This window comes from Culex quinquefasciatus, chromosome 1 (genome assembly GCF_015732765.1).
Source record: "Culex quinquefasciatus strain JHB chromosome 1, VPISU_Cqui_1.0_pri_paternal, whole genome shotgun sequence".
NCBI classification, from domain to species: Eukaryota; Metazoa; Arthropoda; class Insecta; order Diptera; family Culicidae; genus Culex; species Culex quinquefasciatus.
The window spans coordinates 129178169-129239750 of NC_051861.1; the positions used below are offsets into that span (position 1 = coordinate 129178169).

The window sequence follows — 61582 nt, forward strand, 5'->3', positions numbered from 1 at the left end:
TTACATTTTTACTATGTTTTCTTGCGCATTAACAGGAATTTGAATGTAATATAGCCCCAGAAGCTAGCCCGTCTTTATTGATACCTATTTTTTCTACTAAAGTTTAAGTATAACATATTTACTGAAATAAAAGCGTGTAATTTTACGCTTATTACACGGAAAAATAATTCAATTCCCGGAATCGTGAATTCTGTTCATGATTTTGAGATCCACGAAGTAATATATTAAAGTTTGTAGTGCAAATGCACCATATTCATTAATAAATTCTTTCGTGGTTCTTAAATTCGTGAACACGATTCACGATTTCGGGAATTGATTTTTTTGTCTGTATGAGTAGATTTTTTTTTCAAACGGTTTGGGTTCAGTATCCAAAAGCAAAAAAAAAAAAAAAACTTAAAATATTTGTTCAGATTGTCGCAATCAAAAAAAGTATTTCAACATGCCTTCTGTGTTACACATTTTTTTTAATTGAGAAAAATCATCTCATTTTATTTGTTTATCAAATTTGCAGCAATAATTGCTTTGAAAAGACTCCTGATTAAAGTCCCCGCTTAATAATTAAAACAAATTTAAAGTGCTTTTAAGAGTAATTATCAATGCTCAACCAACTCTGGAATAATTATAAAATTTCCCTACAACGTCTTGCATAAACCTCTTCCCGCTGAGTTACAATTAGGAACGAATGGAGTGTAGGCAAACTTGATTATGAAAATTTCCTATTTTTCTGCCACGTGGCTCCAAAGAGCTCCAGTAGGAAAAACTTATTAATTCCAGATTACCAAACTTTGCGACAGCAAAAAAAAAAAAACGCTTCTAAAATTTTTGCATCTCCTCCCTGCTCCCTTCCCTCAAAGTGGGTCATTTCATGATTTGTTGACCTTTGGGGGGTAGTTTACTTTCGTCACCCCGCCGACCACGGCGGCCTAAAGTAATCATAAAGCCCACCACCACCGGAAGGACGAGGGGCCGGACTTAAAAGTGGTAATGGAAACTTCATGTCGTGAAGAATTGAAATTCCACGCACGAAATATTTGGCCCGCTGCTTCGCATCATGTTGGCACTTCATCGCCGTCCACACTGTGTGAAAATAAATCGACGCGTCGTCGTCGTAGCAGGCTGTGTGTCAACTTCCTTCTTGAAAAGCCCCCGCGTTTTTTTTTCACGCCCCGCCGGGGACAGGATTATGTCAGTTTATTACGCGCCAAAGGATGAGACTTTTCTGGGCACTTTTCACACTCACACGCGCGTGAAGGAATCGGATTTTCGGTTTTATATTTTTCCTTTTTTTCGAAAGGAACTTGATCTCCTTCGATGGTGTGGAGCTCAACTTTTGGCTTTCGATATTGGCTTTAAATTGCTTTCCGATCGGAGCCACTTTCGGAGGGAGCTTTTAAAGTTTTAAACTATGTTTGAAAAAAAAAAAAAAATCGTTGCAAGAAAAAACGAACCAACATCCCACCAAAACGTTTCGTCGATGATTGAAATTGTTTCGCAGACAGAAAAGACCGACGTGTAATTATGAATATTTGACCAGTCTCTCTGGTCCATGCTGTGTTGGTTGTTCTTGGAATATTCATGTGCAATGCTTTTCGGAATGAGCTGGCTTGTTTTTTCGACGGACGGAAATTCATTACTTACGGATTGTGTATTTTTATTCTGTTGTGAGAGTGGTCTCATTTGTTCTGTAAATTTTGGATATCTATTAATCAAATTTTCTTTGGGATGATTACTAGGGCAGGACACACCTACTTGCATTAATTCTTGGGGTGACATCTCTTTTGATAAATGAAGAAAACATTACAGCGATATTATCTTAGGTTAAAGATTGGGCTTAGGAGATGTCTTGACCGGAATCTTCTCCACGAAAAAAAATAAATAAAAATATTTCACCTTTTGTTTCATTAAAAGAAATCCGAATTTAATCTTTTTTTTCCAATTTTTCTCCAGTCTCCAGACAAATGTAGGGGATGGTGGGGAAAGTATTACAAGCTAATAAAATGTCAGTTAAATTCCATAAAAACGTAAAAAAATCAGTCGGATTTTTTGATACACTTAAACCCCGATGGTTTGACACCAATTGCTGTCAAACCAACGGGGTTTCGTTTTAGTTTGACAAACTGGTTGTGGTTACCCTATTCGCAACATTTTCTTCCATGCTTGCAACCCTAACTGTGTTTATGTTTTGATTTGCGACTTGTTTATAAACAAATCCAGCTTGAGCTGAAGCACGTGGAGAAATTTCTGGTCATCGGTGGGATTTTTTCAACGTAAGTTCGCGGAGCTGCCCGTTGGACCACGTTACGGTGGCCAAACGTCTCATGTTCCGGTGGTCAAACGGATTGTTTTGGAAATTGGTTCTAACCAAGTTTTGTTTTCTTGTAGTGTTTGAACAACCGCAAACAAGCTCGATGAACGATGGCATCGAAGCGGAAGCCGCTGTCTGAGCTCAATATCAGGTAAGTTTGCTCAATCTAACTTAGACGGAATGTTTTGATTGACTTTAGCAACAGCACCGATCAACCTAAGAAGAAACACGTTACTGGACAGTCTGCTTTGTGGATCGCAGGTTTCGGCAGTCTCCAAAGAAATTGCACGCACAACGGTGCTGAACATCAAGAAACAGGAAGAGTCAATCCGACTGGCTCACCAAAAGTTCCTGGAGAACGGTGTAAAAGAGCGGCGCACCGTTAAAACTGCCAAATTGGTGACCTTGGAGGATTGCCTGTTTGTGTGGATTCTTCAGGAACGGCTGAAAAAGCATATCTTGCTTCCGGATATTGTCCGGGCAAAAGGCGAACAAATGTTCCGATCGTTGAAAGAGCAAGGAGTGTACGACGAGGAGCAAACTTTCACTGCAAGCAATGGGTGGTATGACAGGTTCCGGAAGCGCTACGGATTGAAGATGGCTGGGATCAAGGGCGAGTGTGCATCGTCAGATACCGCTGCCTTCGAAAAGTTCAAGGCCCGCTTGGTGCAACTGATTATTAATAACAATTATGAGAAATTTGAGATCTACAGAACAGATTACTGTTCAAGGAGTGGTTCCACGGCCAGTTCGTTCCATCGGTGAGGAAGTTTTCCGCGGAAAACGGCCGAGAACCGCGCGCTCTGCTCGTCCTCGATAACTGTTCTGCACATCACGACGGAGGAGATGTTCTAGAATGCGACGACGGGAAGATCAAGGTGATTTTCCTGTTGCCTAACGTAACAGCTCTCGGACAACCAATGGATCAGAGCGTAATTAATGCTGTGAAAAAGAGGTACAAGAAAAAGCTCATGCTGCATTTGTTGCTCGATGACGAGGAAGCACTGTTCGAGGACAGGTTGAAGAATGTTTCACTACGACAGACGATTGATTGTTTGGATCAAGCTTGGACAGAAATTTCATCTAAGACGATCGAGGGGTCATGGCGTAAGTTGTTCGACGAGTTCCCAACGTTTGTCTTGGACGTGGAAGACAATGCTTCTTTGGATCAAGACGTCTTGGCCCTTGTCCAGGACACCGCTCGGTTCTTTCCGGACGACCATACCAACGACGAGATTAAGGATTGGCTTAACGACAAAGTGTGCGATAAAAATGGCAACTTAATCGTAGGCGATTGCGACGTCTACATGGACCAGGAGATTATCGACAGTGTTCTGGCCAGGGATGATAAGGATTCATTCGATTTCGATGAGGATTGGCTGATCGAAGAACCAGTTGATGAATCAATCCTTGTTGAACGATTCGACGAAGGGAGGGAAGAACATCAGAAATCAATAGAATGTGTTGGTTTTCTGATCGCGCTCATGGATCGCAGGGAGGACGCGGCGGAATCAATTCGTCTTCGTAGTCTCCGGAGCAAAATTGTTGAAACTGAGTGGCAGCGACGTCGCCGAGTGGATTAGTGAGGGGAGAATGAGGTTGATGGGGTCCAGTTAATTTTGTTGTTACTCATTGAAAAAATACCTTTGAATTTATTTGTTTTTTTTTTGCTTTCAATCAAAGATATCAACTTCAAATAACGGCGTGCAGCTGTCCTACTTTTGCCGTCCTGAAGGAAGCGTTACCCGCCGGGCCATCCAAAGAACTAGAGCAGATCGAAAAGCATGCTGAACCATAGTACAGGCCACAAAAATCCCTCAGCTCAAAATATTTCGCCTGAAACAGCTTTTTTTTTTCTACTATTCCATTAGAAAGATCCCGTATAACGTAAGATGGCCACGCGGCCGGAAAAACCTGCGCCCAGAACCAGAACGTTTCTCAGACAAATCACAAAAACGATGAAAAGATCCATCACAAGCACAACAATGACACTTTTTAGTTTGACTTTGTCAAACCAACGGGGTACAAACTAAAAAGTATCAAACGAAAAAGTGACCAACCACTGGGGGTTGAGTGTAATCATCTTATTTCAGGTCTTAACTATGACTTTGTTAAAATGAGTTTAAAAAAATCCGGTTTGTGCCATGATAAAAGGAGTTTTAAATCATTGTTTTTTCTGTACGTTCTACAGCTAGGGGAACATCATCTAATTAAATCTTGCCTGTAATGTTGCCATATCAGCACTTTGACGTTCAATTACAGCTCATAAAAATCGTTTTCAACTGAAATCGAGTGATTAATAGATTAATAGGATGTGATCACGCTTGCTTCTATATATAGTTTTGCAAAATAAGTTGTTTAAATAGTGAAAATCAGCAATTTAGACGGAGTTAATAGCGAGAGCTTAACTTTCCAAACATACGAGAATTTCCCGTAAGTGAGGCAAGCATAGTTATTACTTAAAAACATCAGATTACATTTCTTTCGTTTTTAGAAAAAAATTATGTCTTATTAATAATACATTTTTTATCGAAAAACTTATATTATTCTTTAAATAAATGATAAAAAGTTTGTCTTTTTTCGTTACTGTTCTCAATATAAAATTTTAAGAACTTTAAAAGTAATTTGCCTTGCTTGGGTTGTTATTTTTTTTTCCTTGTTTTTTTTTGCAAATACAGTTCGTACTCGATTATCCGAACTCCAATTATCTGAAATGTCTTGAATGAAAGAAAATCTGTTTATTTTACTATATTTTAACGATTGAAAGTTTTTGCTCTAATGTTTAATGGAATTATGATTGTTTAAGTTTTAGATATATTTTAAGTCTGATGTTGTTAGCATTTTAAGAACAATGCATTATTTATTAAAGTTATTGTCTCTAGGCTCTGGTGAGAGTATTAGGAGAGTGGGACAAACAAATATAAAAAGTTGGCAATATATCGTCTGTTGTAAGCTATCTTGTGACAACGACCATTTTGGTCGAAAATTAGTTAATGATGACGTTTTGCTATACTCTTTTTTTGTTGAGCCTTATGACCACTGCGACCAATTAGAGGAATATTGTGGTGTGACTCTTTTTTGTAGCAAATCAGGTTAACTCAACACCATGGAACGATGAGAGGCAGCTCCTGTTTACTGCATGTTGTCCTAGTGAGGGTCGACATGTTTTATGAAGTCTATTACCCTACTAGAACGGAAAAGGTTGATATTGGAGGGATATAAGATCTCTTTCCCAAAAAATAATATTCTAGTTTGAATCAGGACACCACAATTACACAAAAGGTGCTCTGATGTTTCATTCTCAATATTACAAAATCTACAATTTGCGTTTGGAATTTTCCGCATATTAAATAACACACACATTTGGGACCATCCATAAACCACGTGGACACTTTTTTGGGAATCTGTTACCCCCCCCCCCCCCTCGTGGACAATTGTCCATACAAAAAAACTTTTTGTATGGATCGTGGACAATCGCCATACCCCCTAAAGTGTCCACGTGGTTTATGGATGGCCCCTTTGTGTTGATACACACTTTCTAAAGGCAATGCAATCTTTTGTTCTTGAAAATATACTGAGTAATTCGATTAAACCATTGATTTGAGCTCATATTAGTTTGTATAGAAATTCTGTGCACAGTTGACACGTAGTACAATTTTACTTTCAAAACACTCTTGTGACACGTGCTTTTCAGATTTTTGTTTACATAATTTACTGTATCTTTTAACTGGTGTAACCAAATTAGTTGAAACTTGGAGCGTTTGTTTAGCGATAGTATACGAACCGGTTGCTTTAAAAACTTTGACTCCATCATTCAAAGTGTAGACATTATTTACCATCAAACTTTAAAAAATCGATATTCTCGAAATGTACTAAATGGTCGTTGTTACAAGATAGCACACAACAGACGATATCATGTCGAATTCTTGGAAGGAAATTGTCGGGTACTTTGTATTTTCTGAAGAGTTATGATGCACTTTAAATGTCAAGAAATAACTAATTTTACTGAAAAGGATTCAATTAGGAACGTTTATTTTATTTTTCAATAAAATTATTAAGTTTTATTTTAGAGAAAAAACTTCAAATTGAGACGAGATAAAAACTTTAAAAAATATGAATACTGTACTCTGAGTAGGCTGTTCCCTCCCAAACCAAAAACAATAAAACGGCCCGTCTCCTTTGATGAAAAGTTGGACATTCATTCACGTTGGGTTCAACAAAACTTTCCTCCCCTTCCCTCGCCGGCGCCACCGCCTACTTTGCTCCAAGGCCAAAAGTTGTGGCTTCTTCTGTCTTGAAAGTTCATACATCTGAGAAAAAGTTTTTTTTTCGTGGAAATTTGACCGAGTGCGCGTGTGTTTCTTCTCAAATTAAAAGCTTAGAAAATTAGGAAAACTTTCCTCCCCAAGAGGAAAAGGACTTCACGGGAAAGGAACGGAAAAGTGCTCAATCCATGGGCATTCTTTGCGCGATTTTTTTTTGTGTCATTTCTTTGAAGTAGATTTTTTTTCAGTACTTGGGGACGTTCTTCCACGTTCGATAAAGGAATTAAAGGTTTGTGATGCGTAAGGAAAGTAAAGGATCCCGCGGGTTCGGTTAAAATGCTAATTTAATTCTCCAGAACACCACGCTCCCATGACGGAGAAAACAATCAGCCTCCCCCAACCTCCCACGAAACAAGGGTTTTGCGCGCCAAAAGAACAAAAGTTTGTTCGTTTTGAGAAAATTCATGCGAAACAAAAGTGCGGACGGGGTTTTGTACCGGCATTACCCCTGAATGTAGTCCATTGTCAAAGCGCTCTTGTACCGAAGTTCGGAAGGTCGTCTGTTTGTTCAGGGCTGCTGCTGCTGCTGATGGCAGCTGTTCTTGTTGGACACCTCTCTAAACATCCGATTAAAAATCAATGAGATCCACTGTGTTTAATCTGCACCAAGATCTACTATGGCGTTGTTTTCGATCGACACTTGCTCAAAATAATGGTTTCTTTTCTTCCCCTCCAAAATTGGAACAAAACAACAACGGCTTGGAACACGTGTGTCAAAACGGCATTCTCGTCTGTTTTGTCATTAGCGAATGTCAGTCACATTTCCAATAAGTGTTCGCTCACTGTTATACACACCGAGAGAGGGGCCGAGAGCTGCAAAGACAACTAATTAAAATCATTAATTATTAAACGAGTAATTTTGTCTCATCTATCTAATTGCAGCTGCATTGGGACGGGATGACTGGAAGCCAGTTTTTCCTGTTTTTTTATGAGTCCCTCGCTAGCTCATTCTCGCCGGACAATTACACCTCAACATACTTAGCGCAGCGCCGAGCGCGCTAGTAAGTTGTACTAAAGTCGACTAAGGCTAGCTAGATTGTGTGTTTGTGCGTTCAAACTGGAAATCACCGGCCACAAACTACCGGGTCTGTGAGAGAATTATCACCGCGATGGGCTTGACAACAATGGCACAGACAAGCGGAGAAGAAGAAAAAAAGAAATCTTAAAAAGATTCGAAATGATAAAGTTTACAAACACAACCACCAGATTGCGTTAGTGGTGCTCAAAAGAACCTCAAAGCACCCCGTCTGCTTGTCTGTGGTCTACTTACTCTCCGCTGTCTGAACTCTATGGATGGAAGGCTTAAAGTTTATCTTTATATGTACTGAATGAATATTAATGCTGAAATGGGGAATCATTTTACAGCTCTAACCCCCTCCCCCCCCTCTCCCCTTCTCACCCTTGGAGATATGCAGATTTAGCAAAAGTAGCTTTTTGGGACTTTCCTTTCAGAGCGAGTATTGTGCGCGATAATCACGACAGATTTCCATCGTCTTGTTGTGAGTCTGAGCAGGCGGCGGCGCTTTGTCAATGCTTGAAAAAGGTGTTTTACCTTGGGAAAAATTAACCTAGAAAACATGGAAATGAGGGGGAAAAAGAGCTGAGTCATTGGAGGTGGTTTGAATGGGGAGAGCAGTATCGATGTTTTTTTTTAAAGTAATATGTGATATAATCTGTTATAACTTCTTTTTATGTCTTACTTTTTAAATCCTTCCCAAGTAACATTTTTAAACCAACTAGCCACTACCTAGTTTTATTAAGGTTTTATGGTAGCATCTTGATTGCTTAATAGTTTTATTTAGACATTCATCGCAACCAATAAGCAAGAGCTAATTAATAGGTTCTAACAGGGGTTTATGCCTCGGACATAAAACCTTGTGACAATAAAGAGCAGTTCTCTAGGATTTCGGTCATTCGATTTTTTTTGTATTTTTTAATCCGGCTGAAACTTTTTTGGTGCCTTCGGTATGCCCAAAGAAGCCATTTTGCATCATAAGTTTGTCCATATAATTTTCCAAATTTGGCAGCTGTCCATACAAAAATGATGTACGAAAATTCAAAAATCTGTATCTTTCGAAGGAATTTTTTGATCGATTTGGTGTCTTCGGCAAAGTTGTAGGTATGGATACGGACTACACTGGAAAAAAATGGTACACGGTAAAAAAAATTTGGTGATTTTTTTATTTAACTTTTTATCACAAACAAACATTTCAAAAAGGCCAAACATTCAATATTTCGCCCTTTTAAAATGTTAGTCTTGGTTTAAAATTTTTGAAAATATTGTTTTCGAAAAGATCGGAAAATTTTACAAATGTTTCATATTATAACATTGAAAATCGGACCATTAGTTGCTGAGATATCGACATTGAAAAATGGTGGGCTGTTTGTGTGAGACTTAGAAAATACAATTTTCCTGTTTTTAAACCTTTGCCTTGCAATATCTCAGCAACTAAAGGTCGTATCAACAAAGTCCGATGAAGCAAAATATAGAGAATTTTCTTAGCTTTTCAAAAATATTTTTTTCAAAAGTGGGCAAACATGTGCACTAATTTAAAAAAATGAAAAACTGCGACTATTTTGAAAAAAGTTACATAAAAATGGCTATAACTTGAAAACGGTGCACTTTATCAAAATTTCACTAAAGTACTTTTTGATTGCAAATTCAATTTTACATCGAAAAATTAAGTTGAAAAATTTTTGCGACCAAAATTTCGATTTTTTGAAAAAAAATAGTATTGATTAAAAAATTCATAACTCGGTCAATGATTTTTTGCACAACCTGGAAATTTCTGAAAAGTTGGCTTTTTATGTCCTCTAAAACATATCAAAAAATAAAAAAAATTAAAAATAGTGTTTTTTTGCAAATCAAGTTTTAGTGATAAAAAGTTAAATAAAAAAATCACCAAATTTTTTTTACCGTGTACCACAAGCTCCTGAAAAAGCTTTTAACGCGGCCAATTAGCAGTGCAAAAATATGGCGCTAAACGCGTGTTCTGATTGAATGTGATTGACCGCCATCTTGGTTGAAAAAATAGAGAACTGAGAAATTTGATTTAAATTTGACGAAAACACTCAGTTATGCTGAATTTCCGATATAATTAATGTAGCGATAGATGTTAGAAAATAATTTGAACATTTTTTTTTTAAAGAATCGCAATAAAATATTTTTTAACATTAAAAACTATGATTACAAATAAAGATTTTTTAAGAAGCGAGGTGATTTTGTTGGTGCTATCACCCCTATATTAATCAATACAATTTCAACCACAGCTAAATTTGAGCCACCAATTGTGAGAAATAAGCTTTTAAATTATTTTGATTAACTCCAATATCTATTGTTTATCATCGCCATTTTTGCAAACCATCGCGATTTTATCATTTGGCAGGACAAAGACTTATTTTTTGCCAAAATAAAACCTATTTGGCATAATACCCTTGAAGACGTATGAAATGTCATTTTTCCTTAACTCCTGACTAGGTTTTAACAATGGTTTTATCAAGGCTTTGAGGATGTTGTTAGGATTCAGTTGCCAAGCCTTGAACTCCTGTGTAGGTTTTATAAAAAAGACCGTGAAAACCTTTTGCGTTTTAACAGACCTTTTGGGTTTTAACAGAGGTTTATCGGGGTTCTGGGGAGGCTGTTACGACTTAGTAGTTTTAATGATGGTTTTGGCTGATAGGTTTTATAGCGGTTGTGACAGCTTTGGTAAAGCCTAAAATGTTACTTGGGTTATGTCAACAACTTTTTTTTTCATTTTCATTCAAAAAATGTGCCCTTAAAAGATTCAACCAATTTTTATTAAATAATGACAATCAAAGACGAAACATTAGGTTTTCCGAAGAATTGCGCGTTTTTAGAGACTTTTCAGGGAAATTTAGTTTTTTTTTTAATTTTTTTTTCTTTTCTAGAGCAACAAAACACTATTTCGTACCCAACACGATTTAATTTGCCATCATTTTTGTAGCTGTTCAAATGTAAATTGCAGAGAAATGTGATGTTTTGTAATCTTTAAATTTTCATTAGGGTGGCACCAAATACCCTACCGTTGAAATTTTGACATTACTAAACTAAGAATTCCCCGCTTAAAAGGCGTAAACACTTGAACATTACTTTTTTCCATTTAGGACTATTTATCCAAAAATCACTGCCAAATTTAACCTCAAATTAAATATCTAAGCAATTTTGTGATTTAAATCTCTAAGCAAATTCCAAAAACACTGAATTGAAAAGTTAGGCATGACCTGAAAGAAAAAAAAAATATCGCAAAATTGGGTGGCTCTTCCCCACAACTTTGGGCTTGTCAATCCTAGCAATTTTGTCGATAAAAAACAACATTTTATCTCGAAATCTACGCATCATACGACTTATTTTATCATAAGTATCAGAGCAAAACCTTTTTTAACGTAGTCATGCAGGGTTAAGTTTTAAAGAAAAGTGATGTCCAGAGCTCTCAAATCCCAACATTTCTATTTCTTTAAATTGAATTTGGACTTATTGGTCAAAAGATACCTCCATTTTGAGGTGAAGATGCAAAATTTCGTGTCATTTTGCCTTCAAAATCTAAATTTGCATGTGAATAGTTCGAAAATGTCTAAAAATCAAGTATTTATTTGAGAAAAAATAACAGAAAATTTTGTGATTCCAGCGGAAAAAAATGTTCTAAAATGATTTTATTTGCTTTTTCTGAATGTTTCAGAACTATAACTATGACTTTACCGAAGACACCAAATCAGTCTGGAAGTTCCTTCTAAAGATACAATTTTTTTGAACATTTACGTAGTTTATATTTTTTTGTGACTCTCCTTAAAATTGTAAGCAAATTCGATATCACATGAAAAAAGTAAATTATTTAAGCGACATTGATTTTTAGATAAAGTAAAATTAACTTTTTTCATAGCTTAGGCAAAACAATTTTTATCACTCTGTAACATAGTTCAAAAGATGGTATTTTGTGTCATTTAAATCAACTATGATTACACTTTCATTATTATTTGATGTTTATTTTTCAAATCTTGAATCATCATTCTAGCGTTTTTTTTTTGAATTCTTCTACATTATCATCAGGGGGTAGCGAAGAAGACGCCATCTTGGAAGTTCAGAAAACAAACACTGACAATCAGTATTATACATATTACTATGGTTACACGAAGTGTGTTATCCTGGTTGAACTCAAAAGTCCCATGCAAATGTGTAAAAGCAAACTGGAAAATGTGTAATGCCGATTCTGAGTGTACGGGCGTACTGTTTTGTCGACCAAAAAAAAAAAAAGCAAAAAAAGGTAAACAGAAAAATCACTTTTTTCGATATGAATTTTCAGCCAATAATGGGATGGAATCTACAAGCATATGATAGAATTTGCCATCAGCAACACAATTCACGTGTTTTTTTTCAGGAATTTATCGTTTAAATTGCGAATTAATTGAAAATCAAAAACCCAAACAATGATTTGTTATGGGCTGCCATTTGACAGCTAGTGCTTTTGTTGTGGGCTCTCATTTGACAACCGTGCTAATGTCGACTGTTGTCAGTTTGCTTTGGTCGGAATAGGGTTGCCATCCCCCCGATTATCATGAACAATTCATAGTAAGGCTGAAAGGTGGCAGCTCTTGAACAAAAGGGTTGATTTTTTTTCCTCCAAATTAGGGAAACAACTTCACCTCAAACACGCTTAATCAAATTTAAAAAAGATAAATTACTCTCTTGTCAGAGAAAACAAAAATGCCAGACGAAAAAAGAAAACACTGATCGAAAAGGGCTTAAATTACCCACCGGTCGGCGTCGTGTACCTGCCTAATTAGCAAATTTGTGTGGTCGAAAAGTATCCCGTGTTCGATGGTTAACTGATAAGAGGGCAAAGGGTTCGGTTAGGAAAGAAAAAAGGTGCCCTAATCAGTTTACCGAAATTTGCATCTTTTTACGCGGGATGGTATCCACTGTCCGGGGAAAACGTCTATTAACCCTTTTTTAAAGCTGTTTGTTTCTTGGTGGTAAACAAGATTTTTCATGGTTTATCAATTTTGACATACACACTTCGAAAAAAACGTGTAATTTTCTGTTAATTAGATGCACATAACTGGAGCGTCAACTATGACGCAAAATTATGTCTGATTTGAAAATTACACGACCCAGAATACGAACCGATTTGTTCCTGTAAAATTACATTTCATTTATTTGGTGGACGGATTCTTATTGGATTCGTAATTTCTGATTGTAATGAAAAATAATGGCATTTAGGAATGAAAAAGTTTATTTATTATATTTTCTTTACAGGTTTTGAACTATTTTTGTATTTCACATCATTTAACACACACACTTTTAATTCAATCGGTCACTGCTGGGTACTTCGTCACAATCTCTGCTGGATGCAGTTCCTATTCGGCCGGTTCTTGTTCTTCATCTTCATTTGATGACATCTTCCGGCAACCCGTCGCGTTAGTCACACCGCTGCAAAAGACGTGTATCTGGCCAAGTTGGAAAAAAGTCACTTCACAATTCTATCACTGCGGTTCACATTCAATTTTCGGGGCGAGTTCCAGAACAAGTTCAACCAGCTTCTAAGGCGGAACATCAACCTGCCGGAAGAACTTTCACAACGGTGCAAACCGGAACCGAGCTAGATTTTGTCGCTCATTTGCCGGATTAAGAAGATACGCCGAATTGCCCTTAGCAGGTCCGGAGCGAGATCCATCACGATGATTTCAGCAACCTAGTTTTGTTGACAGAAAGTTAACATTAGTAATCTGTTGTAGATGCTTCAAAAAGAATATCATATGTACTTACTTTTACAATAGATTCCTCCTTGGTTGTAAAATGAGGTCGATCCCAGTGGAAAATGTATTTTCCGTTCAGTAATTTTAATATTGTAGCGAAATTGCAAGGCGATTACTTTGACAACTATTTTCTTCGAGATGCAAACAAACAAACATGGCTGACATTTCGAATGATGAAGAGCACGGTGAAACGAACATGAGTAAAGAAAGGTTGAATTTGACAGAAAATTACATCAAATAACACGCTCCAGGAATGTGCATCAAACGAGCCATAAAATCAGATGAGCAGAGATTCAATTTTACGTTTCCTTTAATGTAATTTTAAGATTCAGCACGACGTGATGATTTTGGCAAATTAAGTCAAAAGAGCCATAATCTTACATCAAATAATTGATTACACGAGTTCAATTTACGTTGTGTTTCAAATTACGTAGACAGTAAAATTAATATTTTTTTAGTGTGTAACAATAAAACGACAACTTTGCGAAGAAAAAATTTAAGCAAATTAGACTATTTTTGGATATCCGTGCACTTTAATTGAAATGTCACTTTAACGTTTCAGAAACAAGCCGGTGTCGTTTTTCTGCTGTCATCTGTCAAAGTTTGACGATTTGTAGGTGGTTCGAAGCTGACTCATTTTGTATTATTTTCCCGAGGAAACCGCACACAAATAAAAAAAAAACATCTTTCATTCAACTTCCCCGTTCGTGACCTTTCCCACAATGATTTTTTTTTCCTCACTGACCACATGGTTTAGAATTTATTTTGCCCGGTCCCGGTTGGTGGTTTGTCTCACAGAAAGACATTTCGCTTCCTTTTTTTAATTCCGTTTTTTTTTTTTTTTTTTTTTTTTTTTAACAGTATTCCTATTTCCAGTTATAGCTCACCAAGTCGCGATGGCCTAGTGGTTAGCATTTTTGCTTACCAATCCAAAGGACGGGGGATCGAACCCCGACTCGAGCGACTTTGATTTTTCGTTCATGTTCAGAATTTCAAGATTTATATTTCCTATACTTTCTCGTTGGGAGCAGATGGGAATCGAACCCAGGACCATTCGCTTACAAAGCGAACACCGTAACCAGTCAGCCACGGCCGCTCCTTCTTTTTAATTCCGTCTAGTGTGGAAAAATAAACATATCCCACCGCTAATGGAGGGAAAAGACGACTCCAACTGAGTTTTTGGTGCACGGGTTTTCACACATACAAATTTAATTTTTTTTTAGAGTATTGAAAAGTAATCGTCAAGACTCACATTTGAAGAGTATGAAAAATTTAATTTTGGATTGTAGATGTTTTTGCAAATTATTCACTAATTTTCAATTACACATAGTAAGATGTAAATTTACATATGCTTAATGTAATATTACCATGATAATTCCAACTGTGTTGCTAAAGTGTGGAAAGAAAACCTTTCTATTAAATGGGTTTGTTATCAAATCCCAGCTAGATTGTGTTGACGTTTTCAATTAGGCAATTTTGGAGCATTTTGAAGCTCTACAAGTTTTGTTTGGAAGCAAAACTGAGCCGTTCTCTTGAAAGGATTCAATCTGGGTAAATTGACCATGTGGTTGCGTTAATCGGGTGGAAATGGCTACATAATCTATTTTCGTGGAAAATTTTCTCCAAACCACTCAGAACAAAAAAAATCTACCTTAATGCCTATTGAAAAACTTTGGCAATTTGTTTACCTCCCAATAGCTCAATTCAAAAATTTCCCACGCCACTAGAAAGCACCTCCCGATCTAAACCCAGGACCGAAAATGAGCCGGATAAAATCAATTTACTGTCCGGCGCAGCCCAGCTGGGGCCGGCTAAACTTTGGCGCTGATCTGATATAGTTCGGAGAAAAGTAATTACGACTCTTTAATTTATGGCTGGGTGAATTTCTCGGCTGCTTCAGGGGCGGAGGAAAAAGTTCTACTTCTCTCTATCTCGGATAAGATCGTCAGAAACAGAGCTATCGGTTATTTGGGCGCCCTTTTTTCTGGTCGAGCTTGTTGCGTGCCTAGTCAAGGGAAAGTTTGAGGATATCTGGACGGATGGGGTTTGGTTGGCGCAAATGGGTGGTGGTAATGTCATTTAGTGAAAGGAAGTGCGTTAAAAATACAAGTTTTCTTAAAGTATAACATTGGATTGGCTCAACATTTAAATAAGAACTTAAAATAGGGAGAGATCATTCTGAATTCAACACACAACTCTATAATTTGAAGGTCTATTTTTTCACTGTTGATTTCACGTCACGTCCTGTAAGTATGAGGCTTCCAAAACACGATCGAATCGTCGGAATAACATTTTAGTTAATTTCCGGCCGGAATTGAACATAACAGATTTCGGGTATAGATGTTATAGGCCTTAGTTCTATTCTAAGTAGCCAGGCAATTCCTTCTAGGAAAGGGATGTTCAATCGAGGCGATTGGTTTCCTAGAATGATTCCATAGCATTTGTTACTTATTATGAATTATGATTAGTACCGAGTACCTATAATGAAATTCTGCCAATTTGACATTTTTTATACCGTATTTAAAAAAAATAAAAGAATACAAAAATGTATAAACAATGTTTTAAACATCTTAGAATAAAAGGTCAAAATTTCAAAAAAAAAAAAAATTACAGTCAAAAATTCATTCAATTCAGGGCTGCGGAGTCGGGTCATGTTTCAAGCGACTCCGACTCCAGCTCCGGCTTTCAGCTCCAACCGACTCCGACTCCAACTCCGGCCTACCAACTCTAGCCGACACCGACTCCAACTTTGACTCCAACTCCGACTCCAGCTTTCAATAAATTGTTGGCTCCGACTCCGACTCCACATGTTTCTAAATATTTCAAAAGTTAGTCAACTATTATTTTGAAAACTCTCTACGTGTCATGTTTTTCTCAAGGAATGAAAGTTCGAATTAGAAAAATGAAAAAAAGTTTCTAGGTTATAAGTTTTACACGTTATTCAAACATTATTCAAAAAAATATCTCCAGATTTGAAAGCATTTTTAGAAGAACAATTTTGTTATTAAATTTGGATATATTTTCTTAGCCCCTAATTAACCTCAAAAATCCACAGGTAAAATATTTTATAGGATACTGATATTTCAAAAAGACCCTTTAAGCTACTTTTCCAAGAAGATTTTTTCAAGGTGCATTGATTTGCAATGATGATCCGTCATATTGGCGTGGGACATAATGAGAACATTTTTACCGGTTGAATAACATTTGATAAATAAATTAAAATCTTATTATTTTTTCATACATTTTTATTGGTTCTTTTTAGGGTACTTAAATTTTGAGTTGTGTTCAATGGTAATTTGCAACGATATGAAAATAGTTTGCATAAGAATAACAACTTTCAGATTTTAGTAGAGAAATAGTAAACATTAAGATAATCGGTTTATTTACAATATTTAATGATAATTCAAAAATTAATTGCAACTTTTTATGGTATTTTTTAAAGTTATGATACTACATACTTGGGTAAGAGAGGAGTTACAAGTTAACATTCAATGATCATAGTGAAATAACACAATTAAAGCATTCGAATAACAATAAAAATGCTTCAAAACATAATGGCATCTGATAAATCTCTTTCAGAAAATGAATAAAAGGGCAACGCAGTGCATGCAACTCAAAAACAATTGAAAATATAAGAAGTTTTGGGAATTAATCTGCATTATAACAATAACAAAAATAAACAACGAAAAATATTTTTTTTTAATTTAGATAACTCCGACTCCAACTCCGACTTTGGGTTATCAGAAATATTCGGCTCCGCCTCCGACTCCGACTCCAGATTGTCGAGTTTGGACGACTCCGACTCCGACTCCAGGTCCCCAAAAAGACCCGACTCCACTGACTCCGGCTTCAACTCTGACTTCGCCTCCACAGCCCTGATTCAAGTTAACTGAAAATGTAATAGCTAAGAGTCTAAGGGAGCGTTCTTTTATTACGTTACGCAGATGGAGGGGGGGGGGTCGATGGCCGTGTTACGCTACAATTTTTTTGAAATTTGTATGGAAATTTTGTTACGAGGGGGGGAGGGTGTCCAAAAGTCCGACTTTTTGCGTTACGTAATAAAAGAACGCTCCCTTACAGTACAGTAAGTTTTGTAAGATTTTTGTAATGGCCTTACCTCAGTTAGTGACTTTTTATCTGGAGTTTTTTTTGAAAAGGTCCAATAAACCAAATTTCCAGTTTTGCTTTTTGGGAGTTTTTGAAACCGCCTTGAGTCAGAGGTGTTAAAAAACACCCAAAAAGCAAAAATTTAAAATTTGGTTTATTGGACCATTTAAAAAAAACTTCAGTTATCTATTTTTTTAACCCTCTACTGCCCAATTTTTTTTCGAAAATGTTCATTTTTCCCGTGTCCAGGAGGTCATTTTGAGCAACTTTTGTTCTACGAAAAACTTTACTACTCCTGTTTTATGTTTTTCTTGTTTTATTTTGGTATTTTAATTTGCATTTATCTTGTTTAGATTACTTTTGTATTTGGTAGTATTTGGCATGGCCTATCACAACATTTTGCCGTTCTAATTTTTTCATGTTTTTTTAAGTCACTTTTTCCTTTTTTTGCTTGTTTTTCATATTTTCTGCTCTAGAATGGCACTAATATCATTCAAATTGTAATAAAATGCGTAGAGGCATAGTCTGGGATACTACAAAAATACATACTTCTTTTTACTTAAAATACAGGAAATGTTAGTTAAAACACAGTCAGAGTTGACCCCTAAAAATGACATGAAATCAATTTTGCCTTGAGCGAGATTGAAAAGAAAAGAAAAATTCAAAAATTCTAATGGCATAGAATGTATGATAATAGGTCAAAAGACAAAAGATCGAATGGAAAAAGGTCGAATGGACAAAAAGTCGATAGGTCGAAACAATATTTAAATATATATATACTTTTTTTATTATGATTTATAAACTAATATTATTTAATTATAACAGTACTTAACAAATTTAAAAATATAGTTTATTTTTTTAAGTCAGATTTAAGTCAGAAAAAGAACTGCTTATATTTAAAAGAATGCAAAACATAACAAAAACGTTACGACAATAAAGAGTAGGTTGTTTTGCAAAATGCGGAAAAATAACTTCCGAAAAAAGTTTGCGGTTTATTTGGAATTCGATTATTTGTTCGATTATCCGAAGTGAAATTTAATTCAACCTGAAATGTTTAAGCAAGGTGAGTAAACCTCTGGAAAGATGTTTAATTTAGATTTTTTGATTGAAATGAAACTTTGTTCATGCATTTCCTATGTTAAAAGAAGTCTTTTTGTTTGATTTGTACAAAATGGGCATATGAATAATTGAAAAAAAAAAAAAAATCTGTTTGATTTGGTGTCTTCAGCAAAATTGTAGGTTTAGGTTTGAACTTTTCAGTAATAAATAGATGGACTAAATCTTTTTTTTCCATTTTATATCTATCACTAAAAGTTAAATTCTAAAATAAGTATTTTGATTTTTTGAATTTTTTGTATTTGTTTTAGAAGACCATAGAAGTCAGATTTGATGATTGTGCAAAACCTGGTATTAAACTTATGATTTTTTGAAAAAATATAATTTTTGAAAAATAAAAAAAAATGTACTACCAAATTTTAAGATTGATCTCAAATGAAAAATCAACTATAACAGAAAAATTGCCAACAATTTTTATAATTACACTTTATTGATTGGACTTCTGCTTGTTGAAAAATAACCCCTAAAATTTGAAACCTGTAAAAAATTAGGTTCTTTGAGTGTTACCTAATTTGGACCATAATTTTCCAAATGACGATATAAGGAAACTACTGGTTCAATTTCCAACTATTGTGAAATTTTCTGATCTTTTTAATGATATTAATTTTAAAATATCTCAAATAACTCTTTTGCTCTTTTAAATTGGTAGGCTTGAATAAAAAGAAAAAAAAATATCATTGGAAATTAAACCAATACAGTCCAGACTCGATTATCCGAAGGTCTCGGAAAAATTTCACTTCGGATAATCAAAACTTCGGATAATCGAATCACGAAATTTTTTTTTCGGTGTCTTATTTTTGACTCTCGAGCTTAAATATGACCCCTAAACTACGCTAAAGTGATTTACATTTTATAAATCCAAGATAGCGGCCAATATGGCGGTGACGAAATTCTGAAAAATGCATTTTATTATTTACTAAGCAATCAACTATTCAAATTTGACTAAAGTGGGGTCACAGAACTCGAATTTTATGATAAAAACAAGAAAAAGAAAAAAAAGAAAAAAAATGTAGGTGGTTCGATTATCCGAAGTCCCATACAAACCTTCGGAAAATCGAACTTCGGATAATCGAGTCTGGACTGTAGTTTCAGAGATATCTTTAGTTTATGAAATTTTAAGATGATGTATCTTTTGACAGATTAAAAAAAGGAAACAAGAAGAAAAAAACAACAACAGATTTTTTCAACAAATTTATTGCAAAATAGAGTGATTTGTTGGTTGTTTTTTTATATATATTTCATTTGAATCACTAGACTCTTATTCTAGGGCTTATTTAAAATTTTATTTGTCGTCGCATTGACTAAAAATGGGAAAATATCAAACCATTCATTAGATTTCAAAATATCCAAGTATAGACGATTTTTTTTGTGAAAAAAAAAATCTTTTTGTGGTACTGTACATTAGAATTTCACAAAAAAAAACAAAAACCAGAATATTTCTAATCCAGCACAAACATGCTAAATATGATTTTCAACGCTGAAAATGCATTTCAAATAATTTTCAGTAGATTATACTTTTATCTCCATTAAAATTTTGAATTTAAAAAAGGGGTTTTTTGCCCCATCATATTTTTATCTATTTTTCGTTTCAAACAGCCATAATTTTCCTTAACAAATTTTTATCAAGTTTTCCTTTAATCGAAAAAAAAACCGATACCACTGAGTCGTTGCTCGTCCTAAAGTTACACTTTTCGCTCCCAGCCACAATTTCAATGGTCCAAAATGAAATGCAAGCTCCGAAATCTCCTGCCGGTGCTTGATGCAATAAGAGTTTTTCTCCCGCGATAAGCATCTAACATCTTCATTTCATCCAGAAAATTCACCCCGCGTCAGTTGGCGGTTTTGATGTTTTTTTTTTGTTGTTGTTTCAAATGGCATTTCGGGAATTGCTTTCGATTTCGGTAGATTTGGATTTGTTCCGAGAAAACCCCCGAAGGTAGACTGTTTTGAAGTTGGAGCCAACTTTTCGGGGTAATTTCACCGAATCGAATCATTCGAAAGGTGCACCCTTCGGGAAAACCTGTTTGAATTTGTTGATCACTTGGAGCTCGAACAACTTTTTAACGGGTCGGAAATTCATTCACGTCCCAGTGGTTGATTGATGACTGGGGTGGTGTACCTGGAAGGATCAAAGTTTAATTCTCGCAAAATTACCACCCAGAATCGCATCAGCAGCAACAGTTCCTGTTCATCATTCCACACGATTGCGCTTCCTTGCAGAAAAGTTGGTCTGCTTTGAGGAAGGTTCATTGCAATGAACTTCCTCCGAATGAACGCAACTCCATTCACAGTCAACCATCCAAGCAGTCGCCGCCGCCACGCGCTCCGACATCAACATTCAGTACAGCGCGGACTTTCAACCATCTCACAGGTGTGTTTTGGAGTAGCGCGCGCGTGGATCCAAGTCGGCGTTGGCTTACTCTTTAGGGCATCTCTACCGCGAGGGGGGCAAAACTGCTCAACGGCCGTTGAAGTAGCGCGGTGACCATCGAGTTTCGGAACGATTTTTTTTGCGCGCTCAAGAATTGATCGGTCTCTGCCGAGATTGAAGAGTTGGGAAATTGACCTTCGGACGGACGGTTGGCCAAGTACGGTGGGTCGCGCGATGGCTTTGGAGACTGGAAATTCCGAGTTTTTATTGGTTTGTTACACCAGCGACTGAGAGCCGATCAATTACACTTGATTGGAGGAAGCAAAGTGTGTCTTCTTTTTTTAAAGATTCAAAACCAGTGATGCCAGACCGTTGTGATCGTTGTGTGTCGCGCAAAGTCGTTTATTGAAGCTAATTCAATTGGAAGAAACCCATTAAATAGCGCGAAGCGCACTGTGAATCTCAGTTTCTATTGCTACAACAGAGTGGAGATAAAAAGCCGACACATTTCCTAACGATATGGGGGAATCCCTGAGTACCTGGAAAAGCAAAACTTAGTGAATGTCGTTAAATTAAAAGTCGTTGAATAACGTCGGAAGTTGGTAGCTAAATGATGGTGAAGATTGGATTGACGATGGAGACGCCTTTACGGAAGATTTAATCGTGGCAAAGTTTTTCGGAGTTGCAATCTACTCCCTCCCTAGCTTAGTGGATTAGTGGATAATAATCGAGGCACGTGGCCGACGACACGGTAAAACGAATCTCATCAGAACAGCTGGGAAGGAATCGTCCGAACGTGAGAATTGGCGTGGCGTCGTGAAGGAAGGTGGGATTTATTTAATTTTGACACTGGATTACGGGGAGAAGTTCTTCGTGGAACGTTGAATGGCGAGCTGGACTTCTTGCATCCCAATCGAGTTTGGGTAGAAAAAATCTGGTTTCTGGTATTCTACTCTATTTTCATAGTAAATTTTCCTACCTCCCTCAAAAAAAAAAAAGAAAAAAAAAAAAGAAAAAAACGATGAAACAACATCCTTCGACGATTCAATTTCCTGTGTTTGGTCGACTTATTTCCGTTCTACGCCGCCAGCCACCAGTCAACTTGTTTTGCCGGAAAATAGTTGCAGATTCAGAGAGAAGGGTATACCAAATCATGAGGGTTGATGCTCGTAAATAAACAATAACAGCCGAAGCCGGAACATGAGCCTCGTCAAAACAATCCGTGAAATCAGTACAAAAAGAAGAAGAAGACGAAAATTAGGTGAGGGCGGAAACGAGGGTTGTTTTGAGAACTAGGAAACTTGAAACATTGGTTTCGGAGTGTGGAGTTATCAGATGTGGCGAATTTTATGGGTTTGGAATTTTATTGCTTCATTTAGGGTTCTTATTAAATGAGATGAGCGTTTAAAATTAAAAAGAGGGAGCAAAAAATAAAAATTGATTATATTTATAATTTTGTGAATTCCCTTGAAATGACACACAAACAAAAAATCCTTATTTTATTTAAGAAAAGTGTAAGATGCACTAACATATTTTTTTTACACATTATTTGACAGTTACTGTTTAATATGAAAATTGTTAAATTTATCGCAGTGTGAAATTGATTTAAAAGAAGAACTAAACCTCAACTTCCCTCTATTGCTTAAATTTAATCATAAACCAATCCATCAAGCTGATCATTTATGTCAACTTGAGATTATTTTTTATTGCAGTCGCAAAGTTTAATGTTGGTTGAAATTGAAACATGCTTCATATTAGCAGTTTATCTAAAAAGTTGCAAATTAAGATTTTTTCAGCAAGAATCGTAAATTTATCCAACAAGGTTTATCGATTTTAATGGCCGAGCAGACTGTGAATATTGAAATGTTGTCTGTTTGTCAAGATTAGTGTAGCAAAGTTCAATTTTTGGGTACTCTTTTGAAAATGATTTAACCTATTGTGAACTGTGAAAAAATCGTATTGTTAAGTGATCAAGAGAGCTTAAAAAATCTAAAATCAATTAAGAGACAAGGCCATGAAAGAATAAGATCAAAAACTATTACAATTTTTGGATCCTAGCAGCGATGGAATAATCATCATCAAAAGAAAATCATTGGACGTTCATCAAGAGAAAAAATCCGAAGGGAGCATGGCTCTCTTCTCTCGCGCACGAAAGATCGGTAAAATGAATCTAAAAAAATCATCATCTTGATTATTCGGCGCAACATCTTTTTCACTACTACACTAGCAAGTGTAACGTCACACGTCGAAAAATGACCTGTCACATTTTGTAGATGGGCAATGTGTGTAAACAAAGTGAAATAAACATTTTTAAGTGGTGCTGAAAAGGAAATTCACAAAAAAACATCCGCAGATTGATTTTCTTGGAGAATTTCGGGAACGATTTTCTATTGCGTGATTTGCCTCCTCTCTCTTTCGCGGGTGAAGAAAGTTCGCTAGCGAAATTGATTTTTTTGCGATTATTTCATCCCTGGATCCTAGAGTAATTTTCATTACAATTTTTTGTTTAAATTATTCGATAATCTGTTGCTGTTCTACTTGGTGACTTCGCAATGTAGAAAAAACGGGATTTGACAATCATTACTTTAAATTTTATTTTATTTTTAAATTAATTGGTGCAGTGATGCTCAACCTTCTTCAATGCTAGTGGACGAAAATACAATGCTATAGTGTTTGACTGATTAATTGTTTGAGGCCTAATTATGAATGAAATAAATTATTTTTTTTTTGGAAATTATAATAGAGGTTTTTTTCTTAAAGCATTTTTTTTAATAAGTTCTATTTTCTAGTGCTAAAGCGTGACTAACAATTGAAAGGGACTGAACATGCCAAATTTTTGCTCATTCCCTTGAGATTATTTGAGCACCTTTAATAATTAAAACTTTACTTCTCTTATCTAAAATTTTTCTTATACATATATTTTTTTAAAATTTATCATGCATTTTGGCTTACGGAAATATTTTGTTATAAAGTTTATGTCGCTTGCCTCTGGTTAAAATTAAATTGAGGGCAAACAATTGAAAAAAAGAAGTTAAGAATTTAAACAACTTTGCCACGTTTTTAACATTTCAGTCAAAAAATGTTTTAAAATGCGTGTTACATTAGAACAGTTGTCTTACAAACAATAGTATTAAAAAAAATCTGTTTTTTGACGGAATTTTTTTTTTATGAAAAAAAAGCATTTCATGGAATTTTACATCGAGATGTCACAAAAACCACGTTAAATATGATTATGAACGTGGAAAAATGCTTTTTAAATTGTTTTTAGTCTAGCTTCATTAAAATTTTGAAGTTTTTCGATTTTTTTCCTTTGATTTTTTCAAGCCAATATTGAAGAAGAGTGACATTAATCCCTACAGATGTTTGCAGAGGACTTATTTTATTTAGTTTTTTTTTGATTATAGATAGTTTCAGGTCAATTTTACAAACTTACATTATTTATTGCCTATCTAGGGGAAATAAACCCATTTTAAGCCTAATAAGCGGTCTTGTTTGAATGATGCTGGATAATCTGGAGTGTTCCTTGAAATTCAGTAAAACCAAGTACACCAACGAGTAGAGCAACTTTTTGAGAACATTTCTGTTTATTTTCACTTTTATTAAAAGTTATGCTATTTCTTTTACAAGCATTTCAAAAAAATATTTCAAAAACGCATTCTAATCAGTCGTGTGCATTGGGCCACGCCCATTTTTCTATTTTCAGCTTAGTTCTTTTTTTCTTCCAACGCTCGTTTGGGTCTGCTTCGTGCTGCCAAAATTGATTAAATTTTGAGCGAACACTCACGAAAAGTAGCATTTATAGAGAAAGTTTCCTGGCAACACCACAAGCGCTGCTGGTGGTGTTGGTGGCCACCCTTTGTTCTTTATTTGCCTTTGCCTCTCGCTCGGTTTTCTTCAGGCTTCGCTTGGAATGGATCATCAAGATTGAAACGTCAAAAGACTTGGCGCGTTTGTTTTTTTGATGGCGCTTGCTAATTATTTACATTTTTCGGGATTATTTTTCAAGTGAGTGACTAAGTAACGGTCAAAAGAACATGTAGCCGGTAGTTGGAAGCAATTTTATATCTTAAGCGCATTGAAATCGTTAGCGCAAGTGAAAAGATGGCGACTTTCGTTAAGCAGTTAAACTCTGATCTTGCGTGTGGATGTGTGTGCCACCAAAATGATGAGAAATGGTCTCGCAAAATAGAAATTATGATCAAAACTGCATTAAATTTGATCTTTTTGGCCAGTAAGTGGCATACATTTGCGTGCTTACTCGAGGCGGTGCTGTTGCTGGTAAGTTTACAGCCTAAATAGTATTTTTGGAGCTTTAATCGAGCATCAAACTCTCCATATGACGAAGATAGGTGTTTGATTAGAAAGGGTATATTTCCCCTACTGTTTCCCCAAACTTTCGAATTCGAGCAAAACTCAAGCGAATTTCTCACTGATGGCCTATCTACAATCACTTAGCTTAGAACATCTAAGTAAAGTAGTTACTTAGGAAAGTACGCAACTTACGGCCGTCATCCACAATCAACTTAGAAATTTTGCTGGGCTGATATACGTTGCTATGCAGTTGTTTGTTTACCTTTGATATTGAAACGTCATCTTACCGTAGATTTTGAAATTTTTCAAACCATACGTCAGTTTCTAATTTGATTACTTTTCCATTGTAGAAGCTCGGCTTCATTTCCATTGATTCAAATTCCTAAGCTAAGTGAAATTTTCTAAGCTAAGTGATTGTAGATAGGCCATGAGGAACAAAACTTACTGCATTAGGGTGTAACAAAAATTTCCTTTTTGCGGGGGCCAAAATCTCAAATCTGAGCTTGATTGGACGTTACGTAAAGTTGGCTGGAGTTTAACACGTTAAAGAATATTTCTGGAGTTTTTTTTTAAAAGGTCCAATAAACCAAATGTCTAGTTTTTGCTTTTTGGGTGTTTTTGAAAACGCCTTGAGTCAGAGGGAATTAAAAAACACCCAATTCAATTCAATTCGTTTTTATTTGTGAATAATCAAGTTACAATGAGTTCATTTAGCTACATAACAGAGTTTTGGTGTTCCTTTCAGCTGTGTTTTACATCGTAATTCAATCGAAAACATTATTACTTGTAATTATGGAATAGACAAGAGTAAGAAAAAGCTTTCAAAAAACTTACAGAAAGTAAAAAACACCCAAAAAGTAAAAAAAAACCCAAAATTTGGTTTATTGGACCAAAAAAAACTCCAGATTTTAACAAAAATGACGTTTTTGAGCAACGTTGGCCACTAATACACCCAAAGTTAAAGTCCATGCGGATAGTCCTTTCGAAAAGAAACGAGAGGAAAGTATTATTTGGCGAGAGTAAAGACCTCTCGCGCTACAACAACAACAAATCGTGTTCATTCGTTCATTGAAACAGTTCATCCCATTGAGTGGCTTATATGAACAAATGATCACCGAACTGTCTCGGGTTCGAGTCTCGATACCGATTTTTTATGGATATTTTTTTTTGGAAATGCCCAGTTCTGGGTGTAAGATAATTTTAAATAACAGAGTTTACACGCGATCCTTACGCAAATTTTGGTATATTTAACATTAAATTTTTACTTTCTAAAATCTTTGTATAAACCATAAAAAGTTGTTTTTTTTTTAAATTAGGTACCCCAGCAAACTCAAATTATATTGAAAATTATCGTACTAGTGGTCAAAGAGCCCCAAAAATTTTCATTTTGCAAAACATGTTTTAACGGGTTTATTTCTTTTTCAAATTCAAAAGCCGGCTCATGTGATGTCCAATTAAGCTTATATTTGGGATTTAGGCTCAGTTAGCTCACCGTAACAAGCCCCTGAATGTCTGCAATATAAGTAATTTTTGTTACAGTGTATTACTGAATATTGAACATATTTTGACATAAAATGTAGGGAATATTAGTCAAAAATACGGCCAAAGTTTATCTCAAAAAAGTATTTTTTTAACTGTTTTAAAGTCACATGAAAAAACTAAAATCATGAAACACAAAACTTTTCTTAAAGAATAAGTGTTGTTCTTAAGGGCCATTCATAAACCAAATAAAAAAAAATGTGAAAAAATCCTAATTTAACTGACACTTAAAAGAGTGGACACGTATTTTATTGGAAATTTGCATTTTTTTTTATTTTTGTTGACGGTATCGACTTACAATTCTAGAGTACTTTTTCATAAGGTCTTATGCGCTATCAGCTCCTAAATTTTGGATGGAGACTTCTAAATAAACGATGCAAAGTAGGTTCTTTGGACATATTTATGTTTCAGTCTGTTATTAAAATAATAGTCTAAAGTTCTTTAATTTGCTGAAATTGGTTGGTTTTTTTAATTGTAATTTTTAAATGTGTTTCGAAATCACGAGCCATGAATATCAGAAAATCGCTTAAAAATTGTTCAAACAGCAATTTTATCAACTGCATTTAAACAGCCTTTAGAAACTTAAAATCCTATGCACATTTGCACAGTTTTGAACCCCGGAATCAGATCAAGGTCGAGGAGGGCGTTTTTTTAATGGCAACACACTAAATGTTACTTTTCAAGTCAAATTTCCGAAATACGCACGCTTAAAAATGTCATACAATTTCAACAATACTTGAGATTGGCAAATATTTGTATTTTTTATGCTGGTCGAGGTTTTTTTTTCTTATCAAACTTAAACTGTGTTAAATGGGTAAAACAGTGAAAAAGATTTTGTTGTTGTCATTATTTGTAATTATTGGTTTAAATTATATAACATTGTTTTCATCTTGAACTAATAGCACAGACTTGTGCTAATAGCTCGCGAAAAATCTCAATTAGGCTATTTTTAATTCCCCGCAAAAACAACAAAAAAACTAGTCCAAGCAACTAAAGCTCGAACTTAAGCTATCTGGTGCATTGTTGACGTTCCATCTCGTAATAAGTTAAAATGCCAAAAACTGTTAAACCGGTTTTCCCATGCTTTAGATTTCAGCATTTTTGGTTTGATGGGAGTAGGCCGGGGTGGGTGCTGGCTAGGAAGACAACGCTAAGAGCGACGCACCACATGAAATCGAAAGTTAGTTCGTACACCGTGAAATATAAGCCTTCAGTCACTAAGTCTGTGACGTGATGTTTCGTTTTTCGCACTTATGGGGGTCATTCATAAAATGTTAAATTTGCAATTTTGGTGAGAAAATTTGTGCGGAGAAAGTATAGTTAAATTGTGAAAATCCAGAGTTTTTTTTGAAAAGGACCAATAAACTATTGTCTTTCATATGTTTATAGGACCTAATCAAAAAAAACTCTAGAAATATTAAAACAAGTGTTACGTAATTAGTGGATGCCCCCTGAATTGATTAATGTTCACAGATGAGAATGCCGAAGAAGTGTGAACGCCGCAGCATAGTTAGCGATCGTGGCAAAATCAAAAGTGACACATAGTGGTACAGTAGCACTTTGGTAGTTTGACGTTGTTAAATTTTAAGGTAGAAAATGTGAATGTCACTTTTGACAACTCTGATAGCTTTCGTTCTTAACGTAGTTCTATGGTTACCAATTGTACACTAATCATTTCAACTGAAATATTTCGTTCAAACTATCGGGATGCTACCGTAGTTAGAAAAGCAGGTGATCATCGCGACTTAGAAGACAAAATAAGGAATAAATAACCAGAGAAGTTCAAAATTTGGCAAAAACGTGGCTCTTAACCGCGCCGGGCAGTTATGTCACAATGAAACATTTCGCAAGAAGTTCGCCAACCGATCCAATCGGTTGGGTAAGATTTTGGGTCAACGTGCTTCGGCCCTGTCTGTGACAAACTCTTGGTTCGTATTTTCCGTTCGCTTTTTTTCAAAGTTGTTGTTGATTTTAGCTATCTGATTAAAACACGAAGGGGTCAAACGTCACATTGGCGGCGGCGGTGGTGGTGCCTCGATGATGGTCGTAAAGAAGTTCATGGTGGTTGAACATGATGGCGCGTGGTTCCAAATCGGTGGATCAACAGCACCTTAATGAGCAAGAGTTACACAAGTGTCTATCTCTCTGTGTATCTCGATCGGGCAGGAAATTCCAAAAGCAGCTTGAGCGGAAAGAGTGGCACTTGCCAAATTTCAACTGCGGAAAATGAGGCACAATTCAAAATTGAGCCACTTTTGTTTTTGTTAACAATTGTAAACAAATGAAAATGAAAGTGACTCACTAATTTGAGAAAGTCAGTCTAAGCGGAGCCCACTTAGTTACATTTTAAGGTCAACAGTAGGCCACCTACCCTTGGTGACTCCTGTGCAAATTGATCGCACGATGACAGCGAATGAATGTGGCGGTCACTTACGGAGGCTTTTTTTTTGTCAGCCTACTATTCCACTCTATCCACTCGTTTCTCGACTCTCATTAATCGGGGTGACTCCGGCGCAGGTGCTTTGTTTACCTTAGTTTTTTTGCGCTCTCTTGGCCTGCTTTGGTGGCACGTGCACAGGCGTGTGTGGATTTGTTGTTTCTAAGTGGAGTTTGCCTGAAAAATTGGGTGGTCATTGATTGACAATTATTTTGAGGTTTTTTTTTGTGCTGCTTGTTCAATTCGGTTGGATTTCATGTGGAACGAAATTAAGCACTGAAACGAAGATGGGCTTGGGAATGAGAAGGGAATTCCGGTTGGAAGGTTTCTGATGAATTTAGGACGTTTGGTTACTTTGGTGAGATCATCATCTGATGTTTTTTGTGCTCTATAGTTTTTTTTAATTATATACTGATTAGTTCTATTGACTTTTTATTTTAAATATCATTCAACTAGTAATCGGAAACAGATAATTTCAAGTTGTAACTCGATTTTATCGACTCTCGTTTGTTCAATTAGCATCTCTACGCTCATGTATTGATTTGCTATTAGTTTTTATTTGATTTTTCTTTCATTTAGATGCAACTGATCGCTAGTGATTGATTGCGGAGCGTTTTTGATAAGGGCCATATTTAGAAAATGAAAGTCTTGATACAAACAAAAAAAAACAACCTAGATTTAGAGAGAAAAGTTAAGGTAAAATGCAGTGAAGATCAATTATAACATTTTCAACTTTATTTTCAAAATCTCGAAGCATCAAGAAATTAAAAAAAAAAACCAATGTTATTATTATAGATATCAACTGTTAAAGAGTTAAAATGTAGTAAAAATATTGTTGAAAATATTTTTCAATGTTAATGACCCCTAGGGTGCCCAGAAAAAAAGACCCCCTGCTCCACAAGGAAAAACGGTTTTTTGGGTTATTTATTATATATCTGTGCAAATTTTGAGCAAAATTGGTTGAGATTAACCCATTGCACAGTTGCACAGTGGTCCAGAACGCAAAATTAAGTGAAAAATTGATTTTCCAAAAAAAAAATGAAGTTTTGAAGCTTTGGTGTCTTTAGAAGAGTTGTTGCTAATGGTAAAGGGCAAATTTTGGTTTGGTTCAGGATTAGGGTGATTTTGAAAATCTAACTTTTCAGGAAAATTTTTGCGATTTAATTTTGTCTTGTAAAAAGTTGTTGGGCTCGCCAATCTAAGCAACTTTTTCGAAGAAACCAAAATTTTATCTCGCAATCTACGCCTTCTACGAGCAAATTTAAAGAAAGCATCTGAGCAAACCTTCAAAAATCAGTTTTTTGAACGTAGAAATTCAAAGTTAAGTTTTAGAGAAAAGTGTTCTTCCGAGCACTTTTAGAGCTCTAAAACTGAACATTTTTATTTTCTGACAAGTCAATTTGGAACTAAGGGTCAAAAGTTATAGCCATTTAAAGGTAAAAAAGATGCAAATTTAAAACTCAAATATCTCTAAAAGGCGCAGGCCAAATTTTAAGCGCCAGGTTGTATTCGAAAGACTACAAACGCAGAAAATATCGTAGGGGTATTTTTCTTTAAACTCTAGATATCTTCATTTGAAAATGTATAATTTTCAAGGGAAAAGTGTATGGGACCACCCTAACGAAATTCGAAATTTGTCCAACTATATGATTTTCTATGTAATTTTGCCCGCAGAATCTGAATCTGCCCTCAGAATTGAACTAAAGTGTCAAAAAATCGATTTTTGGTCATATTTTGGGTTTCATGATAATTTTACATAGAAAACCAACATATGTGAGGAAGATATGTGCAAAAAATTTCAATTAAATAAGTATTGCCATTAATAAACTGAAAATAATTGAAAATTATTTTTTTTTGCAACTCCATTGTGAAACTGCTAACTTTTCCTGTCATTCACGAGTGACGAAACGGCCTACTTTGTTTTTCACCAAAAAAATAATTTATTTAAAATGATGAATATCTGCATTTTTAAGATGATTTTTTTTGGTATGGTTACTCATTTTTGGATTTGTTCAAGATGACAAAAGTGCAACTTTTAGCTTTGAGAGTTTTGAGCTTTTCCAAAAGCAATGCAAGATTGGACATATTTTGAGAATACTTCACGAAGATTCTATTTTTGAAATTAAATATTATTAGCTCTATTAGTAGTGTATAATCAAATTTACAATCAAAAAGTACTTTATTATTCATTTTCAAAGGTTCCATTCTCAGGTTGGTGGTTTCTAACTTAGTCTTGAGTTAAAAAGATTTATTATTCATTTAACAGATTTGTGTTCATGTTTATAAAAAGTGTGTGTAATTGTGTTTCGGGAAGTTTAAAAAATTCTCATGATTCTTTTATTCGAAAATTTTACAAAATATTGATGTCAAAATATTTCCAAGCTACGCAAAATCGGCTGACACCTTTTCGTAACAGTATATTACAAATTCTCATATCCCCACACTCAAAAAATGCTACTAAGTTTGTGTATGTATCTTAAAAAAGGGAATCCAACATTTTTTGGCTGGATTTTTTGTTTGTTAACATATTTTTTTTGGTGACAGTTATTTGCAAGAAACTACAAATTTTACATCATTTGATATGTAAATTTGAATTCATTTCAATGTGAAAAAAGCTTTGAAGAAAATCTTTGCTATATCTATCTTTAATACCGCAAAGTAAATGTTCAAAATAAAGTACACCGTTTTATTTCATGCCATCAGCCTCGACCTTGCCCTGCCATGGTAATCTAATCCCGGATAAGCTTACCGTTCCTCACAGAAAAAGATTTGATTTACCGTCAGCCCACTCACAACTTATCGAACCCCCCAATCGATATCTGAGGCCGTAAAATTTTATCCCAAAAACAACTCACCCATCTAAATTGCCTCCTTCTTAATTTTATTTTTAACCTAAAGAAACGTAAAAAAACTGCACTCCTCCGGTTGAGATCGCAGCTCCTCAAATTGAGCCACTTTCTCATCTCGCACTTGAGATTGCGAAAGAGGAAAAATTATGATCTCATTAGAAAGCGCCGCCAACCGTGACAGGCGACACGCCCCTAGGGTTAGGCTTCCCGCGCGGTACACGCGTTCGATTTTTGACTGGGGCAATCGCCTGAAGTTATGCTCTTTGGGGGAATTGGTAATTTGGAGGGGGTTTTAAGTGGGTCTAATTTTAATATTTAACCCAGCCGTTGTTTTGGTAATTGATAGGCTTGTTCACACCGCCCTTCCTCCACTGTTTAGCTATTATTTTTGAACAATTGTAAATATTTTAACGTTTAAGGTGTAAATGATATCTCTGCGATCGTAGACCGATCGCTAACATTTGCTTCCGAGGGGGGAACAATTCTAGCGAGTTGTTTTTTTGCGTTTCAGTGTTTTTTACACGGCTAAAAATACTTCACGAATGGTTCCACTTGAATTGCCCAAAGAAAAACATACAAATGGGTATATTCAACCGCACTCAATGAGTCTGACGAGTGGCCAAACTGGGGATTTCCTCAAACAAGACAGCTTGAAAGAGGTGCCCCTTCTGCTTCTTCTTCTTTTTGCTTCCTCCATGTGTGTAACGTGTTTTTACCGGTCATGTTTTGGAAGATTACTTTTTGCCTCGGCCACGTCGGGAGGTGTGTTCTTGTCGGGCAGATAAACTAATTAAGACGATGGACAGATAGGTACTTGACTAGTTTTATTACTCCCAGTCCTGGTGAGTCATCTATCATAACATAAACCGGGGCTCTCTTTCAAATCATCCTCATCTATTAGGAATAATTGAAGAATAGCAATCATTTAGAACAATAAATTGAGCACCTTGGCCACTTGACACGGCCCAGGCGGATGTTGGGGTGAAACACACACTCTGTAGAACCACAACAACAAAAAAAGAATAAAAATCAACAAAGTCATTGAAGATCACTAAAAAAACAACCAACTGTACTCACAAGCACCGGTATGAGCAATGAGGATGAGTGCTGCCGAAATACCTGCGCTCACTTGTTCTTGAACGGTGAATTTGCTTACTCACTTTCGACAGACAGGTTTGATAATTTTCTACCACTTGTCCCACGAGCCACCGCGGCTTCCTGATAATGTGGCATCCACACACACACGTGGGAACCGTCTGCATAGGGATTAAAATGAGGAGGATTTGTAGGTGTAAAAAGGCGACTCTTATTTTGAATGGAAAGATTTAAGAAAAACCAAACAACCTCAAGAGGTATCATTTGGCGTGATTTTAAATAATTTAGCAAAATCATCATCCTTAAATTGACACACAAATAATTTTGATTTTCATGGTTAGAGTATCCGAAGCTACAGTAGGATTAGGGAGATTTTTTATAAAGAAATCGCTTGATAGGGTAGATGTCCCTTTTTTGGACATTTCATATTTTAGACCAAATTTTTAAATTTAAAAATAGTTTCATTAAAAGATTAAAAGAAACTTTCATTTTTTTAACATCGAAAATCGAACCAATAGTTTCCGATATATTTTCAGTTGAATATAACAGGCAAATTTGGTAACACTCAGAAAAACTCATGTGGGTCTCGTGGCGCAGGGGTAGCGGCTTCGGCTGCCGATCCCGATGATGCTATGAGACGCGGGTTCGATTCCCGCCTTTATCCACTGAGCTTCTATCGGATGGTGAAGTAAAACGTCGGTCCCGGTTTCTCCTGTCTCGTCAGAGGCGCTGGAGCAGAAATCCCACGTTAGAGGAAGGCCATGCCCCGGGGGGCGTAGTGCCAATAGTTTCGTTTCGTTTCAGAAAAACTCATTTTCATCGATGCGAATTATTTGTATGACTGATTTACAACGTTTCAGAGCTAAAATTGTAGGAAATTGAGAAACAGCATACCAAAAATATTTTTTCAGGGGGTAGCTTTGCTTTGAAAAGTATTTTTTTAAATGTCAAAATTTCCTAAAAAAACAGTTAAAAAAAATTGACAATCGAAAAAAAAATATTCAGCTTTTAGTGATTACAAGCGTTAACCCTCTACTGCCCAAATTTTTTTTCGAAATTTTTTATTTTTCTCGTGTTTAGGAGGTCATTTTAAGCAACTTTTGTTCTACGGAAATCTTTGCTTCTCTTGTTTTATGATTTTCTTATTTCATTTTTAGTATTTTAATTTGAATTTATCTTGTTTAGTTTATGTTTGTTTTTGCTAGTATTTGGTTTATTCTACCACCTCCTATATCTTAACATTTTGTCTATCTAATTTTTTAATTTTTTACATTCACTTTTTAAATTTTTTGCTTGTTTTCACATTTTCTGCTATAAAATGGCACCATTATCATTTAAATTGTAAATAAATTCATAGAGGCATAGTCTGGGGCACTAAAAAAATTACTGCATACTTATTTTTACTTAAAATATAAGAAATGTTAGTAAAAAAAACACTGCTAAAATTGACCTCTTAAAAAAATTATATTTTTAAAAACATTGGAAAAGTTACATAAAACAAGTAAAACTTCCAACTCATAAATTTTCTAAAATTTAAAGAGTTCTTCTTTCCAATAAAAAGATTAAAACTTGGTTGAAAAATGGATTTCTGGCGATTTTTGAAATTCGAAGCCCGTCCAAAAGCGGGGTTGGGATGTAAAGGGTTAAATAAAAAAAAACAGATTTTTTTCGTCCTACCCAATTTTGTTTAAGCTAGGTTCTAATCATAACCAACAACTTTTCCGAAGACATCAAATCGATCGTAAAATCCCTTCTTATGATACAGAATTTAAAATTTAAAAAATTTAAATTTGTAGATTTTACGTACCTATTTTGTATGACCAGCTCCAAAATTATATTTAAACTTGTCTGGAAACACTAATGATGCAAAATTGCTTCTTTTGGCAAAGGGAATGTATGGACAAAGTTTCGTAAAAATCAAAATAATCAATAGATTTTTTCAATAAATATGGAATACTTGGCTTTGTGGCCCTTCTCGCCAGATCGCTAAGGTGACGACAGTTGATTTGTTACCTTAAAAATTAAGTAAATTTTGAATGGAAATAAAATATATTTTTTTATTTAAATAAAATTAGTGATCTGGTAAGGGTTTCAAGCGTGTTTCTCCATTTTACTTTAAACAATGTCATTGGGCTTTATGACCTTATCCTCTTAGTAATCAGCCGTTTGCTTGATTTTTTTAAACTTTTTGTATTTTGAAAAACTTGTGAAGAATTAAAATGTGATGCTTTGACAACATGATCTGCAATAGATTGCTAAGAAACAACTTTCCAAAAAGTTTAAATTCAGGCAAATGAGTTTTCTATGTGTTTTCGCAACGTTCTGTGTTTTAATGTTAAAATTTTGAATATTTTTGAATTATTCGATTCAGGCCTTCCTAAATTTGAATATATTTTTCAATTCGTTTCAACACTCAACACTCACAGCCCTTGAGTAGACAGCTTTGAGTAAAACAATATTATGGATTCATTTGAGTCCATAATGTCGTTCGCGAGAGTAAAAACACCAACACAAAATTGTGTTTATTCGTTCTTTGAAACAGTTCATCCCGTTGAGTGGTTTGCTTTGGCAAGTCTGTCCCTCGAACAGTGGAGAGCGATACGAAACACAAAAAAACGTTGAATTTTAGAAGGCTGAAACTTTGGTATGTTGAATATTACCTCTTTTTTGAATAATATTACATATAATTTTTTTTTCTGTGTAAGTAAGAGGTCTCTGGACCGAATCTCGCTTTCGAATCAGGATGATGGCAGCTATCCATTGCAATTATAATGACATGAAAATTTTCATAAAAATACGTATTTTTCAAGTATTTTGAAAAAGCCACTTTTTTCTTCAAAATAATTGTTATTGCAATATGGGTATTAAAAGATCGGTGTTTTTGCACGCATTTCGAATGTAAAGACAACATTTTTTTAAATACTCAAAATTTTCACAAAACTACGTATTTTCGAAAAATATTTTTTTTTTGTTTTTTACGATAGGGTATCAAATGATTGGAAGTTTTCCATACATTTCGAATGTAATAACAAATTTTTTTGAACGTTCTTATTTTTTTTTTTACAAAACTACGTATTTTTGTAAAAGTACTAAAATTTCAGTTTTTCACAATATGGGTGTCAAATGACTCTCAATTTTTTTGTTTTTGACGATATGGGTAGCAATAACTTAAAATTTGAGTATTTTTTCGAAAATTGGAGTATTTTTCGAAATTACGTAGCTTTGTGAAAATTTTGAGTATTTTCAAAAATGTTGTTATTACATTCGAAATGTATGAACAAATTCCTATCATTTGATACCCATATTGAAATAAAAATAATTATTAATATTTTTTCAAGAAACATGGCATTTTTAAAATATAGGAAAAATACGTATTTTTGTGAAAATGTTCATGTAATTATAATTGTAATTGACAGTTGCCATAATCCCAATTCCAAAACACGATATTTTTTATGTTTGCATGATTTTTCATACGATTCACACCATGCAGTCTTCCATATAGCCAAAATCCCATAAGCTCTGTGCTTCAGTTAAGCACTGGGCCGTGCTTAACCGAGGCAGCTGAACGAATCAAAACCGGGGCAGTGCAAAACCGAGGCGTGCGAAACCGGGGCATGACTGTACTATATTGTGCACTAAATCTCACACTTACAAATGGTTACCGTAATCTGGGGCGAATCGGGACTACAGTCTGAATAGGGACAGCAGTTTTTAGAGCACTTAAAGCTTTTAAATTTGAAAATGGATGTACACATTTTGTTGGTCTAAGTCTGTTCTATCTGAAACCAACCAGAAAAATCACAATATTGTGCTCCAACATGGTTAAAACTGCTGTCCCAATTCGCCCCATGTGTCCCGATTGACCCCAGTTTACGGTACTGCGCTACTGTGGGTGCAATTGTTAAATCGAACCTTGGATTGAACTCCTTTTTTTCGCTTATAAAGTTGCTTGGCTTCGCTTGATCTAACAAAATTATGTCCTTCAAGTATATTACCATACGTTACTGCAGAAGTCTAAATAACCGAATACATAAAAAGCCGAAGATCTCTTATCAAGCCCAATTAAATTGCATTAAGTTTGCAAATTTAAGCCCCTCAAGCCTAATGGTGTGTTTCCCCGTCTTTATTTCACAGAGTTTGTGTCCAACCTAACTAATTAAAATGGAATCATCTGATAAGATCTGAACCAGGCATAGAACCTCCTAAAACCCAAAACAAACCAAACCAACGAATCGAAAGGTGCCAATCAAATCAACCATTTCAACCATTCGCGACGCGATAAAATGAAGCAATACCACGTGGATGTTAATGGTTGCGAGGAATAGCTCAACCATCCCTCCCTTCAATAAACCATGATCAGTACAAACCTCTCGCACACGCTAGAATCTGTGATAATTAACGGCACCACGATGCTGGATTTCGCACCGCCCGGCAATGGGTCGTCGGTCCACGATCTGGCCGATCTGGAGGACATCGGTGGGGTGGACAATATGACGGCCTTTTTCGGCCCGAAGCGAGATCCGCTGTACGTGGTCATTCCGGTGACGATCGTGTACCTGCTGATCTTCATAACGGGGATCGTCGGAAACATCAGCACCTGCATTGTGATCTCCAAAAACAAGTCAATGCACACGGCTACCAATTACTACCTGTTCAGCTTGGCCATTTCGGACTTTCTGCTGTTGATATCGGGCGTCCCGCAGGAGATCTACTTCATCTGGAGCAAGTACCCGTACATCTTCGGCGAGTTGTTCTGCGTGATCCGTGGAATCGCCGCGGAGACCTCGGCCAACGCAACGGTCCTCACGATCACGGCCTTCACCGTGGAGCGGTACGTGGCCATCTGCCATCCCTTCCTGTCGCACACCATGTCCAAGCTGTCCCGCGCCATCCGGTACATCTTCGCAATCTGGATCATCGCCATCGTGTCCGCCATCCCACAGGCGCTCCAGTTCGGCGTGACCAACCAGGGTGGGGTGGATCAGTGCGTCGTGAAGCGGATCATTATCCAGCACTCGTTCGAGCTGTCGACGTTTGTGTTCTTTTTCGCGCCGATGACGCTGATTACGGTGCTGTACGCGTTGATTGGGCTGAAGTTGCGATCGTCGGCGCTGATGCAGCGTGATGGGACGCTCCAGAAGAGGAACAACAATTGTCCGCACGCGAGGCAGCAGGGTACGAGCCAGGGAACGAGGCGGGTGCTGAAGATGTTGGGTGAGTTATTTTTAGAGGGTTTATATTTGATGGCGGTTTTTTAGATTTGTTTTTAGGTTTTAACGCACAGGTGGCAACTAGAGCGAGGGTCAAATTTACGATAATGCTTATAGCTTTTGACAGGTTGATCTCATGCTACATAGAAGTAAAAATATTTAACTGGGGCAAGAGGAAACACCAACTTCAGTCATGTTTATGGTGTTACTGTACACAGTAACAAAGTTTACTTCTTTTTAAATGTTTTTTGATTTGAATTTATGTTTAAAATGCCGATAAACTATAAAAATACAAACAAAAATATGAATAAATTGCCATGATTTTTTTTAATGTGGAAAGGTGACATTTGATTTAAGTTAACTTTTTTTTTATAAAAGTTAATAATTTATCAGAATTACCCGTCATTCCCTTTCCACTTTCAAAATACCGTCATCAGGGTTGACATTGGGTCTGGGGGGTGAGATTGGGTCATACAAATTTCTGCATTTTTGTATGACCCAATCTCACCCCTCGGACCCAATCTCACCCCTGATGACGGTACTACGAAAAATAAAAAGCGAGTCTAGATTTTCGCAGTTTATTTTGAGATTTTAAAATTTGTAATTTTATTCGGTTGACTTTGTTCATCCATTCACTATGTCAAAAGAAGCAATATTGCATCATTAGTTTTCCACAAGTCTCTATACAATTTTGCGAGCTAGTACTTAAATATATGAAGATAATATGATGAATTATACCTTGAGATCGGATATTCTGATCGATTTGGTGTCTTGGGCAAAGTTGTAGATTATAATTAGGACTATTCAGAAAAATAGTTACAATCTTGTTTTCACAAAACTTTTGATTCTCAAATACGATTTTTTTAATTTAATTTTTTTATATGTTCAGGCTGTTGCAAAGTTTCCCCCCTTCAAAGTTGGTTTGAAAAATCGGGGTGCAAAAATATATTTTTCCAAAAAACTTTAAAATGTCCATGAAAATAGAAGTCTAATCAACTGAGAACAATCAATGAATTTTTATGCATTGATAATCATATTTAGCATGTTTGGGCTTGTTTAAAAATGTTTTGAATTTTTATGAAATTCCAGAGTACAGCACAGCAAAAAACTTATTTTTTACTAAAAAATATTTTTGTTGTCAGTACTTAGATATTTTGGAAACTAATGATGGCAAAACAATTGGACAGGTGTATAATCCATTTTGAAACACTTTTTTCATTGAAATGTTGAGACCATGGCTCGTAATTTCAATTTTTTACCCCCCTCTCGAGAGAGACATAAACTTCAAAAAATATTTACAACGGCCTTAATGGAACACAAAAAGTAGTCTTTTGAGCCATAGTGTTTGATCTTGCAAAATCTGGTTTCAAAGATATGAAAAAAAAAATGTAAAAAAATACAGAAAATGTGGACAAAAAATACAAACAAATATTTTTAAAATCCAAGTACAATTTGCAACCAAAAAGGACCTTACTAATTTTTTGAAAAACGTGCACTGTTTTGTAGTCACTTTTAGGTTATAATTTTTCGTAATGTTTTAACGTTTTTCTTTTTTTTTAAATATATTTTATGAAAGCAAGCCACATTTGAAAAAATATTTTTGAAAAGCTGAGAAAATTTCTCTTTTAATTTATTCTCTGAGACTTCGAAAATTGGAAAAATAGTTTCTGAGACACAGCCTCACAAAGAATTTTATTCAGTAAAAATGAGTTTTTCGAGGCATTACCTGATTTGTCTGGAATATTTTAACTGACGACATCTCTGAAAATATTTGTTCCATTTTCAATGTAAATTAATGTAACATTTGTGAATTTTTCTGACTGTTTCAATAATAATTAGAAATAATTTCGAAATTTTGAAAATTTGATCTGAAATATGAAATGAGAAAAGCTATCTTGGAGTAGACCTTTTCAAAAATCAGGCTTGATTTTAAAGTTATGCAAACGTCTAAGGAACATCGAAGATTTATCTTTTTGTTGTCAGCCACTTAAATATAGAGAAACAATAAAATTGAAGTTTTCTAAGCACAGTAGCACTAAATTTTAAAATGTCATTCATGAAATCTATTCGAATAACATATTTTCACATTTTTGAAATCAAGACCAATATTTAAAAAGGGCGTAATATTAAAAGTTCAGCCCTTTTAAAAAGTTAGTCTTGATTTTAAAATCCCCAACAAAATTTGGAAGTGATTAGAAAGTTCATCTTTACATGTCTCCATACAATTTTGACAACTTCTGATTGATTTGGTGTCTTCGGGTAAGTTGCAGGTATTGCTTACGACTTCTCAGAAAACAATGTAGTTTTGTTTTAATCCGACTTTTTACACAAAAAAAAATGCTCAAAACAACAATTTTTGAAAATAGATACTCTTATTCGGATATGTTTCAGCTGACAAAAAGTTACAAATTAGACAAAATACGGTCAACAGTGTTGCCTTTTTTTAAATCTTTGGAAAAAAGTATTTTTAACTATATTTTTAGACTTTTGAAAATTTTATTTAATGTTTTAGTCTCCTTCTTCCATAAAAAATACCAAAAATGATATTTTTTATTGAAAAAACATTTAAAAAATCTTTTTAATTTTTTTTAAATTTTGAAATCACAAATTGACTATGCAAGAAAGATTTTTTTTCAATAAATTAAATGATATTTTGGAAATTTTTATAGTAGCAAAATGTATTGGTGTTAGAAGCATTTTGAAATACTTTTCGCCATGAAAGTCAGGCTTGAAATTTGAAAAAAATGTTATTGTTTTGGTTCCCCCCTCGACCTTGCCCAGAGCCGAGAGACTAAAACTTAAATATTTTTTTTTGCGAATTGATAACATTCATAAAATAAAGACACACATCAAGGATACACAGAAATCATTTTCTGGGGTAAAATTCATCATTTTTTTAGCCACAAAATCTGTCACCATTACCATCATTTTTTTTCTGTGTAGTTAAGGTGATCAAAGAGCAAAACTTGCTCAATTCGGCCTCCTCAACACAGAAAGAATAAAAAACCTTGTTAAAATGGTATTTATAATTTATTTTTTTCAGGCCTGATGGAATACCTTGAAAAAATAAATCAGATAATGATTGAAAGATAGTTGTGAGAACTAAGGGAAATTTATAGGCGAAGTTTGGAATTCGACTTTTCTATGTTTTGCCCTTTAGGCTTGAATGGGTTAAGCGTAAATGCAAACATAAAAATTTGGTGTAAGTTTAAAATTGCGGCAGCCAAAAGAAAAACAACAAAAACTGAAGTCATTTCGCAACTTCGAGTTTATTTAGCATTTAACGAAAGAAAAGCCATTAACAGTACAAGACGACTTCTTTTTCAGATTTTTTTTCCGCTTGTTATTCCTTCCAAAAGCTCGCTTATCTTCCCAGCATAATTCATTCTAATCACAAACTTTTCCTTAGCTTGTTTGTCTTGGCTGGAATCACGAATGACGGACGCAACACTGCAGGAGCCCAGCACATCCGTGATGTTATCTCTCAACTCGGTGGAAAATATTTTCCACGTTAATCAAACTTAACCAAAGCAATGGCGCGTAGGACGAAAGACCATCAGTGGATATCTCCCACGTCATCAAATTGTACTCCCTCCCTCCCTAGAATCGAATTTTCAGTGGAGAGGGGGTGTTTTAGGTATAAAGTTTTGATAGCCCCCACATCGTGACGGTTTTTCGGAAAATTTCTGCGAAAATGTCGGCGACCTTAAAATCCTAATTGATTTTGTTGCCCTGCTGTAAGAACGCACGTGGGGGAAATATCAATGCTGTCTGACCCGCGTCAGTGGCGGAGAATTTGCGCCATTCACGGACGACCCCCTTCCACCTTCTTTTGCGGCGAATTGTGCGGAGGTGTTAAATTCCTTCTTTGTAAAACATTCCATAAAAGAGACCATATTAAAATTTGCTCGTCATAAAAAGCTTTTACCGTTTACTCGCTAGTCTTGTTCTTATCGCCATGTTCTTTGCTTCTTCTTCTTCCCCGTCTTCCAGTGGCCGTTGTGGTGGCGTTCTTCATCTGCTGGGCGCCGTTCCACGCCCAGCGGCTCGTGTACATCTACGGCGTCGACAAGGACCACCAGCCGACGGATCCGCTGATCCTGAAGCTGTTTGTTGTCACCACCTACATCTCGGGCATCCTGTACTACATGTCCACCTGTATCAACCCGCTGCTGTACAACATTATGAGCAACAAGTTTCGGCAAGCTTTCAAGGTGAGTGAGAAGAGGGAGACAGGTGGAGAAGAAGAAGAAGGAGGAGGTTGCATGTGTAACGAAATTACATCTTTATCTTGGGCACGGTGTGTTTTCTGGGGGAAATTTCAAATTTTTTAATCAATTTTGTCAATTTTGTCAATTTTGTCAATTTTGTCAATTTTGACAATTTTGTCAATTTTGACAATTTTGACAATTTTTGACAATTTTGACAATTTTGACAATCTTGACAATCTTGACAATTTTGACAATTTTGACAATTTTGACAATTTTGACAATTTTGACAATTTTGACAATTTTGACAATTTTGACAATTTTGACAATTTTGACAATTTTGACAATTTTGACAATTTTGACAATTTTGACAATTTTGACAATTTTGACAATTTTGACAATTTTGACAATTTTGACAATTTTGACAATTTTGACAATTTTGACAATTTTGACAATTTTGACAATTTTGACAATTTTGACAATTTTGACAATTTTGACAATTTTGACAATTTTGACAATTTTGACAATTTTGACAATTTTGACAATTTTGACAATTTTGACAATTTTGACAATTTTGACAATTTTGACAATTTTGACAATTTTGACAATTTTGACAATTTTGACAATTTTGACAATTTTGACAATTTTGACAATTTTGACAATTTTGACAATTTTGACAATTTTGACAATTTTGACAATTTTGACAATTTTGACAATTTTGACAATTTTGACAATTTTGACAATTTTGACAATTTTGACAATTTTGACAATTTTGACAATTTTGACAATTTTGACAATTTTGACAATTTTGACAATTTTGACAATTTTGACAATTTTGACAATTTTGACAATTTTGACAATTTTGACAATTTTGACAATTTTGACAATTTTGACAATTTTGACAATTTTGACAATTTTGACAATTTTGACAATTTTGACAATTTTGACAATTTTGACAATTTTGACAATTTTGACAATTTTGACAATTTTGACAATCTTGACAATTTTGACAATTTTGATAATTTTGACAATTTTGACAATTTTGACAATTTTGACAATTTTGACAATTTTTGACAATTTTGACAAATTTTGACAATTTTGACAATTTTGACAATTTTGACAGTTTTGACAATTTTGACAATTTTGACAATTTTGACAATTTTGACAATTTTGACAATTTTGACAATTTTGACAATTTTGACAATTTTGACAATTTTGACAATTTTGACAATTTTGACAATTTTGACAATTTTGACAATTTTGACAATTTTGACAATTTTGACAATTTTGACAATTTTGACAATTTTGACAATTTTGACAATTTTGACAATTTTGACAATTTTGACAATTTTGACAATTTTGACAATTTTGACAATTTTGACAATTTTGACAATTTTGACAATTTTGACAATTTTGACAATTTTGACAATTTTGACAATTTTGACAATTTTGACAATTTTGACAATTTTGACAATTTTGACAATTTTGACAATTTTGACAATTTTGACAATTTTGACAATTTTGACAATTTTGACAATTTTGACAATTTTGACAATTTTGACAATTTTGACAATTTTGACAATTTTGACAATTTTGACAATTTTGACAATTTTGACAATTTTGACAATTTTGACAATTTTGACAATTTTGACAATTTTGACAATTTTGACAATTTTGACAATTTTGACAATTTTGACAATTTTGACAATTTTGACAATTTTGACAATTTTGACAATTTTGACAATTTTGACAATTTTGACAATTTTGACAATCTTGACAATTTTGACAATTTTGATAATTTTGACAATTTTGACAATTTGGACAATTTTAACAATTTTGTCAATTTTGACAATTTTGACAAATTTTGACAATTTTGACAATTTTGACAATTTTGACAATTTTGACAATTTTGACAATTTTGACAATTTTGACAATTTTGACAATTTTGACAATTTTGACAATTTTGACAATTTTGACAATTTTGACAATTTTGACAATTTTGACAATTTTGACAATTTTGACAATTTTGACAATTTTGACAATTTTGACAATTTTGACAATTTTGACAATTTTGACAATTTTGACAATTTTGACAATTTTGACAATTTTGACAATTTTGACAATTTTGACAATTTTGACAATTTTGACAATTTTGACAATTTTGACAATTTTGACAATTTTGACAATTTTGACAATTTTGACAATTTTGACAATTTTGACAATTTTGACAATTTTGACAATTTTGACAATTTTGACAATTTTGACAATTTTGACAATTTTGACAATTTTGACAATTTTGACAATTTTGACAATTTTGACAATTTTGACAATTTTGACAATTTTGACAATTTTGACAATTTTGACAATTTTGTCAGTTTTTCAAAAAATATTTGACAACTGCAATTTTATAATTTCTAAAGAAAACACACCGTTCTACCAAACACAAAATCCATTTCGAGTCGCCTTTTCCACAAAGAACACCTGTGTCTTGCTCGCACTTTCTCGTTGTCACCCTCATTACAGCTCATCTGGCACCACACAGATCCATTAATCTGGGGAAAAGTTTTGCGCAAGAATATGGTGCCAAAAACAAACAACAACAAGCTAATAATGGCTTCACTCACTCACCCACTCACAAGGCTCCCATTTTCCCTTCAACCACAGAAAATCCCTCCACCAAACTTGTCAATCAGCTGGGACTGAGACTGCCTCTTCGCGAAAAGATTACCTACATTTTCCTAGAGGTGCAGCGAAAAGTTCCGGCCCGGACACTTTCTGTAATTGAGTTCATTTGGCGCCCAGGTTTCTAATTGAGACCAAATTACGGGAAGATCAATCAATGTTTGTCCTTCTCGAACCAGCTCACACTTCCCACCGTCTCTCCACCACTCATCGAGACTAATAAATCATCTTCAAAGTGCGAAATAATCCTGCTCGATTTGCGCGCGCGATCCATATCTCTCCTAATCCAAACTTTGGGCAAGGTTTTTGGCGCGAACGAGCTCGCGCACATGTGCTCAAAGTGACACTCTGACATTGGCGCTGTAACGAAAAAATTGTCATCTGAATTTTTTTTGCAATTTTTAAAATTATACATTTGCTGAAAGTTCTAATATTTTTTATTCGAACAAAAAAAAAAAAAAAACAGTTGAATACTTTTGCATCAAATTAACCTCCATCAAAAGTTTTAAAATGGAGACGCCTGGCACTTGAGTGACACTGTACCAAGTGTTCACCCTTCCGAACTTCTGATTCATCACCCTTGGGGCGATCTATTTTTGGCGGAAAATTTGATCTCTCCTTCCATCGGGGAAGTTCAGTACATTGGCGTGGGACCGGGAGCTGTCATGAATAAACATTCGGCTTCCAACGGCATTCGATGGATTTGTTTGTTGTGTTTCAGGCGCGCAAGGTAATCACTTTGATATGATAATCTTGTTGTTTTTTGTGATAAAGTAAATCAGCTCGGCAAATCTGCTAAGTGTGTTGTCGTTTTTTTTACTCAATTATGGGTCCATATTATTTAATGGATTGTGAATATGATTACTTGTGAGATGGTAAGAAATTTGGCTGGTTAACTTTTGCATTTTTATTTGTATGCTTTTCATGGTGGTTATAGTTGCACAACGTTCAACAAATTTCTTCAAACTTTTTTTCAAACATAAGCTTTCCTCACATTCTTTGTTTTTAAAACTGTCATATTTCTTCATTTAATTAAGAATATCTGATCATGCCTGACTTTATTTTTTTTAAGAGCTTAAACAACAAAATGTCAGTACCTTTTCAGCATACTTTCTACATATTCCATCAAAAAATATAAATGTAAACAAATTTTGAAGAACAGGTTTTTTTTATAGCTTAAAAAAGATGAATTAGCCAAAAAGCAATGTGGTTTTTAGTGTTTGCAAATAACAACTTGATTTTCGATATTATGAAAAAAAAATGTTCAAAAATTCTCTTAGAAACTAGATTAAATTGTAATATTTTTCGAAAATTAAAAGATATGTATTTTTGTGAATTTAAATTCATAGAAAAAAGAAGGTATGTAAATCTACAAAAGAGGATTATTTAAGAGAATTGTTATTTTTCTTCTAAATAGTCTTTTTCCATGCCCTAAAACTTTGCAAAATAAACCTAATCGGTTTGAAAATACTCTACCCAACCTACATTTCTAGACTATTTTTTGATTAGGTCCTATATACATATGAAACACAATAGCTTATAGAACCTTTAAAAAAAACTCTAGATATTTTTATGTATTATTAACCCATTTTGTATGACAATCCCGCAAACTGTTTATAGACGTGTATGGAAAATCTGTGACTGTTTTAGACAAAGAAAGCTTCATAAAGAGTTTTATCCATACAGTTATATATAAACAAAACAAAATTTATATATTTTTTTTAAATGTGAATAAAATGAAAATGTTGAGAGTTTAAGTATAAGTTTAATTTTTGCATTTTACAAGTTGCTTTTAAGTATTTTGAGGATAATAAATGTTTAGAGCTTGTACACTACATATATATGGCATGTTTTATTTATTTTGTTTTGAATGTTTTAATTACAATACCACTTCATTCTATCATACTATAAATATTGTTCTAAATATTTAATAAGTTTAAAAATGTTAGTCATGATTTTTAAAATCCTGTAAATATTTGTTGTAATTTTTGACATTGAAAATCGAATTTTGTTTTTTTTTTCAATTTTCAATCTTTGAATACCTCAATTACCAAAAGTCGCAACGACAATGTCAAATATAGAAATTTATAGAGATTTTAAGAGATTTAATAATTTTGAATAAAGTAATAAAAAATTGATTTAAGGCCGTTGCAAATATTTGTCGTAGTTTATGTCGCCCCCCTTCAAAATCGGTTCGAAAAATCAGGGGGCAAAAAAATTGTTTTTAAACTTCAGAATTTTTAAGGAAATGGGAGTCCAACCAACTTAAAACAATAAGAAATGCATTTTCCTGCGTTTAAAATCATATTTTGCTTGTCTATTTTTCAATATTTTCAATTTTTGTGGAATTCCAATGTACAACACCGCAAAAAGTTTTTTTTCCGGCGAAAAAAGAAATCTCTTCAATACTTGGATATTTTGAAAACTAACGATTGCAAAACGACTGGGCAGGCGTAAAAGCACTTTAAAACAGTTTTTTCATCCAATTGTTGGCTTGTTATTTCAATTTTTTTTGTCCCCCCCCTCATTTTTTGCGACCAGAGTTGAGGGACATAAACTTAAAAAAAGATTTGGCCTAAATTAAATTTAATCAAAATTTTACAAAATACTTTGTGATTGCAAATTTAATTTGACAACCAAAAATATTGTTTAAAAAAGTTTTAGGAAATTACCTTGAAATTTTTTTTTAAGAATTTGGAAAAAAAAAACAAAAAATCCAAAATAGTAATTTTGTATTCTCCAGGGTTAAAAATTGTCTAAAAGAAATCACCTTGCAAAAAAAGAATCATGATTTCGAAAGAAAAAAAAGTAACAAAATCACATCATTGGGTAGTTTTGAAGTTTTTCAATATCAGAATAATACTTAAAATGCCAACTAAAAAAATATTTTTGCTCTTCACTTTTCCTTGAGACTATTGTAGAGCGTCCAATTTCCCGTTCCGGGAAAAAAATATGTAAATTTCCCGGGAATTCCCGAAATTCAAGCGGAAGCATACATTTTCTTAACTTTTTGAAACCAATATTTTGAAAATGCTCTCAAAAATATTAAATGAAAAAAACTCTACATTATTTTGTTCAATTATATTCATTGTTAAGTTCATCTATGTATCAGTTTATCAGAAATTTTGATATCAACATTTATTTCTGATGTTATTAATTTCTGAAGCAACTGAAAAAAGATCTTGCATAAAAAATTAATTACTACAAATGTAGGTATGATTTTTAAAGAATTACTGGTATTTCGTTTCATAAATATATGAACCCCTTACTGCCAAAGTAATATAGAGAGTTTGTTTTACATTTTTTTTTAAATCATGATCAACACATGAAAATCATGTGGTATAATAAAACCTTTAAAAAAATCATTAAATATTTACTTTGTATGAACAATAACGAGAAGTATGGCTTTAAGGAAACAATAAAAATGCTGTACCATTTTGTTCAAGGGCTGAAACCAGTATGACTTGTTTCAGAAAAGACATGAAAAACATAATTTCTGCATGTTTTTTTTTTATTTCAAATGTATGGGTCAAACCACACTCTCTCAAACTGGTCACAGAGGCTAGTTTAAAAGAATTGTGAGGAGTATGAATTCATTTTACTCACTGTCTAAACATTTTGATAAAAAATACTTCCCATTTAAAAAATACCAGAGATATTTTTTTTCAATTAAATAATTTGAAAAAATGTTAATTTTCTTGCAGCTGTATGATTTTTTACATGCAGTCAAGCAGTTAATTGATCTTCACATTTATTTTAATCATTAAAGTCACTGTCATATACATTTTTTTTTTGCATAATATTAATCAGAACAAGTTCAGAAACAATGTTCAATATATGTAGAATTTCCCGGGATTCCCGGGATTTCCCGGGAAATTGGTTGAAAATTTCCGGTTTCCCGGGAAATTTGTAACCCCGGGAAATTGAACGCTCTAGACTATTGAAAAACGTAAGTTTTTTCCAAACTGATTGAGAGGAAAATGGGCTTATTTAATCAAAATTTTACAAAGATACTTTTCGATTGCAAAATTAGTTTGATATCCTAAAATGAGTTTAAAAAAACAGTGTTCGAATTTTCAATGTGTTTTGTTCCAAAAATTCCATGAATTCAAAGTTTGAAAAAAAAAGTTTTTTTTTCATTAGCTCCTTATTTTTTTGATATAGAAATCGTGTCGTTACAAAAGTAATGTGTCGAACATGCATTTTGAAAAATTGAAAATTGAAAAAAAAAAGATTTAAAGCTTTTCAGTATCAGTTTTCATGGAGGTTGCACTACGTTAGCAAGAAGTAAAATCAGGCCACAAAAGACATTATGTTTGCATCTAAATGCGGATGCTCCTGAATTGACCTGATTTCCTTTTTAATTAAATTTGCATCCGATGAAGGAACTTCCTCAAACAGGTGCATTTTGGTAACATTTGCTGTTTCATTTATCAGATTTTCAGACAAATGTTGTTGTTGTTTATTTTAATAACGTGACTTTAACCTAGTTTCCAGACAAATGAATTTGATGATTTTTTAAACTACAGCTGCTATAAATTATGAAACAATTGTTATATGTGTAGCTTTTTCCGCTGTAGTATTTAATATGTTTCAACAACGAAACCTAATAATGCAATTAGTTTTTCCTGCTAATGTCCCTCCTAGATCTAGGTTACTGATGCAAAATAACAGCAAATGGCTCGTTAAATTATTAAGAAAGGCGCAACATCGTAAAGCAAATTTATCGCCCTAAGAGTTTGATTATTTGAGCCTTCCGTCCGACCCGCGCTCTGCTCACTCTGTCAGGCCAGAACATCACTCTTATTTATTCAATATCATTCTCAACACTTTAATTACCCCATTAACAGCAAATCGAAACACGTTTCTCCCGTTTGGCATCTCCTTGCTCTCTCTCTCTCTCTCTCCCTCCTTCGAACACCTAAACAAGATCAAAGTTTCACTCTAAAATCCCCATAAAGCGTCTAGCGAACCCCAGACTGTGGGAGACCTGCGGAGCAAAAGGGTTAATGTAAATTTTCGCCCAGAATCACCATAATGACAGGGGGTGGGCGGGGGCGACCGCTTAAATTACGCTCAAATTGTCACTTTCTTGGTGGAAAAGTGGCGCAAAGTGTCTTGCCCACAACAACAACAGTTCGAAACTGCTCGGTAATGTCACGGACAGGGGGTTGTGTGCCGTTGGCCTTTGGCCTCCCCCAGATGGAGTTCTCTGAGAAGTTTGTTTTGAAATATTTCAATATCATTGGCAGTGCTCCCAGAATGCAGTTTTTTAAACACTTGTTTAGTAGTAAGTTAATTTTTGCAATTCCGTCGTGAAACTACTTACTTTTCCTGTCATTCTTGAACGACGAAATAGCCTACTTTTCTGTACCAAAAATAACAGAATCGAATAGGAACACTTTTCAAAATAAATGCTGAAAAGTTCTACTTTTCAGCACTGAAATGGGGCTGAAAAGTTGAACTTTTCAGCACTTGTTTCGAAAAGTAACACTTTTCAACATTTTTTTGATTTAAACGATTTATTGATAAAATACATGAAAATTCGACTTAAAATTTCACTCAATGGGTGTTTTTCGAAATTGCAAAAAATGTTGTATGGAACTCGTTGCAAAACTTGTTTTGTAATGTACGACTCGTGCTGAAAAAATCCTCTTTTTGCAACTTGTTGCATAAACTACTATTATGTAATTTGCTTTAAATTTAAAAAGTACGTTCCAAGAAAGATGAAAATTTGATTAAATACCTTTATATAATGGCAGGGTTGCCAGATAATAATTTTTATAATTTATTGAATCGTTTTTTGAAATACTTAGTTAACTATCAATCAAAAGTAAAAAAGTTCTATAAGTTATTTATTATTTTAATCAAAAATCAAGCTTATGAAGTTAGTAGTTATTAGATCCATAAAAACCAAAAGCCACAGGGTTGCCAACTGAAAGGATTTTTTTTTATATAACAAATCCAAGGGCAAATAGTAACAAAAAATAGATGTAGTTATCATCTAAAATAGTATCAATCGGCTTTAAAAAGTTGCCTAATTTAATTAAGTATCGATTATAATATTTAATTAGTGCGTCCATCCCGGGAATTTCCGGGACAAAAATTCAGAAATGTTTGTAAAAATAGATGAACAAGTGAATACTTAGTAATCGATAAGAATTTTAAAGCATTTAAATTAGTATTCGGCATATATAAGTATTAATTTGGATTATCAGGGAAAATTTATTTAACAAAATGTTAGTTTACATATCCGCAAAATGCCTAGCACTTTAAATATTTTCTATTTAATTTAATTTAATAGTCTTGGTATAATACATACTTACTTCATGCTTTTAAATTAAAAAAATCTAATTTTTAATTATTTTTCAGAAAACACCAGCATCTGATAAATGTAGCTAATTAAGACAGCTATTCAAGCCATTTTTTTGCATAATGATTTATTTTTCATTGATTTTCTGATATCCAAATTTATTGCTATAAAATCTCCTGTACCTATTCAGACTGCAGTCCCGATTTTCCCCAGTTGGCAAGACTGACTTAAAGATAATTTGTAAAATATGTTTTATATGAAACATACAATTCTAAACTTATCTAAAATCTTACATTGACTGTAGTTGTTATCGTTTTTTTGTTTTTTTAGCCATTTTCAATGATTTTGTTTAGCTTTTTTAGTAATGTAAAACAAAACAAATAAAAAAATATTTATGAGACTTATTTTGTTTGAATCACCTTGAATTAAACATTGTGCTTCATTATAAATTTAAAGCACATCAAAGATAAAAAAAAAATCCATTATTAAATTCTTTTAAGCTATCTAAAATCTACCGTCCTTGCTTAATTAACATAACAAATATAATGAAAACATAGATTTTATGACTGTTCTAAAAAAAATCCGGGATCCCGGGATTCAAACAATATTTTTCCCGTTTCCCGGGAAATTTCAAACCCGCCCTAATATTTATAGGGTTGCCAAATTTTCAATAAATTTTCCTCTTATAAAGGTTTGCAAAATCATAAAAAAATCACTTTCCTTAACATAGAGACAAAGAGACAAAGAGACAAAGAGACAAAGAGACAAAGAGACAAAGAGACAAAGAGACAAAGAGACAAAGAGACAAAGAGACAAAGAGACAAAGAGACAAAGAGACAAAGAGACAAAGAGACAAAGAGACAAAGAGACAAAGAGACAAAGAGACAAAGAGACAAAGAGACAAAGAGACAAAGAGACAAAGAGACAAAGAGACAAAGAGACAAAGAGACAAAGAGACAAAGAGACAAAGAGACAAAGAGACAAAGAGACAAAGAGACAAAGAGACAAAGAGACAAAGAGACAAAGAGACAAAGAGACAAAGAGACAAAGAGACAAAGAGACAAAGAGACAAAGAGACAAAGAGACAAAGAGACAAAGAGACAAAGAGACAAAGAGACAAAGAGATAAAGAGACAAAGAGACAAAGAGACAAAGAGACAAAGAGACAAAGAGACAAAGAGACAAAGAGACAAAGGAGACAAAGGAGACAAAGAGACAAAGAGACAAAGAGACAAAGAGACAAAGAGACAAAGAGACAAAGAGACACGAACACAAATGCTTTAAAGAAAAATTTTAACTAGAACTTTCCATAATTCACAAATTCACAGAGATTTCCCCAACTTGGCAATGGATTTTCCCCGGGACAGCCGAAAGGATATGACATTTCGATAATTGGCCATAAACACTCCGGTCCGCGTGGGGGTTGGTTCGCCCCATGTTTGCTGCCAGATGGCACTCCGAAGAAGGTCGGCCCCCACGTCGTGGTGATTGCCAAAAGAGAGCCGAGCAAATGACTCATTTTATTTCCCGGGAAAATTAATGAAGCTTGAAGATGAAGGTTTCGCGCGCGATTATCTCGGGTGAAAGTCACTTGCGAGTTCAATTGTGCAAACTTTTGATTGACGTGGGATTACGGTTGGGTTTTATGAACTTTTGGCAGAGATTTGAAGCACTCCGGTGGAGTGACAATAAAACGGTGTCACATGTGTTTTTTTTTTCGTCCAAGTTTGCGACGACGAAATCTGTGAGCTTAATTCCATTTTATGATGTTTTCACCTTTTGCCGTTCCTGGTGGCAGTTTGAGTTGATAAATCAGCGAGAATAAAATTGTTTTTGTTCTCGAAAGCTTATTTTGAGGAAATAAGGCAATATTAAGAATCCTAATTTGAAAAGTTTCTCATTTAAATATTGTTTATATTCCGGAAGTCCGCACCATTTCTTTAAGTGTAGGTCCTCACGTTTTTCCGGATCAAATTTGGCTGCTGCAGTAATGTTAAATATTATGATTATTGCTCCAGCAAGTGATACAAAAGTGATAATAAAAAATTATTGCATGCCAAACCGTGTGTGTGCGAGTTGAGGCGAAATTGGTCCCTGGAGTGGACGCACGACTTGTTATATTGAAGAACCCTCCTTAAATTTGACCGAAGAAAAAAACGTTGACCACTTTCCGTTTCTCTGGGCTGCTCCCGCCGCACATGGTGGCCATATTTTATCGGTTTATGGCATGGAACCGTGCGGAGCGGGTTTGTGCCGAGGGGTAAGTCAAGTTTGTGGCTGCTTTCAAGGAAGAAAAAATAGCTCCCGCCGAGAGACGACAAATGATAACGTCTGTTTGGGGGTGCCCACTGCTATGGCAAATCGATATGGAAAGGGAATGTTCCACGCCAAGTTGCGAATATGGGAATCATTTCGAACTTTGGAGATTGAAATGACACACAAAAGCATAAAAAACTCTAAAAAGCACACAAAAGCACACAAAAGCACACAAAACCACACAAAACCACACAAAAGCACACAAAGTCACACAAAACCACACAAAAGCACACAAAGTCTCACAAAAGCACACAAAAGCACAGAAAAGCACAAAAAAGCACACAAAAACACACAAAAACACACAAAAGCACACAAAAGCACACAAAAGCACACAAAAGCACACAAAAGCACACAAAAGCACACAAAAGCACAAAAAAGCACACAAAAACACACAAAACCACACAAAAGCACACAAAGCACAAAGCACAAAGCACAGAAAAGCACAAAAAAGCACACAAAAACACACAAAAACACACAAAAGCACACAAAAGCACACAAAAGCACAAAAAAGCACAAAAAAGCACACAAAAACACACAAAACCACACAAAAGCACACAAAGCACAAAGCACAAAGCACAGAAAAGCACAAAAAAGCACACAAATACACACAAAAACACACAAAAGCACACAAAAGCACACAAAAGCACACAAAATCACACAAAAGCACACAAAAGCACACAAAAGCACACAAAAGCACACAAAGTCACACAAAAGGAAACGCCTTAAATTTTTTAAAAATTTCTGATTTTTTAATTTTTTCAATAATTATTTTAACTGAAAATAAAAGAAAATTCCCAGATTGCTTTCGCAACCCTCCCTGGAACGTTCCCTTTCATGTGCTCCATCTAGCCCTCCCAATTGGCCACCCCGTGTGCCTTGCGGTGAAAACGGATGGCTGTTGCTTTTCACTTTCACTTTCATGTTGCCGGCTCGCCGAAGGGAAATTTCACCACACATAAACTTTTTCCACCGAAAATGCCACTGTTGAACCACAAAAACCCGCTGGAAAAGGAACCTTCTTGATAACCGAATCTGTCGTGGCTCACCTTCTGTGCTGCTGCTGCCCCTGGCAGGGACCCCTCCCCCCTTGGTTGCCTGGTTTTGGTCTGGTGAATTTTGATGAAAACTGTTCTGAGAGGCCCCTCGTGATAAGTACCAACTCGACCGTAGAACAGAAGGGAAGGTCGGTTCATTTGAAGTAATTTACGCACGCTAAGAACTTGAATCACGAAACCGTTTGGGCGGCTGGGCCCTCTGACTTTGAAGGCGGTGAACGTTTTTACGATTTTATTAAGAAAGGTTGAGATTAAATCACCTAGAAGTGAGAAGGCGGGAGTGGGGTGTTGCCCGAAATCACGAACCCACCGACACACGCTAAATCATTGCTAACCTTTTTTTCCACAATTTTCTCTAGCTTTCCCAAAATTGACTGGGTGTCGTAAATCGTTCGTCCTTTCTTCTTCTATACTCAACTCTATACTCTATACCATATATATAAGCCATATTTTGGTTCGTTTTGCATGTGCCCCAGATTATTTAAGATTCATTTACAGTCTGTTTTGTTTAGGAGACGCTGGCCCACTGCTGTCACGTTACGCGCGCAAGGAACCGTGGTGGCAAGGAACGCTCATACCGAATACTGTCCCGACGCGAGCTACGTCCCGCTTCAAACAAGGAATCGTCAGAGTTTTCAGGTGAGTTTTCAATTTGAGCACTTTTCAATAATAATTTTCAATAATCTTAGAATGGATTTTTTTTTAAACGGCCGTCGGTACAATTACTTAGTGATCTTTTGGAACGAATTTCCAGACAATTTTCTCACTCCTAAAAAAAAACTAAAGAGAAAAAAAAACTTTTGGAAATATCTCACCTGCGAGTGACTAAAGTTTGATAACAATGCACTTAATATTCTTAATTACATTTTCTCCTAATATTTTTATGTGTTTTTTTTTTAAACAGGGAGACATTTATAATTTGGACTTTTAAAAAATACGTATTTTGTGTACACTTATTAACACGAAAAATCAAATTACGCAAAAATACTCTTGTTGAAACTTTTTATTTTGTATATTTTTTAGATGACAAATGGTGCAATCCTTTGACCTATGGTTCAGAGTGATGAAAATGTATTTTTTGCAATTCCGTCGTGAAACTACTTACTTTTCCTGTCATTCTTGAACGACGAAATAGCCTACTTTTCTGTACCAAAAATAACAGAATCGAATAGCAACACTTTTCAAAATAAATGCTGAAAAGTTCTACTTTTCAGCACTGAAATGGGTGCTGAAAAGTTGAACTTTTCAGCACTTGTTTCGAAAAGTAACACTTTTCATAATTTTTTTGATTTAAACGATTTATTGAGAAAATACATGAAAATTTGACTTAAAATTTCACTCAATGGGTGTTTTTCGGAATTGCAAAAAATGTTGTATGGAACTCGTTGCAAAACTTGATTTTTTCAGCACTCGTCGTATTTATCCAACTCGGTGAACCTCGTTGGATAAATGTACGACTCGTGCTGAAAAAATCCTGTTTTTGCAACTTGTTGCATAAACTACTATTTCGAATTATGAACTTTGGAAGATTGCAATTTATACAAAATCTCTAAGTCACGGTAAAAAAGTGGCTTTCGTTTCTTGTTATTTTTTTGAATTCATGTAAATTTTCGCGACAAAATTAAAGTTTTCTGTTTTTTTCAATGGCTACGCTATTTCACAATTCTTGAGATAAGTTGCAAATAGAAATAAATCAGCGCAAAACGAACACTCCTCAAACAAATACGACAAGTGCGGAAATATCAAGTTTTACAACGAGTTGCATAGAACGTTTTTACAATTCAGAAAAAAACACATTTTGAAAGAAATTTTGAGTCAAATGTACATGTGTTTAATTTTGTCAAAACAATATTGAAAATAATTACTTTTCAATACAAGTGCTGAAAACTTAAATTTTCAGAATCCATTGCAGTGCTGAAAAGTATTACTTTTCAGCTCTTTTATAAAAATTTGGAAAATCTTGTCGATGTTATTCACAATTAAATGTACAAGTTTAGTTTCCAATTATTGTCTAAATTTTTATTGATATTTTATTTAAGGCCGCTGCAAATAGTTCTCTAAGGTTAAAATTGTTTCAAAATTGATCCAAAAACTAAGATGTTTTATATCAAATTATAATGAAAATAAATAATAGCTAATAAAATCTAATCAAATCTAATCAAATCAAATTCAATCTAATCAAATCTAATCAATTCTACACAAATCTGATCAAATCTAATCAAATCTAATCAAATCTAATCAAATCTAATCAAATCTAATCTAATCAAATCTAATCAAATCTAATCTAATCAAATCTAATCAAATCTAATCAAATCTAATCAAATCTAATCAAATCTAATCAAATCTAATCAAATCTTATCTTTTCTTCTAAACTTATCTTATTTCATTTAAAATACAATCATGCTATTCAATGTAATCCTAATAAATCTAATCAAGTTTAAGCTTATCTAAACTTAGTTAATTAGTCTCCAAAATTTGTTCTAAAAATCAGTGTTGAAAATAATTGTTTGTTGAAATTGATATTTTCTTCTAAAAATTGAAAAAAATCTTAACACACATTTGTTAAGGGCTTAGCCTTGCATCTATCAACCACCTCGGGATTTGAAATAATGAATATTGGAATCTTAGTGCATAACATCCGATCCAGGCAGACAAAACAATATTGAAATTTTATTGAAATCGGGGAAGAATGGTTCAAAAATCCTTTTGCAAAAATCGGTGAAAATACAGTGAATTAAATTAATTCCTCTTTTTAAATATCATTATCTTTGTAAATTTTTGATTGCCTTCAGCCACAACATGTTAAACCACCTCTCGACCTTGACCACGCCATGGTATTTAAAATATTTATAAAAATATTCTATACCCTGATTCAATGTTTGTTAAGATATGAAAATTTCAAAAAAAAAAAAAAAAAAAAAATTGGGCAGTAGAGGGTTTGAATTGGCTGAAAACTAAAAATTTGACAAAATCCGTCAAAATCTGGTGTAGAGAAACGGGGTGGGAGTAGAGCATGGTCTATTAGAGTGTAACAAAAATTACTTTTTTTTGCGGGCATTCAAGGGTTTGTTTTGGAGGGCATACTATGCCCAAATCCAAAATATGAGCTTGATTGGACGTAACAGGAGCTCGCGCTTTGCATTTGAATTAAATGGGATTTAACCCGTAATAAAAGATTTTTTCAAAAATGTCACTTTTTGAGGCATTTTGGCCACTGAAGCGTTTATTTTCAACATCATTGGCGTGTAGGCCAGATCCTAGCGCATCTTTTGGTATATATAACGCAGACCTTCAAAGTTTGGCATTTTTTTTTGAAAAATTGGCCCAGGCAAAATAGATAAGCGTGGCCGCTCGCGACGCCCTAGACGCCATTTAATTTTGCTGGGGCGAATTTTTCGAAAAAAACGAAAATTTTTGAAGGTCTGTACCGAGCTCCAGGGTGCTCCAAATTTCAATGTTAGATATACCAAAAGATGCGCAAGGATCTGGCCTACACGCCAATGATGTTGAAAATAAACGCTTCGGTGGCCAAAATGCCTCAAAAAGTGACATTTTTGAAAAAATCTTTTTTTACGTTTTAAATCCCATTTAAAATTCAAATGCAAAGCGCCAGCTCATATTTTGGATTTGGGCTTAGTATGCCCACCGGAACAAACCCTTGAATGCCCGCCAAAAAGTCATTTTTGTTACATCCTAATGGTCTATCCTTATTCTGTGAGGGCACTTAAAAAATCTGTCATTCCAAGATTTCTCTTGCAACCCTGGAAATAAACTTCAAATAACCATTTCTGAAAAATATTAGAATTCCGACAAAATTGAAAAAAATATTGCCAATCTTTGAAAGCCTGTACAGAGCCTACGGATTTCCGGATTGAGTTCCAATAAAAAAACTCAAAGGTGGAGCGCCAGCTCCTGTTACGACCTCATATTTGGGATTTGGGCTCCAATACCAATAAATGTTTTTTTTTTTTTATTACTAGAACGGATAAGATCAGATTTTTATCCGTAAGCAAATCATATTTCCCTTTTTGCGCTTGCTTTTTGTTGAAGCCTAATACGGTTTTTGAAAAAAGGCGTTCTGAAAGGGCTGATCCCATTTCAATTTTCAATATTCCCTACGGGTGAAAAGAAATTCTTATATATTCTAACGCAGCATCCTTGAAAACACCTTCAAGGACAAAACCCTTCTCCTTTTACGCAACAGTCTTTTCTAGCTGTCAGCCAATTGCAAATCCTTGTGCCAGATGCGTTGAAGGTATCCCCACATGCGAGATATTACATGATAACTCTTTTTGCTTTCCCTGTGTGCTGTTGATTGAGGCATATTCTTAGATTGAGCGGAAAGAAAGTGTTGCCGGTCGGGAGTTATCTAAGCGCAAATATTTTAATAATTCATGAGCGGTAACCCGATGGCAATATGATACCAAATGTAATTGAACCGGCAGGTTTGGGTGGATTTCGTGTTTGGGGGTTTGGGCTTTGATATTCAAAGAATGTGTGAAAAGCTCCAATCATCCTCATACTAATGTGATTTTATTTGCTTTTCTTTCTTTTTTTCTGTCTCCGCCAGGCAATTCCATTAAAGACGAAAGTCTGTACTCATCCACCACTCAGAAGCAAACGTTCGACTCCGTAGGTCTGTCCCGGGGGCACTCGTTGAAGCAGCGGTCCAACCACGACCGGTTTGTCGCGACGACCGGAGAGTGTGAAGTGGCCAACGCCAACGGTGGCGCCACCACCACCACCACCACCACGTGCAACGGTTCCCAGGTGGCGCGGTTCGACGTGTACACCGAGCAGAAGCAACTCCGGTTGAACATCTTTCCGCCCAAGGACGTCGTCGTCGTCGGCCGAAGTCGCAGTTCTTCGGAGAATCTGTCCAAAATTAGCATCCAGCTGAACAGTTTTGCCCCGGTGGACCTGCACCACCTCCATCACCACAGCCGGCCCGAGCTGATGACCGTGGACGAGTCCGTGCTGGACGAGAATCTCAATCAACCGGCCACCAAGACGACGGCCAAGGTGTTTGGGGAGGTGACGAACGTGGACGTTACCTGCCGCCAGCAGAGTGAGATAAAAATATTTATTAAGCATAAAAAGTGCCGAAACCGGAACCGGCTGAAATTCTGGCGCTATTTCAGCCCCAAATCACCCGCCACAACAACAACAACAACCTCAACAAGATCTGGAGACCGGCGGCGGCATCAAAGCAAGCGACGCCACGCACCAACGGCGGTCCACTTCTACAGTCCCGTTCTTCAGCAGCAGCAGCCGCCACAACAACCGGAAGTTGACCTGCAGCGGCAGCCCCTCTGTCCAGGGTCAGCGGTGCAAACGATAGCGGTCGATTTTGGGTCGCCGGATTTGGTCGCGTCCTCCGCCGACGACGACGATCTGGAAGCGTACATGCAGGAAATTAAGCAGCGGGAAAGTCAGATCGTTCCGTGAGGAGGAGGAGGAAGGTTCGGATTGTGATTGTTAGGTTTTAAATGATATAGCTGTTTGTGAGGAAAGAGAAAGGTGTTTTAAGAAATCTTGTAAATACGGGTCCATCGAGACGTAATGGAAGGTTCAAATTTTGAGTGTAAGTTCAATTAAAAATCTTCTTTAGATAGTACTGATAAACTGTGTTTCATTTGAAATGTTGAGAAAGGTTTATCCCTGAAAAAAATATATGAAAAATAAAACAATTTCAATCAGTTGAAGATTGCGTCTTTTATTAAACTTTAATTGTTGTTTAACAGTTTTAAAAATATTTAAATTTCAAGTTTCTAAACGTTCTTTATCTACAAACTTGTTTTTACTAACATTCAATAATTGCCTTTTCATCGGTTGCATCTGGAAGAAAAACAAACATGTTTTGTTTTGTTGTTGCTAAAATTGCATTTTACGATTTCAGCAAATTTGTCAAATGTGGAAACAGCAACTGGCAGTTTGTTGGAGGGAAAATACAACTTGTAATTAAAACTCTTTTTGTTTTTTTGGAATTTAATTTAGGTTATTTTTTTTTTGTCAAAAAAGCACAACAAATTAAGTTTTGAAGGTATGATTGACTGTATAAGATTCAATTTGTATATAGACTTTTATTCTAGTCATCAGCTTTTATTCAGTTTTATACCTTCAAATTTGAAATAAAAAAATAAATCAAATTTCCTGCAAGCTAGAATGAAAACTTTAAATTCATAAAAATTAGCATAATTTATACAACTGAACTCAAATTGATTGTTTATAATTTTTAAATCGTCAAACAATTTGAGTTTTGAAGTGTGATATGTTAGTCAATACAATATTTTTTCAAAACGACACGAACGTATTTTTTATTATATAGATCAACTCAGAACAATGGTTCAAGCCAAATAAACTCAAAAATGACAAGTCAAAAACGTCAAAAAATTACATGTGACAGTTATGCGTGGAACGGCAGCTTAGGTTGGATCAACAATGCACAGTGGTCCAGATCGCAAAATTAGATGTAAATTAAATTTTCCGAAAAAAATCCAGATTTGAACTTTAGTGACTGATGTCCTTTGTCGTTTCTGTTTGAGCAACTTTTGGCTAGTTTGAAAATTAGAG

At 34.8% G+C, this 61582-nt stretch overlaps 2 protein-coding genes and 1 long non-coding RNA gene across 4 annotated transcripts; 2 read left to right on the forward strand and 1 right to left on the reverse strand.

Annotated features, from left to right (window-relative positions):
* Positions 1-2800: 2800 nt before the first annotated feature.
* On the forward strand, positions 2801-3888 carry LOC119771143 (tigger transposable element-derived protein 2-like). Its single transcript, XM_038266563.1, has 2 exons — positions 2801-2971; positions 3019-3888. Exons 1-2 carry the CDS (start codon positions 2801-2803, stop codon positions 3886-3888), a joined length of 1041 nt encoding a protein of 346 aa, XP_038122491.1.
* An 8972-nt stretch (positions 3889-12860) lies between these two features.
* LOC119765273 lies at positions 12861-13623 on the reverse strand. The gene is made up of 2 exons (XR_005276610.1): positions 13412-13623; positions 12861-13337 (listed from the first exon to the last, which is right to left on the reverse strand). It is a non-coding gene; the product is annotated as an uncharacterized LOC119765273 (long non-coding RNA).
* Positions 13624-20970: 7347 nt separating this feature from the next.
* On the forward strand, positions 20971-60630 carry LOC6047055 (pyrokinin-1 receptor). 2 transcript variants are annotated; one of them, XM_038248516.1, is made up of 6 exons: positions 20971-21821; positions 37361-38440; positions 42430-42650; positions 55522-55648; positions 59580-60077; positions 60151-60472. In XM_038248516.1, the coding sequence occupies exons 2-6, from the start codon at positions 37579-37581 to the stop codon at positions 60348-60350; spliced, it is 1908 nt and encodes a 635-aa protein (XP_038104444.1). In that variant the 5' UTR covers positions 20971-21821; positions 37361-37578; the 3' UTR covers positions 60351-60472. The 2 variants fall into 2 exon arrangements, with proteins under 2 accessions (XP_038104444.1, XP_038104443.1); XM_038248515.1 differs by having other exon boundaries at positions 59580-60630.
* Positions 60631-61582: the final 952 nt, after the last annotated feature.

Coding starts and splice junctions, on each gene's coding strand:
- LOC119771143 (XM_038266563.1), top strand. CDS start 2,801: ATGTTCCGATCGTTGAAAGAGCAAGGAGTGTACGACGAGGAGCAAACT. Junction 2,972..3,018: donor AAAAGTTCAAGGCCCGCTTG/GTGCAACTGATT, acceptor TGAGATCTACAG/AACAGATTACTGTTCAAGGA.
- LOC6047055 (XM_038248515.1), top strand. CDS start 37,579: ATGATCAGTACAAACCTCTCGCACACGCTAGAATCTGTGATAATTAAC. Junction 42,651..55,521: donor AGTTTCGGCAAGCTTTCAAG/GTGAGTGAGAAG, acceptor TGTTTTGTTTAG/GAGACGCTGGCCCACTGCTG. Junction 55,649..59,579: donor GGAATCGTCAGAGTTTTCAG/GTGAGTTTTCAA, acceptor TGTCTCCGCCAG/GCAATTCCATTAAAGACGAA.